At 33.7% G+C, this 71762-nt stretch overlaps 7 protein-coding genes and 1 long non-coding RNA gene across 11 annotated transcripts; 4 read left to right on the top strand and 4 right to left on the bottom strand.

The window, feature by feature from the left end:
• The first annotated feature begins 3279 nt into the window (after positions 1–3279).
• LOC140972286 (probable membrane-associated kinase regulator 4) lies at positions 3280–4351 on the top strand. Its single transcript, XM_073434736.1, has one exon. The coding sequence runs from the start codon at positions 3323–3325 to the stop codon at positions 4298–4300; it is 978 nt and encodes a 325-aa protein (XP_073290837.1). The 5' UTR covers positions 3280–3322; the 3' UTR covers positions 4301–4351.
• A 2478-nt stretch (positions 4352–6829) lies between these two features.
• LOC140973945 (phosphoglucan phosphatase DSP4, amyloplastic) lies at positions 6830–15908 on the top strand. The gene is made up of 14 exons (XM_073437102.1): positions 6830–6995; positions 7102–7171; positions 7263–7301; positions 8290–8389; positions 8790–8866; positions 8947–9023; positions 9196–9276; positions 9821–9953; positions 12546–12605; positions 12895–12951; positions 13312–13407; positions 13898–13957; positions 15218–15325; positions 15589–15908. Exons 1-14 carry the CDS (start codon positions 6970–6972, stop codon positions 15718–15720), a joined length of 1116 nt encoding a protein of 371 aa, XP_073293203.1. The 5' UTR covers positions 6830–6969; the 3' UTR covers positions 15721–15908.
• On the bottom strand, positions 7492–8283 carry LOC140973946 (uncharacterized). The gene is made up of 2 exons (XR_012174702.1): positions 7778–8283; positions 7492–7628 (listed from the first exon to the last, which is right to left on the bottom strand). It is a non-coding gene; the product is annotated as an uncharacterized lncRNA (long non-coding RNA).
• Positions 15909–18212: 2304 nt separating the features above from the next.
• On the top strand, positions 18213–21746 carry LOC140973944 (wall-associated receptor kinase-like 20). Its single transcript, XM_073437101.1, has 3 exons — positions 18213–19070; positions 19289–19345; positions 20534–21746. Exons 1-3 carry the CDS (start codon positions 18293–18295, stop codon positions 21583–21585), a joined length of 1887 nt encoding a protein of 628 aa, XP_073293202.1. The 5' UTR covers positions 18213–18292; the 3' UTR covers positions 21586–21746.
• A 16271-nt stretch (positions 21747–38017) lies between these two features.
• LOC140973943 (ras-related protein Rab2BV-like) lies at positions 38018–39465 on the bottom strand. Its single transcript, XM_073437100.1, has 3 exons — positions 39235–39465; positions 38927–39102; positions 38018–38699 (listed from the first exon to the last, which is right to left on the bottom strand). Exons 2-3 carry the CDS (start codon positions 39089–39091, stop codon positions 38214–38216), a joined length of 651 nt encoding a protein of 216 aa, XP_073293201.1. The 5' UTR covers positions 39092–39102; positions 39235–39465; the 3' UTR covers positions 38018–38213.
• A 4105-nt stretch (positions 39466–43570) lies between these two features.
• Positions 43571–46952, top strand: LOC140973942 (proline transporter 2-like). The gene is made up of 7 exons (XM_073437098.1): positions 43571–43833; positions 43943–44167; positions 44366–44460; positions 45541–45730; positions 45816–45940; positions 46014–46229; positions 46510–46952. The coding sequence occupies exons 1-7, from the start codon at positions 43734–43736 to the stop codon at positions 46885–46887; spliced, it is 1329 nt and encodes a 442-aa protein (XP_073293199.1). The 5' UTR covers positions 43571–43733; the 3' UTR covers positions 46888–46952.
• Positions 46953–47609: 657 nt separating this feature from the next.
• Positions 47610–54801, bottom strand: LOC140973941 (serine/threonine-protein phosphatase PP1 isozyme 3). 2 transcript variants are annotated; one of them, XM_073437097.1, is made up of 4 exons: positions 54502–54801; positions 49705–50264; positions 49423–49639; positions 47610–47872 (listed from the first exon to the last, which is right to left on the bottom strand). In XM_073437097.1, exons 1-3 carry the CDS (start codon positions 54677–54679, stop codon positions 49451–49453), a joined length of 927 nt encoding a protein of 308 aa, XP_073293198.1. In that variant the 5' UTR covers positions 54680–54801; the 3' UTR covers positions 47610–47872; positions 49423–49450. The 2 variants fall into 2 exon arrangements, with proteins under 2 accessions (XP_073293198.1, XP_073293197.1); XM_073437096.1 differs by having other exon boundaries at positions 47610–47840.
• Positions 54802–63382: 8581 nt separating this feature from the next.
• LOC140973939 (uncharacterized) lies at positions 63383–68397 on the bottom strand. 3 transcript variants are annotated; one of them, XR_012174701.1, is made up of 4 exons: positions 67403–68397; positions 64413–64754; positions 64212–64308; positions 63383–63707 (listed from the first exon to the last, which is right to left on the bottom strand). XR_012174701.1 is itself a non-coding variant. In XM_073437095.1 (4 exons), the coding sequence occupies exons 1-3, from the start codon at positions 68213–68215 to the stop codon at positions 63606–63608; spliced, it is 1458 nt and encodes a 485-aa protein (XP_073293196.1). In that variant the 5' UTR covers positions 68216–68396; the 3' UTR covers positions 63383–63532; position 63605. The 3 variants fall into 3 exon arrangements, 2 of the variants coding, with proteins under 2 accessions (XP_073293196.1, XP_073293195.1); XM_073437095.1 differs by having other exon boundaries at positions 63383–63532; positions 63605–63707; positions 64212–64754; positions 67403–68396; XM_073437094.1 differs by having other exon boundaries at positions 64212–64754; positions 67403–68395.
• Between the last annotated feature and the right edge of the window lie 3365 nt (positions 68398–71762).

Here is a 71762-nt window from a genome sequence, read left to right as displayed (position 1 = left end):
GAGTATTACTTTTTATTGTGAATATCGATAGAGTTGACTCATCTCACAAATAAAGATTCGTGAGACCGTATCACAAGAGACTTACTCAGTTATGTTATTAGTCGAGTATCCTATCAGGAAATTGTCATTATTCTAGCACCAACATTGTAGAGGCGATATTTGCTTAAAGACAACTTGTTCACGCTCGAAACAAAATCAAAATCCGAAATACTTTTCTAACATATGTAGTTTTTGTTTTATGGAGACAATTAATTTTAATCTGACCCTTTAATTATCGCATAAAACAAATGACTGATCCCCTTTTTGTGTGTGAAGACAAAAATTTTATGGGTACAGTTGAAAATAAAAATGAACAAACGACTAGATCCTGGAATCCAGTAACGAAGTAGGTAAAGTGTGAAGTTTTGTTTCACAACCATGAAAGTTGTGTTATTATTAATATTATTTTTTTCAAGCCTACTCGAGCAAATGCTATATACTAATTTTGTTATTACCATGTCGAGGACGGGTCCAAAAATTAGAATTGATGTGAGTTTGAACTTAATATAATGAATTATGAATAGGTCTCTTGTGAGACGGTCTCACGAATCTTTATCTGTGAGATGGGTCAACCCTACCGATATTCACGATAAAAAGTAATACTCTTAATATAAAAAGTAATAATTTTTCATGGATGACCCAAATAGGAGATCCGTCTCACCAAATATGATCCATGAGACCGTCTTACACAAGTTTTTGCCATGAATTATATATATTATTACCAAAAATTGTATTAAATATTATATATAATAAAAAATAGTTACATTGTACTGTTCGATAAAGTTGTGGTGTATAATTGAAGAGAGGAGATGAACTGAGCTATGGGTGTAGAAAGAACGTTGAGCTAAGTGAAAAACTTACATAAACGATAATAACAAAAAATTTGGAGTTGGCTAAAACTCAAAGCTGACATGAACTAGATCCGTCGTGACTTTATCTATTAAATTTGTAATTATATTTTTCAAATATTTATCTATATTATAGATGAATATTCGATCTATATATAGAAACATCGAGAACAAGCAATGTATTTATGTTAGTGTTGACCAGTGCATTTGCATCATCCACACTAGTAATGGAAATAATACGACAAATCACTCCATAATAATAATAATAATAATAATAATTCTCATCATTATTATTATATTGGGGAAAGGTAACTTAAATCATGTCTCATTTCCCTTTCCATTTATTATTTTTTTATGGGCACAAAACTAGAAAAGTATTGGGTTTTTTTTTAAAAAAATATTATTATTTCCTTTTATAAAAGTTTCTTTCTTCTTATTTATTTATTTATTTCATAATAGTTTCTCAATATTATAAATTATCGTAAACTTGTGATTTTGTCATATTTGCATTTAACAATCTGCCCATTCAATCCACTTTTTCCTCACTCGTACGGAAATTTATTTGATTTATTTTGCCAAAGAACCGTAGATTGGAGGACTTGGGATTAGTATTATAAGTAGCATTAATGTTATGTTTTCAATGATTTGATTTTTGCATCCTTAAATCATGGATAGTGGAGATTTGTGTTGCCAACTCACTTTATAAATTAAAAAATAAACAAGTTATTAATTAATTCTCAATTTGATAACAAAATCGCCACATTTTACTTGCGGTCACGTCATTAAAATAAAATTATGTTAGAGTAGGTCTCTTGTGAGACGGTCTCACGAATCTTTATCTGTGAAACGGGTCAACCTTACCGATATTCACAATAAAAATAATACTCTTAGCATAAAAAATAATATTTTTTCATGGATGACCCAAATAAGAGATCCGTCTCACAAATTACGACCCGTGAGACCATCTTACACAAGTTTTTGCCATTATGTTGAGAGTGGGTCTCACGTAAGACGGATCAACCCTACCCATATTCACAATAAAAGTAATACTCTTAGCATAAAAAATAATATTTTTTCAGGGATGTCCCAAATAATTGATCCGTCTCACAATTTACGACCCGTGAGACCGTCTCACACAAGTTTTTGCCATTATTTTGAGAGTGGGTCTCACGTAAGCCGGATCAACCCTACCCATATTCACAATAAAAGAAATACTCTTAGCATAAAAAGTAATATTTTTCATGGATAACCCAAATAAGAGATTCATCTCACAAATACGACCCGTGAAACCGTCTCACATAAGTTTTTGCATTATGTTGAATCAATTTCAAAATTAGGAATCGCCACATTGTTTGAGAGAAACTTTGGCCCTTGGGATTTTTTCAAAGGTTTATTATTTGAACAAGATCATAAATGACAAAATTATAATATAAAATATAATTTTGTGTATATTAAATGTATGATATTGGAGCAATTTATTTACGTCAAATTTTACTTTGTTATTTTTTTTAGGTGTAGAAATAATAGTGTCGTGAAGGGTATTTCGGGAAAAAAGATTTTATTTGGAAAATGAAAATCAATTATATAGTCTCTTCACAATTTAAGAATATACTAGCGGTCTTTTGCATGTGTTATGTGCATATATGCGATATTTTTTGTAATAATTTTTTTGTTGTTTTTAATTTAATATTTTCTTTAAAAAAAATTTATATTAAAATTTATATAATCATTTAAAAGTTCAAATTTTGGATAGATATTAGAGAATATATTTTAGTAGTTTTAAAAATTTTAGAAAGTGGATATGTATAATTAGAAAATAAGTAAATTTACTAAAATATATTTTTATTAAATAAAAATAGAGTATTTTTATAATTTTAAATGAGTATTGTTGGTATTTTTAAAAATTGATCTTGACTCTAAAGATAGTTAATATAGGTATCTCAAACTTAATAATATATATAAATAGTATAAAAGTATAGACACATTATAAATAATATGTTGTGATGTTTTGAAGATTACATAAAATTCTTAGTGATATTATTTTTGTGATATATCATCTCACGTCGGATTACAATGAGTATTTATAATTGACTTGTACAACAACTTGTGTCATCCATTCTCGCATTTGTTGCGCAAACCCGAACACTCTTATTCGTCATCGCTCAATATACGTATGCCATTTCTTTCTCTGTTTTTTTTTTTTTAAAACTAATAATATGAATTTTCTTGTTAGAATTGAGAGATGGAAATCCAACAATCCATAAAGAAGTCAAACAGTAGAAAGCGAAACAATAAGCTACTTTGTCATTTCAAATGCCAAAAGAAGATATATTTTCCTCGGTTAAATCAAGGCTCATATATTATATAATGCTATAGCCCCTGCAGCCTTTGAGTTCTAACTTTATTTTACGAGTGTTCTTGAAAAAGGCTCAACAATGGAGTCAGTACAAGATCATGAATACATTAACATAGAAGTTGATCCATTAGCCACCATATTGTGCCACTCCAACAAAGAATTTGAGTTCCAAAGTTTAGCCAGTTCCTCGGAGACGAATCGCGCCGCTATCTGTTCAGCTGATCAGCTCTTCTACATGGGAAAACTCCTCCCTCTTCATCTCCCACCTCGCCTCCAGATGCTTGACAAAATCTTCCAAACGTCTTCTAAGTCGAGCTACGAATTCGAAAATGAATCCTTTAGTACTCCATTGTTCTCTGCATCCAACACTTCCACAGCCAACTCGCCATTCGAATCCTGCAACGTCTCGCCTGTGGAGTCTTGCCAAGTTAGCGGAGAGCTGAACCGGAATGAGTATTTCCTTGAATACTCAACATCGTTCAAGGAGAAGAAGTATTCTTGGGCCAAACGGTTGAAGCTGATCAAACAGTCGTCGAGTATCGGTTCGAAGCTCAAACGGGCTTTTCTTAAATCTCTGTTTACCAAATCCGGTTGCTCCTACGAATCTTCTGCTGCTGCTGCGGATACGAAGAAATCACTTCCAAAGACCAGAGATAGTGAGAAAGGTACCACCAAGAACGTAGCGCCACCGTTCGGGCAAATCCAGGCGGTTAAATGCAGTAACAAAAAGATGATGCCATCTTTAAGTAACAAAGAGAACAATGTAACAGAAGATTGTCAAGCAGGTCACAGGAGATCGTTCTCCGGGGCCTTCAAAAGGCTATCGAAGTCGGCTAGTTCCATGTCTGATTATTCCAGGTCCGCTGGTGTCAAGAACAGCTGCGGCCCAAACTTGGAGCTCGAGAACTCGATCCAGGCCGCGATTGCTCATTGTAAACGATCTCAAAACCAGCCTCCTTCTAAAAGTATTGCTGGTGAACAGATACTTTGTCCGATGCCAGCTTCTTCCCAAATCGTTTTCGATGACCAGGAAAGAACTGGACGTTGCAGGGGTTGAAAACTATGCATGAATAAAAATTTTAAACTGTTGAGATAGTCGAAGAATACTATGAAATTAAACATGTTTATTTGAAAAACCTCAAATTTTGTATAAATACAAAGTTCTGTCTAGAAATTAATGTTATTCATGGATTAACATGAATTTTGATATAATTAGTCAATCGATTTGCATCATCAGTCATTTGTTGTGAACGCCATCGTTATATTTAAGTGGCATCAGAGCAAGTCGAGTGATTTTAGATAATAACAGGACACGGTCGCACGATTTGATTATGCCGTCACCTTCTTATGATGTTCTTTGATGTTTCTTGTGCTCAACTGGATGACTACCCTATCGGTCAATGCTTATGTTGTGAACTTCTTCGCTATAATTAAGTGGTATCAGAGCAAGTTGAGTGATTCTAGATGCAAACAAGCCATGATCGCACGTTTCTTTTTCAATCGAGAATTATAATAATCAAAATTCTTTTTATTTAAATTATGAAACTCTCGTTGATGCCACAAAATACGATACAAGTGCCAACACATAATAAAATTTTCTATGATAGCAAATTTTACATCTAATCATATGCAAAACTTTCAAATCAGCAACTCCTCAACGTCCAAAAGACGATCAAACTACAAGTGTTTCATTAAACTTATAAAACCAATTCTGTCACGCCCCGAGCTCGAGCCCGCGCCTGCGTGACTGCACAATGAGTGTCACGCCCCGAGCCCGGGCCCGCGCCTGCGTGACTGTACAATGGACCCCTATAGCAACTACTTCGTATTCGTCCTCGCTTTACGAAAAAAATTAACCCAAGTTGCTATAAAAGTTCATTGTAAGCCATTATAAACTCATTTTAAATCTTTGATTTTTCAGATTTGGGACAAGGGTATCACAATCACCCCTCCTTCAGAACGCGACGTCCTCGTCGCGGCCTGACCCGCGATCCACCAGCACCGAGAATCTAGAGGTGGCTCCTACAGGTTCAAGAGGTGGCTCCCGTCATGTAGCACTTTTCCCTGCAGGCTCAAGAGGTGGCTCCCATGCACGTAGCACTTTGCCCTGCATAGCACTTATTTCCCGGTGTTCCATGCCGGTGACCGGCTCTGATACCATTCTGTCAGGTCCCGAGCCTGGGCCCGCTCATGCGTTACTGTACAATGGGCCCCTATAGCAACTATTTCGTATTCGTCCTCGCTTTACGAAAATGATTAACCCAAGTTGCTATAGAAGTCCATTGTAAGCCATTATAACCTCATTTTCAATCTTTGATTTTTTTGATGTGAGACAAGGGTATCACAATCACCCCTCCTTCAGAACGCGACGTCCTCGTCGCGGCCTGACCCCTCAATCAACCAGCACCGAGAATCTAGAGGTGGCTCCTACAGGTTCAAGAGGTGGCTCCAGTCATGTAGCACTTTGCCCCGCATGTTCAAGAGGTGGTTCCCATGCACGTAGCACTTTGCCCTGCATAGCACTTATTTCTCGGTGTTCCATGCCCGTGACCGGCTCTGATACCATTCTGTCAAGCCCCGAGCCCGGGCCCGCGCCTGCGCCTGCGTGACTGCACAATGGGCCCCTATAGCAACTACTTCGTATTCGTCCTCGCTTTACAAAAATGATTCACCCAAGTTACTATAGAAGTTCATTGTAAGCCATTATAAACTCATTTTAAAGCTTTGATTTTTTTGATGTGGGACAAGGGTATCACAATTTATAGACCATAATTAACTAATCAGTACAGAAAATGAGAGGACACCACAAATCTCAATTCATTCTCCTTTCCTAATATTGGATTAATGTTTTTTTTTTAATTTTAAATTTCTTCTTCTGCTAAAAGATGATCGAAAGCCAAGTGTAGTCTGTGAGAAGTTGACAACACAATTTATAGACATTTTTCTTGTATTTACTTTTCAATAATCTTAGGCGGCCTTAAAAGTAGGAATTCGGAGATTCCAGTACCCAACACCGACACTTCTCTTGTTTTTTTTTTTTTTTATATTGTTTTGTGATTTCATTTCAATGGTTTGAAAAATACTTTATTATTATTTTTATAAAAAATTTCTATGAAACGATCTTACATGTCAATTTTGTGCAGATGTCGACTTGATTTGATTCATAAAAAATTATTATTTTTATGTAAAAAAATATTACTATTAACTACATATATTCATCAAATCGACCTACTCATATAATATCGTGTGGGGATAATTTGGTTACTCTCTCCAGATTGATAATAAATAAATTAAGGTTTGCTTCAAAATATTTAAAAAAGTATTACTATTAGTTTCACGCTTTATTTAAAGGTCTCACATGACAGTAACGATGTTTATCGTCATATCAACAATCTTTTTTGACACATTATCATTTTAATATATCAAATATAAAAAATATTAAAATAAAAAAAATAAAAAATAACAGATTATAAATCGACTAACAAGCCTGAAATAGAAAATGTATTTTTCCTCTTTTCATTCATGATAAAAAGTTATATTAATTATGTATTTAATTAATAAATAATTTATGTTTCCCATAATTACGTACCAATCACGCAGTCACGCGAACCGAGGTTTGGTTTCATTTGATCGAAATCCAGAGAATATCCCAAAAGATTTTTTTTCCTTGTATTTTTTGTTGGATCACCGAACATTTTCACTCAGCTTCACTGACTACTTTCTGGGATGGCTTGCCTTCAGCATCTTCCGAGGTTTTGTACTCTGATTCTTCACTCCTAATAACATTCATCATCTTGATAGTTTTCATTTTCTCATTGATGATTAATCTGCGATATGCGTTGATCACTGGCTTTTCAGATCCCTGCTTCTGCCAATGCAGAGCTTCAAAACCCGTTTAGGAAATCCCTCATGCCGTGTTACTTTGCTGGTAAAACTGCAATATATAATATATTTGTGTGTGTGTGAGTGAGTGTGATGAGAGTTGATGTTACTCTTTCTTGATTGTTGTTTGGATTCAGGGAACGAATTTGTCTAGGTCCCGAGTTGCTGTGGTCAAGGTAAAATTTGGTTGTTGAGAAAAGGGTTTTTTTTTGCGCGTGATTTCTTGAGTTTGATGTAATTTTAATCTCGAGTTACTGATTAGATTCTTCTTTTTCGTATATCTCTTTTTGCTTTTCACGATGAAACAGCTTTTGTTGCTAAATATTATGAAAATCTGTTTGAGGTTGTTTACTTGAATGTTTTATATCCTGCAAAATCTTTTATTGATTGAATTTTGTCTTCTGAAAATTCAAAGCCGAGCTTCTTTCCCAATAGGTTACGCGGGTTTGCCTCATACTGGAGTCTGATACATGGCAAACTAGGTCGTTTCTTAGCACTTAAAACTTGGGACGTCAAGCTAGCGGGGTATTTTGTTTTTTAACCTCGGTCAACTATTTAATTAAGAAAATGACCTCCTCATGTATATTTCAAATATACATTAGGACTTAGGAGGTAATTTTCTTAATTAAATAGTTGACCGAGTTTATTTTACAAATTTTCCCCAAGCTAAAAGACTATCTTTTTGGGGGGTAACCTCCCTATCTTAACTATCATCTTTCAATTGCTTATGTGTAGCCCTTTTTAATGATATTGCCCATCATGTTTACTTACCACTATCATCCTTACTGTAATTCGAGCAGCTTTCATATACCTATCAAATTCGGCTGCATGTACTGTAATTCAACTACGATGTGAATACTTAAAACCACGTGGCCTCTTCTGTCGTGTTTATTTGCGACATGAGCGACAGTGTTCCGTGTTGAAACTAAATAGCATGCTTTATCCAAAAGATTAATCTATTAGGTGGGCGAAAATCAAAGGCGTCAACATCCTCTATATTTTCTTTTTTCATTTTCAAGGTGGAGTTGTATTTGGTTTAGCAGTACATGCTGAATACAGTTTTGCCTCTTTTCTTGTTTTGTTGTTATTTCAAATTTCATTTAATTGTGCAACAAGATGCAGAATCTTTTCTTTGAAATCTCTTGTTGCTAAAACAATTTTTAGGCCGTGTCTGGTTCTGCACCAAGTACAGAAAGCAACGCGTCTAAGATGGAAGAAAAATCTGAAACATATAGTGAAGACATGACTGCAGCTATGGGAGCTGGTAAACACAGAATTTATTTGATGTACACTAGTTTTTATTGCGTTAGGGAATGCTTCAGAACGTCTTAAATGTTAACTAACATTTTGAAACAAAAGCTATTAGGTACTTGCCCGTTTTCTTGGCTTACATACTGTGGCCACTGCTTCTTATCAACTTCACCCGTGCAGTCTGTCTGTTTTGTTGGATCATGAAATGATTTCTTCATGTTTTTTGCTTTTGTGGTGGCAAACTATCTGCATTAATTTTCTTCGTAACCTATATTCTAACCTGTACCCTAGTTGGAATGCTACCTTAAAGTTTTGTTGATGTATACACATAATTAATCTTTACTTCTGATTTATATCACCGTATCTTAAAGTCATACCTTGGCTGACTAACATTGTAATTCTTGTGGATACAGTTTTAACTTATAGGCATGAACTTGGAATGAACTATAACTTCATTCTGCCAGATCTTATTGTGGGGTCATGCCTACAGGTGATAACTATTAGCTCTCTAAGGTGGAGATGGCTGTATTTCCTAGAAGTTCCCTGATTTTTTCACTTGGAATTTGACAGACTCCGGAGGATGTTGACAAGCTTCGCAGCATTGGAGTAAAAACTATATTTTGCTTACAACAGGATTCAGATCTTGAGTACACAAACTAGCCTTTTTATTTACTTCAGCGCTGAAAATTTATTGACGGTATAGATAATCAATGGATGATCCTGCTAATTGCGCTTAATAAGCTTTTGACATGGATTAATCCCCCTTTTCTTGGAATGAGTTTCACTGCTAATTTTTTGCCCTTAAATCCATCTCTTCAGATACTTTGGGGTTGATATTGCTTCCATTCGTGAATATGCCAACAAATGTGGTGACATTCAACACTTGCGTGCTGAAATTAGGTCGGTGACAAAATTATATTATTCTGAAGAGATTCTAATGCTATCATTTTCATTCATTAAGTTGGTGAACATCACTTTTGAAACTTTTGGAGTAGCCGAAACTTGATTTCCTGAAATAGGATGTGAAACTAAATTTTCTCCTTGGCTACAAGTATTTTCGGTTCTTTATTTTCTTTTCTAAATGTGCAATGATTGTACCATAGTTTCTTTATCTAGCGTCTTACAAAGGGGTTTCATTTAGGAGTAAATTGAATCTTTCCTCTGTAGGAAAATCACAACCTAGGATGGTAACTTTGCTGCTGGGATAAATTTTATCTCTGTTCTTGTAATGTGACGGATGATGGAAATATATTGGTTATGTAGTAAGACGATAGAATGGGAACAAACATATCAAAGTGTGGTTGTATTTGGCTAAATATTTTAGTGGAACATTGGCACACCTAAGAAAACTACTCTACTCGCATGGAAATCACTTGACCTGTGCATAATTTTTAACATTAGTGCATTTTTATGCTTAGTTATACCTTTATTTACTTTTAAGCAGGGATTTTGATGCCTTTGATCTGAGAACCCGGCTACCTGCAGTGGTAAGTAAACTGCAAAAGGCCATTAATCGGAATGGAGGTGTGACCTATATACATTGTACTGCTGGTCTTGGAAGAGCTCCTGCAACTGCTGTATGTACATTTCAGGCCTTCTCAGTTCTTATGTATTAAAAATCTTTAGAATCAGTATCACTTTCCTTACTATTATTTTTTCTTTCTGGGGTGATGGTAGGAGGGCTTGAAGGAGGCCTTTAAAAAAGAAAGAAATAAATAAAGAAAAAATCTCCCCATGTAGCGTCGTAGACAATAATTTGAGAAACATGAAATGTAACGTATTGATATTGAGTTATGAACAGAAAATAACACTTTTCCAATGACAATAACAAAACCAAAAACAGAGAAGAAGAAAATTTTCCATCTCTGCCCCCTTTCACAAGGAAAGTACTCTGTCTACTTGCCCTAGCTAAAGCTAGCCTTCAACATAAAAATATAAACCAGAATGTTTTTCCCTCCAACAAATTACCCCTTGTATGATTTCCATTCTCCCTTCCAAGACCTTTCCCCTTATCCAAGTCATTGTTTCTAGTATATTCTTTACAATAGAAATAATAGAGCGAGCCAGTATATTTAAGCCTGTAACACATCCCTTTACCGTCTCACGCGGCTTGTGCATCCCCAGCTATCATCATTTGCAGGTGGAAATCTCTTGTCCACGTGTCTCTTTTGGGTGGCCCCCTGTGGCTCTTCCGTGCCTTGATCCTGGTTGCAACTCCTTAAACATTAAAGCATTCAACAATTTCCTGCTGCCTTCTGCTACTTTTCTGTCTCTGCCTTTTCTAGTTCAGCCGCAACCATTCCTCGTGGGTCATTTTCTCCCAACACTTCCATCTCACACACTAATTTAAGTGATACTACTTTTCTTCTTGCAAATAATCCTCCCGTCAGCACACTTTGGTTATACCGGACAATTTTAGCAAGGCAAATAAGTGAGGTTGAACTCCTTGAAAACTCTGATTTCTTTGCTGAACCAAGCTTCCTAGTGGGGGCGTTGCCATGTTAAGTTTTGACCCTGCCCGACTGGTGGTTTTTTGTAAATAAATTAATTGAAGTTGATGAGAATAGATGCAATTTAGTTTGTAATACAAGTCATTGTCTAGGATACGAGTTTGATTAATTATTGCTGCAAGAATAGAAATTTGAGTAATTTTTGCAGTTATCTAAAATGTTGAAATAGATATTTTAATACACCTATTATTCCATTAATTCCTAATATTCCCATTGTTGGTCTACCAACTTTTGTGAATATTTTTTATTCATGAGATCGAAAGAAATCTGGCCCGTCAAGTTTAGCTAAACCTTCTGCTTTTAATTACTCTGGCTCATTTCTTCAAATCAAGTTACCAGCCCTATCCACAAGTTTCTTTCCTTTTCTCCTTGACAAATATATGAATGAATACAAACCAAATCAGGCCTTGAAATTCCCAGTAGGCCACTCTATCTTCTCTTTCAGATATTTCAGTCACCTAGTCGAACTAGGAAATAGTTTATTTAGTCACCAAAGTGTCACAACACAATTTTACACTAAAAATCGATGCAACTTTACTCCTAAAAAATTAACTGCTGTTAGTTTGCTGACATAACCCTCATTCACCCATTTCATACTCTTTATATTTTCCTTTTGTTTGGGGTTTTAGGGGAAGGCAATGGCATTGATATTTCCTTCCAAGTCGACATCTCTCTAGTAAAGAAACATGCTTACTTACCTGTTGTATTCCATTTTCTGTCCTATCAACCTCCCCATGCTTCGCTGGGGCTTCTCCCCATTCTTTTTCTTTTGGCTTACATATTAGACATTTTGGCTTACATATTAGACTCTTAAATTCTTCCAACCTCATATATACCTACATAAGAATATACCTATGTATATTTATATTTATTTATAGGTGAACAGACTGATAGTGCCATTCATTGATTGAAAAAATTTCTTTTCCTAAACCTCGTAGAAATTTGTTAGAGACATAAAAGATAAAATGTTTTATATCTTTTACAGCTTAAACTTTGAATTAAGTTTGTCATTTGTTCAACATAGTATCATGGTCAAGGTATGGAGGAGTTCTCAAGTTCAAATTAGTTACCAACTTCCCACCCATATATGAAAAGTGTTCTATGATAATGCTTTAGAAAGGTTATAGCCACAAGAGTTGTATCTCACAAGTTACAACATTTTTGTTCTTATATGTTACAAAAATCCTGACAAAAATTTTTTTTGGTAGATATTATTGTTGTGTGCATTTCGTTCGTAAGTGTATGACGTCAAGTTCTAATATAAGATGAATAAAGTATCGTTATCACAAGAAGTGTGTTATTAAAAATATATCAATTACTTTAATTAAAATAATCTCAATTTTATTTAGAAATTCAGAATAGTTTTTGATCAATTATTTAAAAGCAAATTAAAATCAAGCACACAATTATATTGAGAATTCAATGAGAGAGAATCTAGATGTTCGATTTTAATTGGTTTTCCACTATGTTTGATTCTCTGTGATGTTTGTCTTTAAGAATTCAACCCTGTTGTTACCGAAGAATGCATAGTTATTTCTATTCCCCTTTCCCAACTGACAAATGGAATTTACCATCTAACATCAAACAATATTTGTATCTAAAATCTAACACCAATTGACTTGTATGAAGAATGTAACAAGTTTTTTGTTTTATGCGCAGTTGGCTTACATGTTTTGGATCCAAGACTATAAGCTGAGTGAAGCACATAAACTACTGATGGTATTATTTTAGTTTCATGTTTTGTCTCAGTACTTATCTATTATTGACTAATATTATCTCCACAAATCATTTATTACACCTCAATTTCCCAAGCAAGATTTTTTTTGTGAAATCATCAGTGGCACTCATTTGGCTGATCATCCTCTTGATTATATTTGATTATATTTTCAGAGCTTCATTACACATCTTAAAAAATTATTTCGAAGTGTCATAAAATCATCTCAGGAATTTCTAAGAGGATATCTGTTTGAATTAAGATGTTAAATATATCTTTTACACTTGTTCGCAGAGCAAGCGCCCGTGCTTTCCAAAGTTAGATGCCATCAAAAGTGCAACTGCTGATATTGTGAGTCCTTGTTTCCCTTGTCCATTAATTGTATTCGATCGGTCTAAAAAACATAAAAAATTTATTGATAAGCATGAAGCCATCACTGTTTTAGTGGTATATCACTTAAAAAAATTTGGCATGACAGTTTCTGTAGCTTTTCTGGTGTGTTCTCTATTTCTATTCCTCTTCTGATGGAGAAGCTGTTTTTATTGAAGTTTCTTCATGACGTGACTTGTGATATTATACTTGGAGTCCTTTAATGGTCGTTGGAGCTGTTTGTTTTGCATCTATACTTTGTTCTTGCCTTTCTAATTAAGAGTCCAAATAGTGCTAAACCTCTTCTATGAAATTCCAACGCAAGCTTCCTTTTGTTTAAAGCTTACAGGACTTATAAAGAAGCCTGTGAAATTAACGTGGTATGGAGAGAATAATTCATCAGTGGAAATCTCTGGACTCGACATTGGATGGGGTCAGGTAGTTGCCTCTCTGACTTTCTAGTGACAAATACTCAACTTTTCTTGGTCGCTGAGAATCATGTCTTTTTTAGAACTTAGGATTTAGCTATATTTATGACCAAATCCTTGCTTACATTACTCTACTGATTCAACATGTTTATTGTTTTAGTTAGATGCTTTGTTCTCTGAACCTAGCATCAATTATGAGTAGAATAATCTGCAGTATATCGAGTTCCTTTTTCATACAATAGTGTCGGTGCCAAATCTGGTGATTTAATTATTATGTATTTGCAAGCTATTTCACTTTCATTACTACCATAGCTACGCCTACATGTTTTTTGCTGAAGTCTGATTTGCCATTAAACTTTACTATTATTCTACGTTTTAGTTCAATTTCGCATTTTGAATGCTTAAAATAATTGGTCGACTCGTTTTATGAATAAAAATGTTTTTTTCCGATCCTTGGAAGTCTTCTACTCGCAATTTAATGTACTGTACCTCCTGTGCAGAGAATACCTTTGTCGTATGATGAAGAACATGGTTTATGGAATCTCCATAGGGAATTGCCTGTAAGTACGTTGTTCTATATTTTTAAGCTTGTAAACTGTATTAGTGCTTTTTAAATGAAATTGTTTTTAATGCTTAAGGAACTTCTTTTTCCCCTTTCAAACCTAATGCTGTGTGCTTACAATATGTGAATTAATCTTTGAACAGTTTTCTACATGGATAGATAGAGATAGTAAAGTCATGGTATCATAAACAGGTTCTTATACCATCTATTTGATGAAATTGGGTGACTTTTCATCCCATTAGATTTGAGACAGATTTTAAATTTAGCACAAGGAATTCATGCTGTTGAAGGTTTGAATTTTCTATTGCATGTGGGTTTTCGAAGTCCCTGTGACCTGCAATTTTTCTGGTTTTACCTTTGACATATGTATACCTTTTGACTGTTTGCAGATACCCGATTTAAGCTCTTTTTTGTTAGATGATGTTAATTCTTAATGAGCTTATCTTCTGCATTACCACATAAAATGGCTCTAGATAATTGTTTGGTCTTCTGCAGTATAGTGATTTACTTTTTCTCACAAGAGAATTGTTAACTGTATCTGAAAATTATTTTTTTGGACAAAATAAAACACAAAAGAAAAGAACAAAGATTCATGAGACCTGACATTGCACCTGATCCTCTGAGCCGATAAGGATCTGCTATATTCAGCAGGACTGCAGGACACACCTAAAAATCTCATAACTGTACACATGAATTAAGAGCCTCTTTATATAATGAGACAGACCAAGGCCTCAATAATAATTCTCTAATAACCAAGAAATAACAATGTATAGCAAATTCTAAACTTGTGGGAGATCAATGGGATTTTTTTATCATGTTAACCATCACCGAACAACCAAGTCCATATTTGATAAATATTTGGCCCTTGCTTTTGGATTATATTCTTCAGAACATCCTGTTGTGATTCCAGTACACAATTGGGCTAATCGTTGTATGCATCACAAGGCAATAAAAATAGCATTGATCCGATCTTAGTTCACTTCCAATATTTTTATTTTTAATGATGTTTATCGACCTGGAATTTTATTTTGTTTGGTTGAATATTATCAAAGATTTCCACCACATTGCACACATTATAATTCCCAAGAGAAACTCTTGGTGATGTTCCAAGCGTGGGAATGAATTATATGGATAAATTTATGTAGATTACATCGCCTTTATCTGATATAACTCTTGTATGTCCATTAAGTGTCATAATTTATAAAAAAGATTGGGAGAGAAAATGGCCAATAAGTGCTCAAGCTCTTGCTTTGGACAGGAAGGACATTATGAATACAAGTATATCGTGGATGGTGAATGGATGTGCAATGAGTATGAACCTGTCATTGGTCCCAACAAGGATGGCCACGTCAACAACTATGTTGAGGTGCGTCATATGATCTTTTTTTAGCCAAATGTGCAGATCTCTTAAAGTTCCGAAAATTCTTCTTGAATCTAAAAGAAAATCCTGAGATTGGTTAATTATTTTCTGTTTTGCACGCATTTGTTATTTTATATTAGATTGTTGCATCAGATTAAGAAGAATAGACTTTTCTTGACAAGCGTACTCAAAAATCATATCCTATCACGTTGCCTGATTTTTCGGTGTTGGTTGGTTAAGAATTACCACGAGCGTGCTGTGATATGCAGGTTTCCGATGATCAACGTAATAACGAGAGTGCTGCAATTCGCGCTAGACTAACAAATGATGAATCTGATCTTTCACCAAACGAAAGGCTCATTATCAAACAATTTCTTGAAGCCTTCCCAGATGAAGATTGATTGCAAATCGGTGAGTGTAATAATCACTACAAAATGTAAAATTATACAACTTTGTTCATACTCTGTATAATATAATATTATAGGCAATGAACAGAACATCACATCACGTCCCTGTTTTTTTAATCACCAATAAATTGCTTGTAGAAGTCAACACTTCTCTGAAATAGTTATGAAATTGATATTAATTATTTTACGAGTTCCACAAAATTTTTCAGTTTGTTTTGTCACGAACAATGATATGATACATTAGGAAATATGTTACTGCAAAATCTGAAGATCATCAAGCTTGGGTTCTTTTCAAGTTTGAAGTTGCTCAATTTAACCTCAAGTAAAAGATGTTTTTTTTTTTCCACATTCTACACTGCTCAACACACTGTTCTGTACCCAAAATGCACAGCCATGTGTAGGAAATATCGACGACGATCGTCCATTCCTGGGATCCTGAACTCATTTAACATGAAAGATGAATCAAATGTTGAACGGGATGTGAAATTCAACTATTCTAAGTTCTAACAATGAGTGAAACTAGATATTTAATTGCATGAATACTTTATCTAACTTCAGGTATTGTTTCTGTGGTCGATAAGACATCTATTGATTGTTCAACTCTCGTTTTACCCATACACAATCATTTGACTATTGAGACGAGATAAGACCGAGTTATTTTTAACTCTAATTATCGTAGAATTCTAGCCAAATGATGGACTACTTTTGAGTCTGAGCCGGCTAATATACACCCTTAAATTGTACTCCATCATGTAAGTCCATCGACCTTGGATCAAAAGTTCGTCATATTGGAGGCTAGCTCAACAATTGTTCGGATTCAATCAGAGTAATTAGTCTTATATTGGTTCAAATCAGTTCTCTAAATCATAGCCAATACCACATGTTTAATTCTCACAAATGTCAAGATAATGCATTTATTGAAAATAAAATGATTGTCGAGAATCAATAATTGTCTCTATATGGAAGATTAATACAAACACGACAAAAACTTGTGTGAGACGGTTTCACGGGTTGTATTTTGTTAAACGAATCTTTTATTTGGATTATCCATGAAAAAATATTATTTTTTATGCTAAGAGTATTACTTTTTATTGTTAATATCGGTAGGGTTGACCCGTCTCACAGATAAAGATTCGTGAGACCGTCTCACAAGAGACCTACTCTAGAAACACAATGCTTAAACTGTTGTATGATTTAATATATTAAGTTATATCATTACCACAAGTTATAATTTTTTGAATAATAGTAAATGCTCGATTATAGATATATATATCTAATGGTAAAAAAGTATTTTTTTTAGTTAAAGCGATGAAAACATCTACTGTTATTGCTTAACGATGAAATTATTCAATATTTTATTTCGAAAATAAATTTTAAAAAATAATTCAAAATTTAAAATTTGAAAAAAGGGTGAAAAAAAAAAAGAAAAAGAAAGATAATAGAGTAATATTTTTCTAGGAAGACTACCCGTCTGAATGTAAGAAATAAATCGTGTGGAGATTTGACGGCCCCCCCATTCTGAAAACGCAACATCATTATGTCTTATATTAAAGAATTTGATTTACATACACATATTTTTAAAATGTTAAACGATGTATTTGAAATTCTCATAATTATTTTAAATAAATGTATTTAAAATTTCAAATTTTGAATGATACTATTTATTAATTTTTAATCCATCACATTTATTATCACTAGTAGAGTTTAAATTTAGAAGAAATTGATTTGAAATATCCATCCACTTACCGAAATTATCGAATTAATTTAAAATCGATGAAATAATAATAATAATAATAATAATAAAATAAGATTATAGGATCTTTGAAAATTATAACCTCTAAGTCGTTTACATGCGTTTCATAATAAATGAGGAAGACTTTTTGGGTCTTCTAGAAGGAATTAAGTCAACTAAAGTTGCGTCATTTTTTAGACTATCTATTCAAGTTGTTAGGTAAGCAGTAATCTGACTCCTAATCAAAACGTTCTTTTTTATTATTAAAAATTAAAAATGTAATAAAATTATGGGTTTTGTTATATAACTAAATATTGAAGCTGACATTCGGAATGATATGAAATTTGATTTGATTTAATATAGTCTTTGAGTAAAGTCGATAAATTAGAGCTATACTCAGTAAAAATCACAAGTTTTCTCAAAATAAACTTTCGTTTTTTCGTTCGAGTAATTTTATTTTTGAAAATAATTTTAACATCGTTAATGATTCAAGTTAATTCGCTTCATTTTCAATTAGACCTTACTTTAGCTTTTTTATAAGCTAAAGTTATGAACTTATAATTTGATGATAAAATCGATTCTATGTCTTTTGCTATTTCGATTTATTAGAGTATTATTGACTGATCATTCGAATCAATCGTTGGAATTATGAAAACAAAATTACAAGTGTGAAAAGATGGGAAATAAATCAAAATCTTTCAATAAAAGTAGAAAGTAATAAATAAATACATTCTCTCAGCCTAATTTAATTTACTTCCAAAATTAAAATAAAGTCAATACGCGCACGAATTAAATTCAGTCCCCCGTCTCTTTCCACTAATCCCAATAGCCATCATGGCCAATCCACTCCTCCTCCTCCTCCTCCTCCTCTTCCTCGCGGCGGCTCTGCTACCATGCGCACTCTCCCTTAGTCCCTGTCCTCCTTGCGGTTCCACCGCCGTCCCCTACCCACTGAGCACCGGCCCCAGCTGCGGTGATCCCGAATACAAAGTCCGCTGCAGCACCTCCTCCACACTCGTATTCGACTCCATCAACAACACATACCCGATCACCTCCATTTCCCCGGCCACCCAACGCCTCGTGATCTCCCCCGCTCCTTTCTTCCCCAACACCTGCATCACGCGGGATTTCTCCTCCAACGGCCTCCAGCTCAACGATTCCGCGCCCTTCAACATCACCGGCAGCAACACAATTTTATACCTCAACTGCTCCGAAAGCCTTCTCCGCTCGCCTCTGGACTGCACCTCCAACAGCCTCTGTCACGTGTACGCCAACGGGACCAGCTCAGGGCGCGACTGCGCCGACGCGCGCCTCTGCTGCGCGTTCGGTGCGGGGGGATCCACGACGGCGTACCGGATACAGGTAAGGGATTCGGGGTGCCAGGCGTACCGGAGCTTCGTGAACCTTGACTACGACTTTCCGGCGAGTCAGTGGCCGCAGCCTGGCGTGGAATTGGAATGGATCTTGCCGAGAGAGCCGACGTGCGGCGGCCAGGGTGATTGCGGGTCGGGTTCTGCGTGTGGGCCGGACCCGAACTCGAATGAGGGGATCCGCAGATGCTTCTGCAATTCTGGATTGCAATGGGATCCAGTTGGAGGAGTCTGTGCTCAAGGTTAAATTTTATATTTAAATATTAATTTATGATTTTATGGTAAAATTTATATTTTTAATATGAAATACTAAAATCAAAATTATTGGTTTATTATATTATATTATATTATATTATATATAAAAAAATTATTGGTTTATTATTATTATTTTTTTTTTATAATGTGAGTAATTCGTTTGCTGTGTATTGATTTGATTTTCTTGCTTCGTTTTGGCACGTAGAGCAACTGTGTGGAGACTCAGATGGCTGTGGTAAAGACAGAACTGCCCTAATTGCAGGTACGCTCTACTTTATTTTTAAGTGATCAAATTTCACATTGTTTTTTAATATAATTTTTAATTATTTTTTTGTGTCGATATCATGACATCAATATGATATTGATATATTTATCGATAACATGTATGATATCACGTCAACTCGAATTCAGCGAAAAAATTAAAATTTCGAAAAATAAAAAAATATAAAAGAAAGATTGTCATTTAATAAGACATGAAGAAACAAACACATAACAATAAAAAGTTATATCGAAATTATGATATAGATGAATATAGTCAGTCTTTCATAAAATTATTATTTTATTAATTCATCGAAATTATTAATTTAATTCATTTACCTAAATTGAGACCAATAAAATAAATTTATTTTAGAAAATTTATTAATTTATATAATATTAATTTATTTAGTTTTACTACTCATATTTTAGTTAGAACTTCGGAAGGATAATATTCTATTTCTATAATTTTTTATTTTTTAAAAAATATGCTGTGAATTTTTCTTGCCTCAAAATATAAATAATATTACGTTGTATTATATATTTATAAAGGAATAATTAATAAAAGAAATAATGCTATTTTAATTGTGGGGCTATACAGTTTTGTATGTTGCGTGATTGACTAAAAAACGAGGTTATCAGGTTGTCATCTACGGTCAATCTACTTTGAAAATTATTCACACATTAAATTTATTTATGTAAAAAAAATAGATTTAATATGTATGACGAATTGACGTGATTATCAGAAAAAGTACTATTTTTGATATAAAAACGATATTTTTTTATGAGATCGTCTCACGATAGTTTTTGCGTAGAAAACAATAATACCGATGAATAGCCAACACTTCAATTTGTTTGGTTTTTATAAATAAGAGAAACGCCCACCCCTGTTTTTTTTGACCATATTTTTTTTGATCTCACACCTATATCTATTTTGATTGCTGTTCATGTTGAATTAAAAAAAGTAATTGATCAAATTTTAATGTAGAATTGCAATGGAAACACGCGATGCTTGTGCAATAAATTATAATTATAAAATTTAACAAGAATATATTTTGACATGAAATTTTTAAACAAAGGATGAAAATTCATGATTGGATTGTTGTTAATTGTCTAATTTTGTCACTGTTTTTTCCCTTCATTTGTCAACGAGGTGATGATTTTTTTTATCCATTGGTAAATGTTGAATGTGCAGGCTTAACTTCAGGCCTAAGTGTGGCACTCGTATCAGCTCTAATTGGATTTTTCGTCTACAAGCGCCACCGTCTCATCAAAGAGGAGCAAGAACGTATTACTCGAGAGCGCGAAGAGATCCTTAATTCAGGTGGCGGCAGATTTGCGAAAATCTTCAGTGGGAAAGAAATAAAGAAGGCCACAAACAACTTTTCCAAGGACCTGCTTCTTGGAGTCGGCGGCTATGGTGAAGTGTACAAAGGTATTCTTCATGATGGAACGGTTGTTGCTGTCAAATGTGCTAAGCTTGGTAACACGAAAGGCACCGATCAAGTTCTCAATGAAGTACGGATACTATGTCAAGTCAATCACAAGAGCCTTGTCGGGCTCCTTGGTTGTTGCGTTGAGCTCGAGCAGCCACTGATGGTTTACGAATATGTTCCTAATGGAACTCTCCTGGACCATTTACAAGGCCCCAGCAGGGGTCTTCTTTCATGGAATCATCGTCTCAGCATCGCCCACGCAACTGCTGAGGGACTTGCCTACCTTCATTTCGCTGCAGCTCCACCAATCTACCACCGCGACGTGAAGTCTAGCAACATCTTACTAGATGAAAAACTAAACGCAAAGGTTTCTGATTTCGGACTTTCTCGTTTAGCTCACACGGATCTGAGCCACGTATCCACTTGTGCTCAGGGCACTCTGGGATACCTTGACCCTGAATACTACAGGAACTATCAGCTTACGGACAAGAGTGATGTATACAGTTTTGGGGTCGTTTTATTGGAGCTCTTGACATCCCAGAAAGCGATTGATTTCAACAGACCAACAGATGATGTGAATCTGGCGGTTTATGTGCAGAGATTGGTGGAAGAGGATAGGATCATGGATGCTGCTGATCCATTGCTGAAAGAGGGAGCTAGCAAAGTAGAGCTGGAAACCATGAAGGCTATTGGTTTTCTGGCGATCGGATGCTTAGAAGAACGTCGGCAAAACCGGCCATCCATGAAAGAGGTGACGGAGGAGATCGCATACATCATCAGTATTGCAACTGCTAAGGCCGCAGATATGTAAAATATTAGATAGATTTATGGCTGCCGGTTAATTTTATATGCGAATGGATGTGCTTTGCTTCTCTTTGACCCTTTCACTTTGTTTTGTTTTGTTTTGGTTTGGTTTGCTAGTATGTATTTTTATGGACATTTGGGTTTCTTCCTTGTAACATTATTTGTTTAGCTCCGGTGTCCAGTCACCTTTTTTCACCTACAAAGTACTCAAAAAATTTAAAATTTTCTAATTTTTAAAAACTTTATAGATTTTATTTTACTTAAATTTAATTTTTCATGAAAAAAATAATTGGAGCTAAAAAAAGAGATAGAAATATTTTAGAGATTTTAAAATTACACCAAGAAACTATTTTATATAGATTAGAAAAAAAAGAGCATATATAATAAGTTATAGTTTAGAACATAAATATATTTAATATTAATATAGAATCAATTTAGGATGTTTATTCAATTATATTATATTTTTAGTAAGTAAAAATTATTATATTATATTTTTAGAAATAATAGTTTTCCTATAAATTATTTATTAGATTGTTATTAAAAGAATTTAAATGACGAACAATAAAATTAATTTGCAATATACATAATAATAATAATAGATAACTTTAGTACTTAGAACATTATTATTTTTAAAAAATAATGTTTCGCGCATCACCAAATTTGGTGCTTAATTTACGCCAACAAATATTATTATTTAAATATTATAACGCTTGGATCCTAAACAATGAATATTTCATTATTTGTGGACATTGAAAATTTACAAATTCATACTCCGCAAAGATATATTATATACGTCAAAGTATCGCCATAGTCATCTGTACCACAATGGGGTGGGGAAACGGTATTTTCCGTTCTGTAATTTAATTTTGTCATTTTGCGATTTTGGTCATATATCTTATCAAATATCAGTTTTAATCAATATATCTTTTGATTTTTTACAATTTTAGTCTTTTTTCATTGAGAGTTATGATGTGACACTACACATGTCAACACCACATCAACGTTCTATTGATGTCACATTAACATCATGTCGAAAAAATTTAATTGTAAAAAAACCAAATTTAACATACTAAAACTGAATTTCGATAACATTAAAACTCAAAATCGAAAAAAAAAACACAAAAACAAATTTTGTTAAAACAATAAACGAGATAACATTATAATTTTATTCCAGCAGTTAACTGATTTCCTAGCAATAGAATTTACAATGGCAATAATGATCTTTTGTTGACGTTGCAAGTAAACATTCACTCGAAATAAATGCAAACGATCCGTAACTAATGGCTTGCTTGCAGGGCCCTTCGCATGATTCAGTTATCTCTTCCTTGCATGGATACAAAACATTTGCAGTGCAAATATTCCCATAAGTTCTCCCATGCACCAAGTACTGATCTGTATCAACAAAAAGATACAAAGATTTCATATTTGAGACTATCTCCCAATTTAAATAAATAAAATTAATCCAAGAGTGTATGGAAAATTTTAAACGAAAAAAATCCAAAGATTTCAAAATTTTTATTTCAGAAAATTATTAATAAAATTCATTTTCCCTTCTTTTTATCGTTTTATGTCTCACTGCCCCGACCTTGACCCCTGTTATTTTGATGTCATATCTAATACTCAGAGTTTGCCTCGATTTGATACCGCTCTCGCGGCCAGCACCAAAACAGTGCTTTACCCCTTCTTTCGTGCGGCAAGATTATAGAGTGAGCAAGAGGGGAAAAGTGAGCTTATTATAGTCCTTGATCTCGAAGTACCATTCCAAATTTAAATACAATATCATGTCAATTTGCCCCAAAATTTTTATGTTTTATTAAATGAAATATGTTATGTGTAACATCTTTAAATTAAACTTATGACGTTTCATGATTTGTCTTTCCTCGACGACTTCAATTTTCTCAAAATTAGTTAAACAATGACTTGGCCGCTAGGCGATGCTAGCCAGAACACACGAACCACATGATGGTGCTAGTCGAACTAGCCGAACCCGTGTTCAAGATCCAATTATTTTAATATATTTTATGTTAAAAAAGATTTTTTTAAAAAAATTGAAGATGTATAGTCCATCTAACATCAAAATCGATATCATGTTATTTTAGTATCGTACCTGACGCAAGAGCTACGAGTACAATGACAACCAAAGCAAACTTCAAAAGCGCAGCCATTTATGACTTCAATTTTCTGATCTTTTAAGATAATATATATGTTTTATGAATTTTCAATCTCTTTAAATAATATTTTGAACCCAATTTGGTCAAACTGATAAATACTGGAAATCTGCTCCCAATATAGTAAAATAATATTAATAAAATATATTGAATAGGCATGCTCCATTGGGTGTGTTAATAACCCTTGGATCAGAAAATATGTGGGGGCTCACACTGATCCAACGACTAATCTGCATTTGAGTAGATATTTAGCGATTGTGTCAATAAATTTGAAAATTGGAAGAGATCTTCTGTTGCACAAATATGTATTGGTGTAATGATTTCAATTATCTATAAAGATTTATTTGCCAAATAATGAGAATAGAAAACCAACTAATACCATATATTAATTTGATGCATAAAATATTGCAGAGAGCGTAGGAGAGGATAAAAACGAATTATATAAATTATTACACTTTGTTTAGTCAATTGGGTTAATATATTTGGTAAATAAATTACTTTTATTCCGAAATTGCATAAAAAATCAATTTCATTATATAATTTGGAACGTTACAATATCTCACTAATATATATAATGATAATGGTGGGTCGGGATGGGTTCGGTAAAACTCGAGACCCAACCCGCAAATCCGACGGGTTGAATCAGTGTTAGACACGTAAAAAGCTATATAATTTATAGATTTTTCGATACTGATTTCAAAGCCATAGTCATCGTTAATTAATTTCTTCTATCTTATATTTTAAGATAATATGTTTATATAATATTTATACGAATGTAGTCAAAATATAAATGTTGGTAATCTGCTCCAAAAATAGAATCATATATCATATTTAAATAATTTTCTTTGCTTAAAAAATAAAAAATAAAATATAATTATTATCTTATCCTAAATTAATATAATCAAGAAATGCTATGCTTGTATTAGGACATATGAAAGAAAATATATAATGGTATTGTTTTAGAATTTACTAATAATATTTTGCCAATTTGATTACTTTAATATTACATCCATTTATTTGATGTTTAGCATATATATTTTCTCGTGGTCAACAAACTTAATTTAATTCCAAAATTACATATTAATTTGGTTACATACTTACATTATCCCAATAATACAAATTTTTTTTATGTGAAGTTTATTCCCAAATTCCAATTTTGTTTCTCTATTTCATTTTTCAAATTTATATATGAACCATCCATTATTCTATAAAAATAGAACTCCATCAATATATTTCATAGTTTTTACATTGAAATACAGTACATCATCTGGATCTAGCGATAGTAGTGGCACTGACGCCATTGGGGTTTAGCTGCGGTCTCGGGAATCGTACATTCACTCGAAATGAAACCTAAGAAATATTGCTTTTGCAGTGAACTTCACATGATTCAGTCGTCCATTGGTCGCGTTCATAATCGATGTAATTGAGAATGAAATATAAAGAAGATTATTAGTTAATAAGATGGAAAAATATCAACATTTGTAAGAAGTATTTTTGATAAAGTTCAAAAATAAATACTTGATGTTTTAGGTATAAGATGGATAATATCGTATCATTGTGAAGATATATGAATTTTATTGTATTACAAGTTGCAACAGAGCCATGAGCCAAATCGAGTGATGTTGGTGAAATCTTATAATGCTTGAAAGAAAGATGTGTGAGCTCTCAGTAAATATGTGATGAGATCTCGAGACAGGTGATGTTTCAAGTATTACGTAAGACGTGAGTAGGGGTGAGCATTCGGTCAGTTCGGTTACCGACCGAACCGAATTAGCCATGACCGAACCGAACCGAAATATTTAGCCATAATCGAACCGACCGAATTAATTTTCATAACCGAGAAAAATCGAACCGAATTAAAGTCGGTTAATTCGGTCACCGACCGAATTAACCGATTAGTTTTAAAAAAAAATTGTGATTTAACTTAAATTATATATATAATTTTTCTTTAACACTACAGTCTACACAAATGCATAAAAACATAAAAATTTAAAATTAAAATATATATAAAAATTGATAGGGTTGATTTTAAAACTAAGGATTGATTATAATTAGAATTAGGGTTGATTTTAAAATTAAAAATTAAAATATATATAAAAATTGGAAAAAAAAATTTATTAAATAATATTACTTATGATATCGGTTAATTCGGTTAACCGATTTCAAAATTTTGAAATCGATAACCGAACCGAATTAACCGATATAACCGAATTTTTTTAATTGGAAAACCAAATTTTCGAAATAACCGAATTTCCGAATTGACTCGGTTCGGTCGGTTAATTCGGTTTAACCGAAATCTTGCTCATCCCTAGACATGAGCTCCCAATGCAACAAAGATGAGTGTCCAAAATTATTATTTTTCACTCTAGATATGAATCCAATCGAATCGACCCATATCAATGATATAGATCCTTGAAACCGTGTGATATGAAACCTACTCAACAAAAACAAGGCTTTAGAAACAGAAATATATGTCTTCGAAACCTTTTCTTTTCAAAACAAAATATAAAATGAAAATTTCGTCTCAAAATCCATTTAAGAAATCTCGTCTCTGATTTTGGAGATGAAAATTCTGTTTGTAATTTTAGAGAATGAATATAAAACCGTTTATGAATTAGTTTCTAATTTGATCAAATGGTTTTATCTTCAAATTTAATTTCGTCTCTAATTTTGTCTTAAATTCATTGTTATTTGGTGTAAAAATATAATTTAATTTAGTTTATAAATCCATTAATAATAATAATAACAACAAAAAAATACCTTAGAAATAGATAAAAATTAAATCAAATTATGTAAAACTCAAATCATGTATACATATTATAAAAGTACTTCATGTTTTATTTAATAGTAAAATAACATAATTTGGGTCTAGCAATGGTAGGTACACAGGCAATAATAAAACATTGTGAATGTCGAAAATGCACAATGACTTGAAATGTAATCGCGTGGATGAATCATATTTTGTTTGCAAACGAATTGACAATCCTCGTATACCCCTGGACTTGGACTGCATGGTTCCAAAACTTCGAACGAACAAATTCTGTCAAAAAGTCCCCCATGCACCAACCTGCAATCTGCATTCAATCACGAGAGGATGGATGATCTTCTGCGTGATGAAATATTGATAGAGGGAGCACGAAGAGAGAAATAGTTTTCAATAAACTTTTCCAAGTTTAATCATAATTTTTTCTGGTAATCTCTTTTGCGATTTTAATTAAACAATTCGAGTGCATACGCGACACGAAACTAACACATTGACGTCACGTGAAAAAATGACTGAACTTTCTAGGAAGACTGAAAGTTCATGATACCTGATGCAAGGGTTACAAGTACAATGAGCACCAATACAGACTTCAAAGCCATAGTCATAGTGAATAAATTTGCCTTCTCCTGATATTCTAAAATGATATATGTTTATAGAATTTCTGGCCAAAAACCTCTTTAAATAATATATCTAACAGTGTAGTCAAAATATGAATGTTGGTAATCTGCAAAAAAAATAAAAAAAAGTTGTGCTCAAAGAACTTAATTTTATTACAAATGTACATAACAAATTGTTTGGATTGCATAATTTGGTTACATTTTTATCATAGCAATGTATTAATATATGCATTTCGAATTTAGATTATTGTATTCATTTTATATTTTGCATCAATTATTGATTGTACTTTTTTGGTGATTTTTTTCAATTGTTTTGAAATGAATGTAAAATTAGTTAAATGAGTTTGTAGAGTTTTCATAGTTAGATGGGATTACAATTTCATACGAAGAGGTTTCATCATCTAACCAAAATCTTGATTATTGTATGCATTTTATATGTATCAATAAAGTTCTACTTGGCGAGGCCGAGTGTTGCACCCGACGACTATGGGGATCATCGAATCAATAGCAATAAGCCTCCGGTTTGAAGATATCTAGAGTGGGAGATTCAATTAATCGATACGGGACATGTCGTCGTCGTTGCTCTCGAACGTAACAATTCGAAAACAAAACGTACTCTTCGTACGTATACATGGAAAATCATTTTAACCAGCCATAAAAAAAAGTTAATCTTTATTGATATATTAATTTGCTAGTTTTTACAATGAAATAGTGAATCATCTAGATCTAGCAATAGTACTTGCACTGGCATTGGTGTTTAGCTGGAGTCAAGGGAATTGTACATTCACTCGAAATGAAACCACGTGGGTAAGCAATTTTGCGCTTGCACGGGGCTTCGCATGATTCAATCATCGATTCATCGCAATCGTAATCGAAATCGAGCTCGCAAATATTCCCATAAGTTCTTCCATGCACTAAGCAATCTGCATCAACATAATATATACTTCTGGGGTGAAAAATTCACTATTATTCAGGAAACAAGAAAATATATAGTAATTAGTGGCAGGGTAACGGTGTTACTCAAATCTTGGAAAAACAAAAGACGAGTCGAATCAAATCAAATTTATTCATCAAAACTGCTATGAAGTAGTAGTGAGATTTGAAACCTGATGTAAGAGCGACGATTGCAAGGATCACCAGAACTGATTTAAAAAGCATAGCCATTGTAACTGTAATTTTGTGGTTCGTACTTACAAATTCTGGCCAATGATGTCTTTATATAATAAATTTAAACTGTTTGACCAAAATGAAAAAATGGTAATGTGAATCAATCAAATAAAATTTTTTGATTATAGAATCAATTATGTCGAATCTAACTAGGATTGATTGTGCGTGTTCATATGAAAAAAATTGGAATATTAATCAAATTTATTCAATCAAATCAGTGCATCACATTTCTTTCCTTTTCGGGAAAATTTGGTTTGAATAATTTGATATACATATGAAATTAAATGATTCTGTTTTCTCGGATAATTCAACCGTTTGGCTTTGTTTTCTGAAACTAAATTTTTTTTCTAGATCACACAAATTCGTTATATATTGCGATATCTATCGTGAATGGATCAAATGTGACAAGCCATGCACGTGTACGAAGACATCATAATCAGCCTTTTTTTCCATAAAAATTAAACTTCATTAATATATTTATTAGTTTTTGCAAAAAAAAAAAAAAATTGGAAAGCTTAATGAACGAATATTAGAAAAGTAAGACACGAGGAAAAAACCGAGGCTCGGAAAATTTTTTTTTTTGTTATTATAGCAACGTGGGGTACCATTTTTTGGGCACCTTTGCGCCACCAAGAATTTTTTCAAGGTGTGTTTTTTCGAAACGAGAATGCCCATGCGTCCGGGAAGTGGCACGGATGGCGCCACCTGATAATTTTTTCGGTCAATTTTTCGAAGGGTGAGTGCACCCACACTCGAAAAGTTTCGTGGCTCGGAAAGTGTCGTGGGTTTCCAGTAGTGTCTGTTTAGAAAAAAGTGCTATCTTTTCATATACCAATGCTTCCAAGATGTGTCATTTGGTTTTTGCAGTTCAATAAGGCTTCATATGATTGAAATAACACATATATCATAGTCACAACATACAATATAGATATATAAAACATAAAATAGAAAATATGCATTCATGTTGCTCATATTTCCTTCTTTCTTTATCAAAAGGGTTCGTAAATTTTTTGGTTTATGAACTTGCGGTTTATTGTGCTTTAATCATAAGTTTAATTGTTTTATATTGGGAGAAGGGTGTTACATTCCAAAGCACCAAGAGAGCGGCATAATCTGTTTCAAAAAAATTTGTTCAACACGAGCTTCAACTATTCATCTTCAAACTTTAATCAACATCCGCTGTATTTTCGCAGACACACAAGATGTACCGACAATCTTAAGAAGATTATTGAAATTTGAAGATGGCTTCCGCATCAACAACAACAAATAATCCTGCGACACATGGAGATAAACCGGAGAATTTCATTGGCATTGACTTTAAACGATGACAACGAAAGATGCTCTTCTATCTCACAACCTTGAGTTTGGAAAGGTTTCTCATGGAAGATCCCTCAGCATTCCTGAGGACGAAGTCGAACCTAGCATGAGAACAATGATTGATGCATGGAATCAAAGTGATTTTCTACGCACGAGCCTGAAGAAGTTCATTGTTGGATGTTTCCTTGACTTCAAAATGATAGACATCAAATATGTTGCAAGTCAAGTGCAAAAACTGCAAGTAATCTTACACGAGATTTCATGCAGCGGGACGAGTTTGATCGAATCCTTTCAAATAACTTCTGTGATTGAGAAACTCCATCATTTGTAGAAGAATTTCAAGAATTATCTGAAGCACAATAAAAAAATGTGTCTAGCTAGAGGATCTGATTGTAAGATTTAGGATAGAAAAGGACAATCGTAATAGTGAAAACAACAAAAAAAAGATGAAACAAAAGTGAATATGGTGGAATCATGTGACAAAAAAGAGAGGAAGAGGAAGTTCATGTATGGGAAAGAACAAAAAAAAAACAATTCAAAAGAGGTTTAAAGGAAATTACTAAAATAGTGAGAGACCGAATCACAAGAAGAAGGAATGCAGACGTCCAAAGAAAAGGAAGGAGCATTCCAACCTGATTCAAGAAAGGTCAATGCCAATTGATTTATCTGAATTGAATTTGTTAGCAATTATTTTTTAAGCAAATATGGTGGACAAACCAAATGAGTGATGGGTTGATACAGGTGCTACCCGCCACATATGCTCTGACAAAGATATGTTATCCACATATACTCCGATTTATAGGAAAATGCTCTATATGGGAAATTCTGTCATTTAATACATTATGGACTTGGAAATGTGGTCTTGACGATGACGTATGGAATGGAAGTGAGCCTTGTCGATGTGCTACATGTTTCTGAAATAAAGAAGAATCTTGTATCGAGTCATCATTGGTCAAACGTGGGTTTAGACTTTTATTGGGTCGAAAAAATTTTTATTGACCAAGAACGATCATTTTGTGGGGAATAAGTATCTTGATGAGAGCCTAATCAAAATTAATGTAATAACGATTCACCACGAGTTTGACGGAAATAAAATTTAGGATTATCTTTATTTCGTTGATTGTTCTGATTTATGGCATGTTCATTTAAGATACATAAATTATAATATTTAGCGATGTTTAATGAATATAAAGTTATTGCCTAAACATGATATTGATCTAACATGTAAATGTGAGATACATGTTGAAGAAAAAATTATCAAGCCATCATTCTATTATATTGAAAGATGTACAACTCCTCTACAAAACACACCGACTTATGTTATTTAAATTTAATGCAAACTAGAGGGAAAAGTATTCTGTGACGTTTATAGAAGGTTGTACAAGATACTATTAAGTATATATTTTAAGAAGTAAATATGAAGCACTCATGGTGTTCAAAAGTAATAAAACTGAAGTTTAAAATCAACTCGGTAAACAAGTAAAGGATGTACAAAGTGATAGAGCGGTGAATATGGATCGTTATTTGATGATTTTTTTCTTCATCGGGAATCATTCATCAAATTACTGCTTCATACTCACCTCAATAAAATGGGATTGTCAAAAGAATAAACCAAATTGTGAAAGATATGATAAATAGAATGCTACTGAGTTCGGGCTTACCCCAAAACTTGTGCGGAGGAAGAAAAATTATTGGCTAAACACATTTTGAATAAGTACCCCACAAGAAAAGAGACAAAACATTGTAAGAATTGTAGATGTCACAAACCTTCGTACAAATATATCAAAGTGTGATGGTGTTTGGGAAAAGTTGAAATACCGAATCCAAAACAAGTTAAAATTAGGTTATAGAAGGTCTACTGCATATTCATCTTATGTGCACATAACAGTAGTGCATATAAATTTATAGTACACAAATCAACAATTTCTGGAATGAACGAAGGAATGACTATTGAGTCAAGAAATGTTGTTTTCTTTGAAAATATATTTCTCTACAAAGAAAAGAAACATGAAATGTTAGTCAAAGAATAGTAGAAATGACGGACGAAGGTTCTTGTCAGAGGAATGAACATGAACATAGTTCTGGTAAAAAATGAATTAAACTGACAAGAAACACTTTCCTAAACAAGAAGAGCCTAATCAAATGGAGGTCACTTCTAAAAAAGAGAATCCTAATTCTAGTAAAACGACTAGAAAAATAATGAACGAAGGTTCTGCAAAAAATGAAGAACCTAGATGGAGCAAAATGGCCAAAACTCCGAAGTCATTTGTGTTAGGTGAGGGGTGGGGCCCACATATTAAATAAAATAATATAAACCTTCATCCCACATCGGTTTTGTTAAGAAAGTTGCTGGAGGAAATTAGTTATAAATAGAGCTCAATTCCTTCAGTTATTGTATCCCAAAATCAAAAACTTTTTAACTTTGATAAATAGAGAGTACATAGAAAAAAGAGTGTATTTTTTTTCTTGAGTGCGAGAATTCTCTTGTGTGGGTTAGAGAAATTATTTTCTCTGTATACTCGGGTTGGGAGTGTGAGAAATATTGAGTGTATTGGTGTATACACTTGTTGTTATATTTCTTCCTGTTATAAAAGTTGCAGTGCTCCGTGGACGTAGCCTATATTGGGTGAACCGCGTAAATCTTTGTGTTTTTGTTGGTTATTTTATTCCACAATTTTGGGGGTACTATTATCATCGTGATCGGCATCGCTTCGGGGGGTGTAATTCCCCAACAACTGGTATCAGAGCCTTGTTGTGAAAATTCTTAAGAATTCTGAGTATGCTATGTGGTTGCAGCTTTGTCTGATCTTCCACATCAGAAAAGATTTTTTAGATTTTTTGCTAAGGCTAGATAAGTGATGACCGGAGATGATGGATCGGGACCAGGAATCAACAAGTTCGACGGAACAGATTTTTCGTTCTGGCGGTTACAGATAAGAGATTATCTGTACAGTAAGAAGCTGCATCAACCTCTATCAGGAAAGAAACCGGAAAACATGGAGGATGATGATTGGGAGCTCCTTGACCGACAGGTTTTAGGTGTCATACGATTGACCCTAACAAAGAACGTGGCACATAACGTGGCGGAGGCCAAAACCACGGATGAGACGATGACCATTCTATCAGACATGTACGAGAAGCCATCGGCAAACAACAAAGTACATCTCATGAAGAAGTTATTCAACTTGAAGATGAGAGAAGGTGCTTCGGTGGCAAAACACATAAATGAATTTAACATGACTTTACCAGACAATTGGGAACCGATGCGGGCAGCAGTTAGCAACTCTGTTGAAAAAGGAAAAGTACAACTCAATGATGTTAGAGATCAAATCCTTGCTGAAGAAGTTCGCGGGCAAGACTCGGGTGAAGCAACATCATCGAGATCTGCTCTAAATCTTGATAACAGAGGAAGAGGCAGGAGTGGTGAAAGGAGTTCCAACCGATCGCGCGGTAGATCCAAATCAAGAAATGGAAAAGACAAAAACCTCCTTGAAAAGAATATGAAGTGCTTGAGCTGTGGTGAGACTTGTCACCTGAAAAAGAACTGCAGATCAACGAAGAATAATGCCAATGCTGTCACTGAGGAAGTACATGATGCTCTGCTATTATCCATGGAAAGCCCTGTTGATTCTTGGGTTATGGACTCGGGAGCTTTGTTTCATACCATCGGTGATCGCGATGTATTTGATAATTACATCGCTGGCGATTACGGAAAAGTTTTCCTGGATGATGGAAAGCCCTTGGAAATTGTTGGTATGGGTGATGTACGGATGAAGATGTCAAATGGATATGTCTGGAAAATCAACAAAGTCAGACATGTACCAAAATTTACACGCAATCTGATCTCGGTGGGACAGCTCGCTGATGAAGGCCACAATGTGACCTTCGGTGATGGTTCCTGGAAAGTGAACAAAGGAGCCATGATTGTTGCTCGAGGAAAGAAAACTGGAACACTGTATATGACTTCAGTTGCAGAGACACATTAGCAGCTGTGGATGCCGGAGCCAATTCAAGTCTATGGCATTATAGACTTGGACACATGAGTGAGAAGGGAATGAAGATGTTGGTGTCAAAAGGAAAGCTACCAGAATTAAAGACTGTTGAACACCAACTATGTGAAAGCTGTATCTTTGGAAAGCAGAAGAAGGTGAGCTTTTCAAAAGGCGGTAGAGAACCGAAAGCAGCAAAGTTGGAGCTGGTTCATACTGATGTATGGGGACCATCTCCTGTGACATCCCTTGGAGGCTCGAGATACTATGTCACATTCATTGACGATTCGAGTAGAAAAGTTTGGGTTTATTTTCTGAAAAATAAATCTGATGTTCACGAGACCTTTAAAAGGTGGAAAGCCATGGTGGAAAATGAGACCAACTTGAAAGTGAAGTGCTTACGGTCTGACAATGGTGGAGAATATGAAGATGATGAGTTCAAGAAATATTGTGCACAGAACGGGATCAAGATGGAGAAAACCATTCCTGGTACACCTCAACAGAATGGTGTAGCTGAAAGGATGAACAGGACCTTGAATGAACGCGCAAGGAGCATGAGATTGCATTCTGGATTGCCAAAATCATTCTGGGCTGATGCTGTTAACACTGCAGCATATCTGATCAACAGAGGACCTTCGGTACCACTGGACTACAAAATACCCGAAGAGGTTTGGAGCGGCAAAGAAGTAAACCTTTCTTTCTTGAAAGTGTTTGGATGTCTATCCTATGTTCATATTGATTCAGCAAGCAGAACAAAACTTGATCCGAAATCAAAGAAGTGCTTCTTTATTGGTTATGGAGATAATGAGTTTGGTTATCGTTTCTGGGATGACCAAAATCGGAAGATCATTCGGAGCAGGGATGTAATCTTTAATGAGAAACTTCTGTACAAGGACAAGTCAGACATTGGAGCTGGAGATGAATGTCCTGAAGTCGAGAAGACTGATGAAGTGCCATTGACAAACATTCCTGTGAATGAATCGAAAACCAGTAACCAGGAAGATGAAGAAGAAACTGCACAAGATGATGACCCACAAACTCCGGTGATTGAACTCAGGAGATCTTTGAGAACCATTAGACCACCTGATAGATACTCCCCTGCACTTCACTATATTTTGCTGACAGACAAAGGTGAACCGGAGACTTATGAAGAGGCAATGCAAAATGATGATTCAACCAAGTGGGAGTTGGCTATGGAAGATGAGATGGATTCACTGTCATCCAATCAGACGTGGGAGTTGACAGAACTTCCGCAAGGCAAAAAGGCGTTACATAACAAGTGGGTGTACCGGTTAAAAGAAGAGCATGATGGTAGCAAGCGATACAAGGCAAGACTTGTTGTAAAAGGCTTCCAACAACGGGAAGGAATTGATTACACCGAGATTTTCTCTCCGGTGGTTAAATTAACCACTATCAGGACTGTAATTGGACTAGTGGCGAAGGAAGACTTACAATTGGAGCAGTTGGATGTAAAGACTGCGTTTCTTCACGGTGACCTAGATGAAAAAATTTATATGAAGCAGCCACAGGGCTTTGAAGTACGGGGAAAAGAGAGAATGGTATGCAAACTTCAGAAGAGCTTGTGCGGTCTCAAACAAGCTCCAAGACAGTGGTACAAGAAGTTTGATGGATTCATGAGTGAAAATGGATTCCTAAGGTGTCAAGCTGATCACTGCTGTTATGTGAAAAAGTTTGACGGTTCTTATATTATACTACTGCTATATGTAGATGATATGCTGATAGCTGGAGCTTGTCTGGAAGAAATTGATAAACTCAAGAAAGATTTATCAAAGGAATTTGCCTTGAAAGATTTGGGTGCTGCAAAGCAAATCCTTGGAATGAGGATCTTCAGAGACCGGGTGAATGGATTGTTGAAGTTATCTCAAGAAGAGTACGTGAAAAAAGTGGTTAGCAGATTTGATATGGATGAAGCTAAATCTGTGAGTACTCCTTTGGCTAGTCATTTCAAACTAACCAAAGCACAATCACCATCGACGGAGCAGGAGCAGGCTTATATGAATAAGGTTCCTTATGCTTCTGCTGTCGGAAGCCTCATGTATGCAATGGTGTGCACAAGACCAGACATAGCACATGCAGTGGGAGTTTTGAGCAGGTTTATGAGTAATCCAGGGAAGCAACACTGGGAAGCAGTTAAGTGGATTCTCAGGTATTTGAAAGGTACTGCTAGTTGTTCTTTATGCTTCAGGAGATCAAAATTTGGCTTACAGGGTTTTGTCGATGCCGATATGGGTGGTGACCTGGATGGCAGGAAAAGTACTACTGGATATGTGTTCACATAAGGTGGTACAGTTGTAAGCTGGGTGTCTAAGCTGCAAAAGATTGTTGCGCTTTCGACTACTGAGGCTGAGTATGTTGCAGTTACAGAAGCTAGCAAGGAGATGATATGGTTGAAATCCTTTCTGGAGGAATTGGGTCAGAAGCTTGAAGATAGCACATTATACTGTGACAGTCAGAGTGCTATTCATTTAGCAAAAAATCATGTTTCTCATGCTAGGACAAAGCATATACAGGTTAGGTACCATTTCATCAGATCAGTGCTGGAAGTTGGAGTCTTGAAACTGGAGAAGATTCCTGGAAGTAAAAATCTTGCCGATATGCTCACGAAGACAGTAACCATGGACAAACTGAAGTTGTGTTCAACTTCAGGTGGACTGCAAGTATAAATGGAGATATATGAGCTGCGGCAATGATGGTGTGAAGACATGATTGAAATCAAGTCTTCAAGTGGGAGAATTGTTAGGTGAGGGGTGGGGCCCACGTATTAAATAAAATAATATAAACCTTCATCCCACATCGGTTTTGTTAAGAAAGTTGCTGGAGGGAATTAGTTATAAATAGAGCTCAATTCCTTCAGTTATTGTATCCCAAAATCAAAAACTTTTTAGCTTTGATAAATAGAGAGTGCATAGAAAAAAAAGAGTGTTTTTTTTTCTTGAGTGCGAGTCTCTTGTGTGAGTTAGAGAAATTATTTTCTCGGTATACTCGGGTTGGGAGTGTGAGAAATATTGAGTGTATTGGTGTATACACTTGTTGTAATATTTCTTCCAGTTATAAAAGTTGCAGTGCTCCGTGGACGTAGTCTATATTGGGTGAACCACGTAAATCTTTGTGTTCTTGTTGGTTATTTTATTCCGCAATTTTTGGGGTACTATTATTATCGTGATCGGCATCGCTTCGGGGGGTGTAATTCCCCAACAATTTGGTCTATATTTTCTCTTACATACTGAAAAATGAACCAAAGTTCTTGCAAGAAGCGTTGTCTAGCCTTGTGACACTATATTGGAAAGAAGCCGTCAACTCTGAAATAGATTTCATTTTTCAAATCCACACTTGGGAATTGATGGATCTTCCACTAAGTATCAAACCATTGGGATGAAAATGAAACTCTGAAAAAAATACAAAGTTGATGGAATGGTCGAAAAATACAAGGCTCGACTTGTGGCTAAAATATATAGACAAAATGAAGGTCTTAACTTTTTCGACACCTGCTCACCAATCTCAAGACTCACTTCTATTTGTGCACTCGTTATTATTGCAGATCTGCATAACCTTGAGATACACTAAATGAATGTCAAAACAACATTCTTCGATGATTAGTTAGAAGAAGAGATCTGTATGGATCATCCCGAAGGATTTGTTGTGCACGTTCAAGAAAAGAAATTGTGCCGACTCGTTAAATTATTATATGGGTTTAAGCAAGCGTTTAAGCAATGACGTGGAAAATTTCACAAATGTATGTTGTTAAATAACTTCAATATTAACGAAAGTGATAAATTTATTTACCTCAAATGCACACAAAATTCCTATGTAAAGTTATGCATTTATGTTGAAGACATGCTTATAATGAGGAGCAATGTCACGAATAAAATGTTAACAAGATGTACCAACAAATAGTAAATCCTGGATCTAGCAATAGAAGTTTCCTTTGCAGAGGCCTTCACATGATTCAATTGTTATTTCATCACAAGCCTACTCAAATTTAGGCTCGCAAATTTTCCCATAAGTTCTCCCATGCAATAAGCCATCCGCATCAACAAAATACATATAAACTAACAGCTAGCGGATCAACAATTTTACTTTACTTTTGGGATGAAATTTACGAATATTTGGAAAATTATTAAATTAATTTCTTCTTGCTTTTGTTTTTCTGGTTTTTGCTGGTTATGTTTGTATTGTGGGAAAAAAGATTTCAAAAGCATAGCCATTAATCGTGACTGTAATTTTCTGATCTTTTAAGATAATATGTTCGTAGAAATATTACGAAAGAGATCGAAAGAGCAGAGGAGTCAAATTAAGTACTCGTTAATTAGTTTTCTTAGAATTTTATTTTTTATTTAAGACAGAAAATAACATAAGGATATACAATCTAATCAGTATAGTAAAAAAACGTACATCTTGATTCTTGATCACAATCCACAAGATAATAACAAATAAAAATAATAACATTGAAAAGAGACAACAATACCAACGCAACATCAAAAATAGACAAAAAGTTTACAAATTCTTACGGTATAAAATTAACCATATGTTTTTACTCAGTTAAATAGTCTAGAATGTAACCAAAACTTAATTTCTTTCATTCATCGGTCATTTTAATTAGAACAACAGGCAGCTCTCTTGCTGAAGTTGGAGGAATAATCCCCAACCTTGATGGCGGTGCCCTGTCCAGGAACAACGGCATCGGCCTCTTGTGCCGCTAGCGCCTTTCGGCTAATAATCTGATAGATATCGAGTAAAATAGTTTGAAACGCTTTCTCAACGTTATGTGCCTCGAGGGCTGACGTCTCGAGGAACGAGAGGCCTTCCTTCTCGGCGAAGAGGCGAGCGTCATGCTCGGCCACTCCTCGGAGGTGGTTGAGGTCGGACTTGTTACCCGCGAGCATTATTACTATGTTCGAATCCGCATGGTCCCTCAGCTCTCGTAGCCATCGTTGCACGTTTTCGAACGTCTGTCTCTTCGTTATGTCGTACACCAAGAGTGCACCCACGGCCCCGCGGTAGTAGGCACTCGTGATGGCACGGTAGCGCTCTTGTCCCGCCGTATCCCATATTTGTGCCTTGACTGTCTTCCCTTCCACCTGCAGGTACATAATAACAAGTCAATATAAAACATGCATCATGCATTTTCACATAATTTTTTTTATACATTTTAAATATGTATATGTGTTATAAATTATTTAATAAAAATACATATATATTGGCCTTCAACAAGATTTTCAATTTGAAGATTGTACAGGAAAATCTTGAATGTTGCCTGATTTTACATCCGAAATGAAAGTAATAAACGACGAAAGGTGAGATGAACCTGTTGAGTTCTGGTCGCGAATTCGACGCCAATAGTAGATTTGGATTCCAAGCAGAATTCATTTCGGGTAAATCTCGACAGAATATTAGATTTTCCGACACCGGAATCTCCTATCAGCACGATCTTGAACAAGTAATCGTACTCATGATCCACCTTGTACGCCATTCTTCCTCCACCTACGAATTAGAAGTAATATCATCAATAATTATCAATGAAACAAAAAAAAACATTTTTTTTTATAAAAAGAGACCCGAATTGCGTTTATCGGAAAACACAAGAAAAGGGACAGATTAAGGATCAAAACTCACCACTAATCAACCTGTCCTAATCTGGTTGATCATTGTCATACAATTTGTAAGAAATCTTTTGTTGAGATAGAGAAGCAAGAAATAAGGAAAAGTGTTCGATGGATGTAAGAGGAAAAATAGATGTAAATTTTTCAATTTTTTTGGCAAAGACAAAACTGACCAACCGTAATAACAGCAATTTAAATGGCCAATGTTGGGTGATTATTAAGTGGATCTTGAACCTCTGGTTTTTACCTCTCTTATAACTTTCTTATTATATTGCTACAAAATTAGTTACTATCAACACAAAAACTTCATTGAGGCGGTCTAACCAGCCAATTTTGTAAGACATATATTCTACTCAGATTACCCATTGATACTCAACAGAAATTTAGGGTCCGATTCCAGCAAGTGTCACTAGTCCAGACGCAGGTTTCGTAATTACCCTGAGCCTGAAATCACGAATAAGAACGTTAGAAGGGGGCCAGGAAGGTGTCTCGACGTAACCTCTCCGAAACTCAAGTCAGAGACTGATGATATAAGAGAAGAGCAGCTAAGGGCGCTGCTGAAAACAATATAGTAAATGAATCATCATACGGTCCAACTTGATATTTATAGGAGAATACATGGGCCTTTGATGGATCTGTCTTCCATTTGGGCTAGGGATGGATCAGGGGTAGTGGGCTCATCCATGGATATCACCCATGAAAAAATATTAATTGTATGCTAAAAATATTATTTTTTATCGTAAACCTGAGCAGAATTAACTCGTCTAAAAAGAGATCCGTTAGACTGTCTGTCTCACAAAAGACCTACTATACTCTCAATTATTATTTTGTATTTTAAAATGAAAATAACAAAAGGATATATAATTTGTTCACGAGAGTCCTATATATTTGTCCCTTTGCCGACGTCCCTTTCGTTTCATATAATGACAGTAAATTAAACATAGCACATGCACCGTGCATTTATAATAAATTTAATGTTTTCCCCATGTTATGCAATGCGAACGTGTAACATTATATAAATATTTTAGGACTCTTACGAGTTTTCGGTTTGAATTTTGGTTTTAACTTTTAAAACCTTATACTAAGAACTAAAAAATAAATCGTAAATTATTTAAAGAAATAATGATTTGGGTCGACTTCCCCGACATCATGTGTCATTTTGATGTATGAAGCAAAGAAAATTAAATGCCTAAAAAACAAAGAAAATTAAATATAAAATTGGATTGGACCATTCAGTCAAAGGAGTTCCCAAAAATATTGACGCGTTGAGATTACCGACTACGAATAAACACAATTTCTCGAATTTTTATTACAAGTATTATATATTTCTTATTTTATGATTATGATATATATTATAATATAAATATTAAAAAATGGAAATTAAATTATTCACCTTCCGGGAATCTTCGTGATCTTATTGTGTCCAAAAATTATTCGTGTGTGTCGGCGCACGTTCTCGTCACGTGGCGATATATAACCCATCAAGTAAGAAATAAGTCCCGTCAATCACACGGCTGTATGATTGGACCATAGCTTTCCCAATTTTTAGAAGAATCTCTTAAATTTATTGTAAAATCAGACACGTATTTTCGATTTGGTTTATAAAAACAATTTATTTTTTATATTAAAATTATTATTTTTATTATAAATATAAATCAAATTGATTTATCTCATAAAAAAAATTATAATATTATTTTACGAGAGATTTATCAAAATTTTCATTTTATCTGTCTAGGGAAAAAAAATTTCTTTCTTAAAAAATAAATAAATAACTCGAGTATCTCACGAGTCACGACAGCGAATTTGTACAAGCATCACATATAATATTTTTTGTGGATATGTACAAAATTTAGTAAGCTAACTTTTTATAAGATTTTTTTAAATTAACGAAATGTTTGTTTATTTAGGAAATTAAGTGACTTTTTATAGTCGATATAAACCTATATATTATTTTTCTTTTTTTATCAATTTTAATTTTCACGTGCTTTGTTTCATTATTAAAAATTTATTATCAATAACTTTTTTGTTGATTTTAAAAAAAATGGTTCTAGGCTGGGGTTCCAGCTACGGGAGAACAAAAAACAGAGAGCTATATCTTTTTTTTGATAAATCAAATAATGGTATTATTAAGCTTTTATTACTGAGCCAAAATGTATAATTATTAGCAGATGTAATAACTTTATTTTCTTATACATTTTGTGGTAGTGCATAGCCTCATATTAAGCGATAGATATACATGAGATGTTACATCTACTTTTAGGTGATAATAAGTCAAGTTGTTGGGTTTATCAGGAGAAGAGCCCCGATGTTGGTAATGTCTCGTATCACCTAGAGACTATTTCTTATTCTTTTTTGTTGTTGACATCGTCTCTACCAAATACTAGTATTATCCATTCAGATATGGTGTCTCCACACATTTTTTTATGCTCACATAGTTAATCAGATCATATAATATTAACTTTTTAGTCGTAATTTACTATAAAAACTTCTCAAGATTTCACTCATCACAATAATCGTCTCGCTCAAAAATGGTTTACCCACCAGATAGGATGTCCAATTCAGGCATATGTGATCGATCAATAGACATATCTCACCCTTATCATATGTTCTATACATCACTTACATGGATAAGTATTTATAGAATAGGATTCTTTGTCCTGGTGGTGAAATGGTAGATACTCAGAAGTCCAAATATCATGTTATATTATAGAGGGAATCCGTGAAATTTTATTGTTAAAAATTGTAATAAATATATGATTTATGCTTTGAGCCGATATTTTTTTTATATAAATATCATATTATTATATTAACAGCATCATGTCGTATATTAATTAATTTTGACGGTGTACTGATATTTCAAATTTACAGAATATAAAAAATATTATGGTAGAATAAAATAAAAAAATATTTTTAGAGGTCAAAAATAAAAATAAATTCTATGATAACATTAGGCAATGTAAAAAGAGCAAAAGAAAAATAAATGACAGGTGAACATTTAGTTTAAAAGAAAATGAAATTAAGCATAGCCTAGCTAGCTATTAGGATTTAGGCCAGGTTACTTTTGTATGGAGACTATCAACACTTGATTTTTTTTAATTTTATTTTACAACAAAACTCGTAATTTTATTGAGAAAGATCAAGAGTTACAAATACTTTAAATGTGTGTAAATAATATTTTTGGCATTTCAATTACAATCATATAACCACATAGTTGAATCGAGAGAATGATCGATCGGGGAACCGCGGGCAGACGAATCAATTCCAAAAAATATGTTGGGATTGGATTATTCCAAACCCAACCAAACACAATAATCCAATCCCAACATTAGGGTTGTGTAAATTCTAGGTTAAACATAGAAAACCAATTGACTGATCAAATGTCACTCCGATCAATTGTTTTTTATAATAAAAAAAATATCGGTCAAATCGATTTAATTAGTTAGATTTTGGTTTTGGATGTAAAAAAATCGGTTAAACTGATTAAACCGATATTTTATATATATAGTTAGGTTGGACACTTACAATTTTTATGTTTTTTTATTGGGTTTTAAACATATCACAAAAAAATATTGGACTTTAAATAAAAGTCCAATTTTATTATCATAAGTACTAAATCAATATTATATTTCTTCACAACTTATTATTTTATCTAATTTTGTCGAGTGTTTGAATTTAATAAAGTTATATGAAGAGTTAATTTAAAAAAAATAAACAATTTTTTTAAAAATATTGTTATTTCGATCATATTTATCGACTCGGTTAAATCGGTTTTAATGGCTAATATCGGTGTTCGGTTGGTCGAAAATAAAAATCAATTTGTTCGATTCCAATGTTTTCCATTCGGTCGGCTACCAAACATAACCTTAAAGAGCAAACATGGATCTTTTAAAAAATTGATTATTATACTTAAAATTTTAAAATTTTTTCCATGACAATTGGTCCATCCTAAAGGACAATATATACCTCAAAGTAGCTCTTTGGGTCTTGTTATTTTATTTATTTGCGATTTTGATAATATATATTTAATTTTAATTATTTATCTTTTATTTTATCTTCGAAGTGCCCCGACGAACTGAAATTGCCATTTGCTTTTTTCAACGTGTTGCTTTTTCAACCCCTTTATACAAATTTAAACACGGCTGGTTGTTCACATGTCCAAACCAAATCTTTGTATTCTTTGCTTAATTATATGTCGGTTTTGCCAAATATACATATTTACATGTACGCTAAAATATTAATTGATTGTTAGGATGAATTTCAGAATATCTTATACAAAGCCTTACAATATATGGTATCTGATTCTCAAAAAATATATATATGTATATATATGAATATATTATATTCTTCTGTTGATGGGATTTTTATATTGCCGGGTCAAAATAAATAGAGCCAGCGAATTAAATCAAGTAATAGAGATACGAAGAGATCAACGTGGTCCAGCTGCCCTTTGATTTCCTTTTCCTTCTCGTATGTTCATATAACAAATACACCAAGAAGAAGAAGAAGAAGAAGATGGATGTCGAAGATGGCTCCGGTGCTGGTGGTGGGAAGATTCATTCTGCCGATGATTCTGCGGCTCAAATCCCAGAAACTGCTCATCAAATCAGCCATGGTTTCTTTTGTTTTGTTTTGTTTTTTTAAAAATATTCTGTTGTTTATTTTGTCAGATGTTTTTTTATTTATTTCAAATTTTCTGAATGTGTGTGTTTTTTGGGTGTTAGATTCTTGGTTCCAAGTGGGATTTGTGCTGACCACTGGTATCAACAGCGCGTATGTTCTGGGATATTCCGGCACCGTGATGGTCCCGCTCGGTTGGGTTGGCGGTGTGATTGGGCTTATCTTGGCCGCCGCCATATCTCTCTACGCCAATTCTCTTGTTGCCAAGTTACATGAACATGGAGGGAAGAGACATATTAGATACAGAGATCTTGCCGGATTCATTTATGGTAATTCTACATTTTGGTTTTATATATATGTCATATTTTTCGTTTCCGCAAATCATTAACTTGTCAAAATTTGATCTTAGTATAATAAATTAATTTCTCATCTTAAATGTAAAAATAGATCAATTTACAAGACAATTTTAGTAGTTTTTCGACTCGATTATGAATGAAGAAGAATGATTTAATTGGTTTGGTTTGCAGGTAGAAAGGCTTATAAGCTGACATGGGGATTGCAATATGTGAATCTTTTCATGATCAACGTGGGATATATTATTTTAGCTGGTCAGGCTCTTAAGGTAAATTTGCCCTTTGTTTTGGTTGATTTCATTTTCCCCGATCACAGGCATTGATTCTTGAAGTCAACTATTGCATATATTTATTAGCATAGGGATTTGAATTCTTCTTGGGATTGATTGGTGGATTTTGGCTTGAAGATAGAAACATAAATAAATAAATTTTTTTATATTCAAATTTTATGCATGATATTTTTGATGTGAATAAATTTTGATATTACATGAAATATGTATTAAAAATATTTCTATTTTTAATTCGAACATACTTTTTAAGAAAATATATTCTAACATAAATGCTGCAGTCGGACAAAATCAAACACAAGTCTAGTCAACACAATATTTTGAATGTAATTTTTGACTAATTCCTTTGGAGTGAGGATTTCCTTCAATTTTAAAATCTTACGGCTTTTTTTTAAAAAAAATTAATTAATTTGATTTATATTAAAATATAAATATTATTATATTGACTAGGGGTACGGTCGTACTACAATTGGGTCGAGGGGTCATACCATGGTACCATCCTCTCATTTTGGGATGTCTAAAGGTCTTGAGCTATATAATATAGAAAGTATAGAGATAATCACTAATTTAAAATAAAAATGATATTGATATAGGGATGACAAAATCAGATACGACTTATCAACTCGATACGGTTCAATCTGAAAAAAATCATTTTTGGGTTTGAGATTTTCGGGTTGTTATTATGTGTTTAAATTGAAATATTTTTTTTTTGAATTTATTTAATTTTTTTAAAAAAATTAAACTCTGGTTGATCAGCTTCGGGTTCGGGTTGAACAATTTTTAAATAGTATTATTGCTCAACCCGATCCAACCTACTCGATTGACATCCTTATGTTGATAGAATGAAATTTATTTTATAATTATTATTATGAAAAAATTAAAACCATATGTTAATTAATGTTATGGTTAATTATTTTTTGAAAGGTAAATAAGATTAAGATGTTTTTTTCAGGATAGATAAAATCGATAAATGTCAATTTGAATGAAATTCGAATGATTTACAAAATCCCAAATGTACATATCTTTCGATTAATTTGACTGTGGTGAAACATGCGCGTACAGGCTGTGTATGTACTATTCCAGGACAATAATGACATGAAGCTTCCATACTTCATCGCCTTAGCCGGGTTCGGGTGCGCTCTCTTCGCCGTTTCTATACCCCATTTGTCAGCACTCCGGCTCTGGCTTGCATTCTCAACTCTCTTCAGTCTCATCTACATCGTTATAGCATTCGGGCTCGCGCTAAAAGATGGTAAGTCATGTCTTCAAATTCTTGACACTCCACAATCCTAAATATATCCATTCAAGATCATGTATAGAATAATGTCTTCTATCAGGTACCAAAGCGTCTTCCAGAGATTACGGTATCCCAGGATCAAAGACGAACAGGATCTTTACGACGATTGGTGCATCTGCAAATCTTGTTTTCGCATTCAATACCGGAATGCTTCCAGAAATACAGGTTAGATATAGAAGCTAGTGATCCGGCCCTGACCGTGTACTCGACTAGATTACTAACGATTAGGATTTGGCAGGCGACAGTTAGGCAACCAGTTGTGAAGAACATGATGAGGGCACTGTATTTTCAGTTCACAGTGGGAGTTCTTCCGATGTTTGCAGTCACGTTTATGGGTTACTGGGCTTATGGATCGGGTACATCGACCTACTTGCTTAACAGTGTGAGTGGTCCGGTTTGGGTGAAGACATTGGCTAATATCTCAGCTTTCCTGCAAACTGTCATCTCTTTGCATGTAAGCACCCCTTCATTCAATTTTACTACTCTTCTTGGTTTCTAATCTCGTGAAAATCTGCAAAAGCCTGAAACTTTTCATAGTTCTAAACTTAACATTGATTGACTCCTTTCGAAAACCGATGTCAATGGATAGAGACTGTTTTGGATTTCGATCTTTTTAACTAGTCAAAATTTTGTGTAAGTTTGCTTTTTTTGTTTTTGCTGTTAATCATAGCTTGCTCTTTGTTATTTAGCTAACATGCTAACACAAAATGCACCAACTGCTACTTGTTTTTAAGATCTTTGCAAGTCCGATGTACGAGTACGTGGATACGAAGTATGGAATCACCGGAAGCGCTCTGTCTATACGCAATCTGAGTTTCCGGATCCTCGTGAGAGGCAGCTACTTGGCAGTGACTACGTTGGTGGCCGCATTGCTTCCGTTCTTGGGAGATTTCATGAGCCTGACCGGAGCTGTCAGCACATTCCCTCTCACGTTCATTCTTGCTAACCACATGTATCTCGTGGCCAAGAAAAATAAGCTAATTTCTCTGCAGAAGAATTGGCATTGGCTTAATGTGATTTTCTTCAGCTGCATGTCTGTTGCAGCTGCTGTGGCTGCAGTAAGGCTCATTGTTGTGGACTCTAAAACTTACAGTGTTTTTGCAGATTTGTAATTTATATTCCTGTAATGAAACTTTGATTCATTCATCCATATCTGTTTTAAAGATGATTAATGAAATTCGAATGTTAGAAAGATTAACAGATACGGCGCACAAGAAGCGAGCATGCATAAATAAAAGGGATTTTGTTTTTCCTAGATTTGTGTCAGGGTGACTCGAATTCGAGTCATTCTCGTTTTTAGAGTAAGATGTCACTCGGCCTATTTGACTTGAGCCATAAGATTATTTTAAAAGGTCATTTTTTACCTTTAAATCAAGAACTGTCTTTTTCAGTTTTTTAAAAAAATTATCTTTTAATTTCAAATATATTAACGAATTTTTTACCATGATTATTTTCTTTACATGAATAACCAAAGCATAATTAAAATATTATAATTTACATTAAATTTATACTAGAAAATTATAATTTAAAGTATTAACAGTAAACATTATTAATATAAATTAATGCATAACATATTAACTAAAAATTACAATAATACAAAATATGTAAGTCAGATCTAATTTATTTTTTCAAGCATCTAAATTGCTGATACCGTTTTGAAGATTATATATAGGTATTTTTAAATATCAAAATTTAGCATTTGTAAATAAATTTAATTTTTATTTAATTAAAAAAAATTATTTTTGACAATGTTCATGCTTTAAATAGGTAGTGAAACAGATGACACAATCCAAACTTCTACATATTTTGGCAAATGAAAAAACACACTGAGAACTCATCGAAATATGCCAATTTTCATGGTTATGCAACTGTCTTGGTTCCCATAACCCAATCCGAACAAATTTTATCTACAAGGAACACACCCTTTTAAGAGGGGTGGAAGAAGATTACATCTTCGAATTTGGGGAAGCTCATCAACTACACCAAACCCATGAAAATAAAAGCTTAAGTCAGTCGTATCCACGAACCGGCCGCAGCAGCATGTTCTTCTACCTCAGTCCGGCGCCTGCAGCAAGTAGACAGGTTTAATGGGAAATCCTGGTATCATGTAGAAGGAGAAAGAAATGATTTTCACAAATCTAGAGATAGTTTCCCACATATGTGCATTAATTTATGAACATTAATGAATTCTTGAAGAAGTGGGTGAACAAGACATCAATGAAAAAATATAACCGCCGGAAAGTGAATCAAATATAGTTCAGATTTCTCTTAGTCGCAGGCGTCCATCTTGGTTGAATGAATCAACTTAAGAGTGCTGAGATATAGAAGTAAAGAAAGTGAAGATGGACTCATTCTGTCTTAATTCATACAACATTACACAATATCAAAACGGTAGAGCTCTAAATTACAGGGTTGAGAATGTAACGTAGATGTTGTAAAAAACAAGACAAAGAGATGACCTTCCCGTTAAGCACCAAAATGCCTTTGGTTTGCAGGTGGCAAGAATTAGAAGAAACACGCGTCAATGGAGCAAATAAAGATTCATAAATCAAAGTGATCCACTTATGTAGATATTAGGTATCCAACCACCTCAACACATTTCCCAACAGAGCAAGTAAAGCCCCTTGAAGGAAAAGGCAAACGACTGACTAACTGTTATACCACAAGGTACTATAACTACAATAGAAATAATAATTTTGAATCCTCTTGTTATTAACAGAATCCAGAAGTTTTTATACTGGAAAACCATAAAGAACACTAAGGAAGTTTTTCCCAGTTTTATCATCAGATGGCAACAGATACAAACAGATCCGTGTAATGAGAAGTGCAAGAGATAAGCCCCAAACAGTAACCTCAGGAAATCAACTTATTCTTTGAAAGCTGGATGTTTTATTGAGAACCATATACCAAAAGAGTTGAGTTACCTATTCAGGTGTTTACATTTATTAAGATACAAGGAAGCGAACTGCAAAACTTTAGCATGAGCCTCATCTTCAATTTACATCAAACAGCTTTAGTATTCATTACAATACATATTACAAAAAGAGATTTGGCATAACCTTTCTTCGCACTTATCCTTTTAATAAAAATATTGTTACATTTTTAATACCAAGAGGTTGGGCACATTGATTGAAATTTATTTTTTCGTGACCGTACATTCTATTAATTGTTGAAACTTCTTTGCAGCAAATAGATAGATAACTTTGTTTAGTTTTGTTTTATTTTATTTACAGATTGATAACTTCATCATAGTAATTAACATCACTGGATGGGAAAATATTCAAAAGGATGGAGGAAAAAGCACTAAAATTAGGCGAAATAGCAACTTTTGTATCTTTCAAATTTTGACAAGATTAGTCTCTCGCGGAGTGCTTACGTGGCGTCGGACATGTTGACAATACCAGGCGCCATGTAATCAATGGTAAAAGTCACGTCAGCATTGCATCAGCACTCTCAAGGAAAAAAAACTAAATTTGAATAAAAAGCAAAAATATCGGACTGGGATTAAATTTGACTACTTAATGGGACAAAAATAGCATTGAGACCAACATATGTGACAAAAATTACAATTTTGCCTTAAAAAATGAGGGGTAAAGAGAAGACAACAAGAAACAGGACTAGGAACTAGAGCACTAGATTCAGCTGACCTTGAATACTCAAAAGTGGTTATGTGTGTCACATTTTTGTTGACATCATGAACTTGTTTTTCTTTTCGGCCGGCTTCAGAATTTGAAAAGAGCATATTAAGTTTTCATCGACACTCATCATCGCACCGGAGTTGTCAAATTCTCCACAGTAGTTTGGGGCTGAGAAAATGGTTACAAGCTGCCTATCGGCGAAGAATTCGTATCCATCTTCCACAACCTGCAACACGGCTAGTTAGGTGAACAGACTGAACTACAAAAAACAGAACAGAAAAAAGAAATCACCTGATGAGCACGACAGATTAGATCCAAATCATGCTTCTTCAAAAACTCCGAGACTTTGTCAGGGCCAAAAGTATACGAAACTCCTCTATCATTCATTCCCCATCCTTTAACATCTCTACCAGGATCTGACCATAGCAAATCACAAAGCAAACCAGTATCCGGAATAGCAATTGGACGGGGTAAATCTCTAATCTGATCCAGGTTGTTAAGTTCTGGAGAAAGACCACCATGCATGCACAATATCTTTTCATCAACGAGTGCAGCAACAGGAAGCCAGTTAAAACAATCAGTAAATGCTTTCCACAATTTTACATTGAATCGACGCTTGCATTCATCATAAAACCCATAGATCCTATTTATGGAAGCACATTCATGGTTTCCTCTAAGAAGGAAAAAATTCTCTGGATACTTTATTTTATATGCGAGCAATAAGCAGATCGTCTCTAAACTCTGCTTCCCGCGATCTACGTAGTCACCTAAAAATAGGTAATTGGATTGAGGAGGGAAACCTCCATACTCAAAAAGCCTCAAAAGATCGCTATATTGTCCATGAATATCACCTGCAAGAACAAATACAAATCCGGGTGGTTGATAAACAAAACTTATGACATGCCACATTAATGATTGACAGTTAAACATGCTTCAACTGTTCAACATAGGTCAGCTAGAATTTCAGGTTAAAGCAATGACAAACTGCTAATCAAAATAATTTACATAGAAGAAAGAAAAGGAAGAAAAATGTTATAGCATCACATTTTTCACTTGTCTTTATTTACCATTCTCTTACAGTCATTGTTCCAAGATGAAATTAAGGTCTCCTAGCAGAATAGGCCTCCACTGTATTGCTTATCAGTTTATAATACTGACCTTGCATCCCCATAGCTGAATTAGACCTTCAAACCACATGTTTCAAGTCATATCACCATCAACACTGAATCCAAAGGTATGAGGTCCTCAAGTGAAGACTCTAGCACAATTTCTACAAAGGTATTTGATATAGTCCTTACTTTAGAAAATGGATAATTAAGGTAACTGACAAAACTAATTCCACGTGATTATTCACTAATCCAATCTTTCCTCATATCTTTCTTCCCATAATGACATAACAAAGCATGCACATCCTCATCCCACTCCTTTGGAACCTAAGACAACCCGAATACATACCCGTTTAAACCAGCCTGAGACAATAATATATGGCTCTTTTTAAAATTTATAGTAGAAAATTTTAAAAATTTAACAATATATAGTACTTCAAATTTCTTCTATTATTCTACAATCAAACTTGACCAACAGTAAGACATTGGAAAATTCATCACTACAGATCACAATTCTTGTTTCTTCCGTGGATCAATTTTTTTTTTTTATAAGAAACTTTAAATTTATATATTAATGTAATCTTCTGTGGATCAATTTTAATTTACATTGGCTTATTTGTTAAATAAGATCCTGATTAGCTTTGCTCAGAAAAATGTAAATTTCGAGTACCCGTAATTTTTAATCAGGTAGCCAATTTTTTTGGGGTTCGTGTAGTAAAAATTGCTACCCGACCCTATGCTCACCTTTACTTGGTCGTGAAGCAAGCATAGATAAACATGAAAGGGTCAAGTTTTGTTTTAAACAAAACATGATTCCTCAACTCCTTCCAGCCCCATCTGACAAAATTCCTTGACAAAACTAATGCCGAGATCAATCGCCATGATTTTTCTAAGCTTGGATGTTGTCAGTATTTAACATTTTTTAAAAATTAATTTTTATACAGTTAAAAAAAATGATATACCTAAGCTCAATTCTAACACCAGCCCTTCAACTAAAAGGTCATTGAGCTAGTGTCCAAGACAATTGTATTCACTAGCACCTGACAATTGTATTCACCAGCACCTCCTTTGGATTGGTCCACTTTTTGTAGTCTGTAACTAATATAGTAAACATCATTGTCTTTCAAAGTCCACAAATCAGAGATGTATGGTTTCCTATAATCTCAAGTATAACCCTTTCCAATAGAATATCATGTAATCAATTCACATTAAAGTTCAAGTTAAAAATTTGAAACATTTACTACTTTATGCCTGCAACAGGTTCAAAGAGAGATTCTTCAAAGTGCTGATTAGATATCATTTGCAAGTTCCAAGAAGAATGGAACTTGCATCGTTATGCATGTTAAAGGTCAGCACCACGTATTTTTTGTATGTTAAATGTCAAGATAGGTGGGTGGCATTCCTTGCATCTTGAAAGAAAGATGGTTGAGGTTTTCATATAGGTACGCACACACTATACAGCCAGAAATAAACGGGAAGAAACAATACAGTACAGAAACAGAAAATATAGAGGGAAACAGGACAAACTAGAGACAACAGCGAAAAATCAGAGGTCAGAGTCGAGGGTCGGGAAAATATTGAAGGTAAAGAAAAAACGTTGGTTGAAAGAACTTAAAAGATGAAGAGAAAACCAAAGAAACAAAAGAAAAAAAAATAAGTAGGAGAAGACAAGCAGGTTTGTACGAGAATTGCAGCCAAATAATACAGAAGCAAAAAGATAGAAGAACCGTACTTTTGCTCTGTCTCGACCAAAATTTTTATACTTTTAGCTTCTCAATATTCTGAAGTAAAACATTGCAAATTCAAATAAGTCATTTCCAAGGTTGTAAATGGCGGGAAGCGGTGACCGCCCCGCCACGGCCGCCCAGGCGGTGCCCAGGCGGTGCCTAGGCGGTTGAATTTTTTTTAAAGTAATTTTTTATAGATAATCATAAATAATCATGCAATATAATCACAAATAATCATCATTTTTTATGTAAATTGTGCAATTAAATCATGTTTAAACACAAATAAGCTTCATACAATATAATATCATCTAGATAATGTGCAATTAATAAAGATTCATCATCATATTAATGCTATTATGCTAACAAAGTAATATAATTACTTTATCAAAAAACTAAGTTTAAATTTCAAAGTTTCAATCAATTTTCCATCATTAGAACAAGTAGTAGACTAAACAGAATATTTAAGTTAGGCATTGCATATTATTAAAAAAGTATGATAAATAATAAATATGCAATGCCTAACCTAAATATTCTGGCTGCGGCGGCGGGCGGCGGGCTGTGTGTGGTGGTTGAGACTTGAGAGTTGAGAGTGAAAACAAAAAATAAAATAAAGAAAGTGAGGTGTACTAAGGTTTCGATATTTAAAATTGTTGAGTAGGACTAAGTTTTTAAAATTGTTGACTAGGTTTTTAAAATTGTTGACTACAATTTAAAAATCTTGACTGCTTGCTACCTCGCCCGCCTAGCCCGCCTGCTCGCCGCCTCGACCCGCCGACCCAACGCCGTATAGCTTGGGCCGCCTAAAACACCCGCCTCATGCATAGACGGTGCGGTCGAGGGCCTCCTACCGCCTAGGCACCACCTAGGTGGCCGCCTAGACCTCCATTTAGAACACTGGTCATTTCATCCAGAAATAAATTGTTCTACTTCCTTCGATTTCTATTTCATCCATCAACCACATTTTCTTATCGCTTTCATTTTCCCATTTTGGAGTGAGGAGAAGCGGAAGTGAAGTTTATTATCCACAAAGAAAGTTCGTAAAATACCCAAAGAATAAATTGTATTTTCATAACTCGCTTCGTTGGAAGCCATCTTGTAACTAGCATTTGCTGCTGCAGAATAAACCAATTTAAAAATTGGATAACATGCTCTATAAGACATGAGTTCTAGTATCATAAGTGTTTCCTCATAAGAACGTCCACGAATTTGATCAATTACTCTTCTTGCTTTATCAGCAGATAGAGATATATGTCGACCTAAAGCGTATACTTCTGTTTTTTTTTTCTTTAGCATAAGGTTTGTCTCCTACTAATAAATCATAAATATCTATCCATTTTTTTTTTAAGATAAGATTATCGACGAGATCGATTATCATTTTTTGCATGTCCTCGGAAATTTAAAGTAGGTACAAATTCTCCCAATTTGTGTCCTACCATACGATCTATTATATAAATAGGAAAATGTTCCTTACCGTTATGAATACCAATCGTATGGCCGATCATTGTGGGTATAATGGTAGATGCACGGGACCAAGTTACTATTATTTTTTTTTCTGCTTTTTTATAACAATAACAAAAACTACGAGTTGCCGTCCCTATTTAAGGTTGTGGTATAAGAAGGAAATCCATACATATACTAAATATCAAAAGATAATGCCATGAGCATACACAATTGAGGAATCGTAGTAATTTACGAACTCTCATTTCTGAAACAAAACAGCATGTTACAAAAACCTTCATTTGTCAAAATAATACGGCCATACAACCAACAATCGAGTTAATCACAAGCTCCTACACCGAATTCCTGTATGAGTAGAACTAAAACCAAATTTTTTTTACAAAAACAAAGGCAAAAGAAAAAGAACTTTTTCGTAATCACTCATGGAAGAACCCATGTGAGAAAAAACTGTAATCCCTAAAAACCCCGCAGACTGAACATCCACGTAATACCTCAAATTTATTCGAGAACACCCAAAAATGTATCATACAACTTCCTTATCGTAAAAAAATGAATGAGAAGAAATATGCAAAATCAGAAAAAACTACTAAAATCCCTAATGTACAAGACACTCCATAAACAAACCCGACACGTTCATAGAAACAAAAACAAAAACAAAATAAAAATCAAATTTTTACAAATAAAGTATCATCAATAAGGCCCAATAAAGTCGCGAACTTTGCAAAATCACCACAAAAGGCCAGCCAAGTTCGGGCACACAAACAACTAAAATCTTGAATTGGGTATCGGAAATATACCACAAATCTTGATAGGAGGCTGGAGTTCAAGAAGATTAGGCTGATTACTGAAAATTTGACGAGAGGCGTCACACAGCTGCTTGATTTCAGATTCCGTCAGCTGCACCAATTTCCCTGGCTTGGAGGATCGGACTTCAACCAGTTTCTCTATGATCTTATCCAATACTACAGGGTCCATTGATTCCTGCGGCCGCAAAACTACTCTTTGATTTTCACACACACACACACACACTCGAGTGTGTGAATTCGCTTTTCGAGATGGACAAGAGTTTCTCTTTTGGGGTCTTCTAAAACAAAATATAAAAAATACCTGATGAGCCGGGCTTCCAAACAGCGGCTCTTCCTTTTATTTAATTTTTTTATTAGTTTTTTTAATAAAACACGATAATATTATTAAACAAACTCAAATACAATTAAATCGGAAAATTAAAAAAATGTTGTGAACAAGTAAAAATTTACGGTAAAAAGTAAAAATATCAAACTCTTAAAATTATCACACTACACACTTTATAATATTTTTCTATCAACTCAATTGTGATTTTCTTCACAAATGAGAGATCTATTTATAGAAAATTTTTACAAATAATCCAAAAATAAAATACATCATTACCTACATCATCACACACTAATTTTCAATATTCAACACCTACTTTTACCTAATTTTCAACATTCAACATTCACATTTTCAACACAAATATTTTTCACATTTTTAAATAATTTTTCAACACTCCCCCTTGTGATGATGATCATAATGATTGTATACATTACGTGTTTTTATACTGCCTCGTTAAAAACCTTACTAGGAAAAACCCATTGGGATAAAAACCATAGTAAGGGAAAAAGAGTGCAGTCACGTAAACTCCCCCTCATGTTGACACGAACAATTCTTCACAAATTTCGTAGATTGCGCATCCCAATATTATATATGTGCTTTCTGAATATTGTCGTAGGAAGTGCCTTTGTGAAGAGATCTGATGAGTTTTCACTTGATTGAATGTGACGAACATCAATACATTTATTCTTCTCAAGCTCCTTGGTGAATGCGAAGAACTTAGGAGGAATATGTTTAGTTCTGTCGCTTTTTATGTATCCTTCTTTCATTTGAGCAACACATGCAGCATTATCTTCATATAGTATCACAGGCTTCTCGTCGAATGATAATCCGCATGAGATTTGGATATGTTGAGTCATTGATTTTAACCACACACATTCACGGCTTGCTTCATGTAGTGCAATAATCTCGGCATGATTTGATGAAGTTGTTACAAGTGTTTGTTTCTGTGAACGCCAAGAAATTGCAGTGCCTCCACGAGTAAATACATATCCAGTTTGAGAACGTGCTTTGTGTGGATCAGATAAGTATCCAGCATCGGCATAACCAATTATACTTGGATTAGCATCTTTTGAATACAAAAGTCCCAAGTCTGTCGTTCCTCGTAGATAACGGAATATATGTTTAATTCCGTTCCAATGTCTCTTTGTTGGATATGTGCTAAATCTTGCCAATAAATTTACGGCAAAAGATATATCAGGCCTTGTACAATTTGTAAGATACATAAGGGCACCGATAGCACTTAGATATGGTACTTCTGGACCAAGAATATCTTCATCATCTTCACATGGACGGAATGGATCCTTTTCTATGTTTAATGATCTAACAACCATTGGAGTACTTAAAGGATTTGATTTGTCCATATTAAAACGTTTAAGGATCTTTTCTGTATAATTTGTCTGGTGAACAAATATTCCACATTCTTTTTGTTCAATTTGTAAACCCAGACAATACTTGGTTTTTCCAAGATCCTTCATTTCAAATTCTTCTTTCAAGTATGACACAACTTCTTGAATTTCCTTATTTGTTCCAATGATGTTTAAATCATCAACATATACAGCAATAATTACGCATCCGGATGTTGTTTTCTTAATGAAAACACAAGGGCATATTGAATTATTTACATATCCCTTTTTCATCAAGTGATCACTTAGCCTATTATACCACATTCTGCCGGATTGCTTCAACCCATATAATGATCTTAGTAATTTCACAGAATAACATTCTCTGGGTTTTGAACTTTGTGCTTCAGGCATCTTAAATCCTTCAGGGATTTTCATATATATATTACTATCAAGTGATCCATATAAGTAGGCTGTAACAACATCCATAAGACGCATTTCTAAATTTTCAGATACTGCCAAGCTAATCAAATACCGAAACGTAATTGCATCCATCACAGGAGAATACGTTTCTTCATAATCAATTCCAGGCCTTTGAGAAAAACCTTGTGCAACAAGTCGAGCTTTATATCTTACTATTTCATTTTTCTCATTTCGCTTTCGAATAAAAACCCATTTGTATCCAACAGGTTTTACACCTTCAGGTGTAAGGACTATAGGTCCAAAAACATTACGTTTATTTAGCGAATCCAATTCAACCTGGATGGCATCTTTCCATTTTATCCAATCCTGCCGATTTTTACATTCACCAAAAGATTTTGGTTCATGATCTTCATTATCATTTATGATGTCGATTGCCACATTATAAGAAAATATATCATCAATTTCTTCTATATCTTTTCGGTTCCATATTTTTCCAGTATTAATATAATTGATAGAGATTTCATGATTCTCGTCAGTTTGTGGTTCTGACAAAACATTTTCATCATCATGTGTTTCTTCAGGAACATCATTCTCTATTTTGTGATCATTATGTGTTTCTTCAGGAACATCATTCTCTATTTTGTGATCATTGTGTTTCTCTATGAATTTTCTTTTTCGAGGATTTTTATCCTTGGAACCAACTGGCCTTCCACGCTTCAGGCGTTTAATGACATCATGACTATCTTCAATTTGTTTCTTCGGAATTTCAATTCGAGCAGGGGCATTTGCAGCATGTATATATGATTTAGTTACCCCTTTTGTGTCTGCAAATGCATCTGGTATTTGATTTGCTATTCTTTGCAAGTGCACAATTTGCTGTACATCTTTTTCACATTGTTTTGTTCTTGGATCCAGATGTAACAATGATGATACATACCATGTAATTTCTTTTTCGGTATGTTTCTGTTCTCCCCCTAACATTGGGAAGATTTCCTCATTAAAATGACAATCAGCAAAACGTGCTGTGAACACGTCGCCTGTCTGTGGTTCAAGATATCGAATGATCGATGGACTATCATAACCAATATAAATTCCAATCTTTCTTTGAGGTCCCATTTTCTTTCGTTGAGGTGGTGCAATAGGCACATACACCATACATCCAAAAATTCTCAGATGAGAAATGTCTGGTTCTTTACCAAATGCAAGCTGCAATGGGGAGTATTTATGATATGCACTTGGTCTGATGCGAATTAATGAAGCAGCATGTAAAATTGCATGTCCCCATATAGAAATAGGGAGCTTTGTTTTCATAATCATTGGTCTAGCAATCATTTGCAGACGTTTAATCAATGATTCAGCCAATCCATTTTGAGTATGTACATGAGCAACAGGATGCTCAACAATGATTCCCATAGACATACAATAATCATTGAAAGTCTGGGAAGTAAATTCACCAGCATTATCAAGTCTAATTTTCTTGATTGTATAATCGGGAAATTGATTCCTCAATTTTATTATTTGAGCAAGTAATCTTGCAAATGCAACATTTCGAGTTGACAATAAACATACATGTGACCATCTGCTGGAGGCATCAATCAATACCATAAAGTATCTGAATGGTCCACATGGTGGATGGATTGGTCCACAAATATCACCCTGAATACGTTCAAGAAACATTGGTGATTCAGTTTGGATTTTGGCTGGTGATGGTCTTATAATAAGTTTTCCAAGAGAACATGCTTTACATTGAAACTTATTATTCTGAAAGATCTTCTGGTCTTTCAATGGATGACCATGTGTATTTTCTATAATTCTTCGCATCATTGTTGAACCAGGATGTCCTAATCGATCATGCCAATTGGTTAATATTGAAGAATTATCAATTACCATGTTTGATTCAATGGGACGTATATGTGTATAATGCAATCCAGTAGGGAGCATTGGTAGTTTTTCAATCACATATTTCTTTCCTGATTTATATGTGGTAAGACACATATATTTCTCATTCCCTTCATTCATTGTTTGAGTATCATACCCATGGGAATATATATCATTAAAACTCAACAAATTTCTTTTCGATTGTGGTGAATATAAAGCATCATTGATCAAAAATTTTGTACCATTAGGTAACAAAAATTGTGCTTTACCACATCCTTTAATCAAGTCTACAGGACCTGATATTGTATTCACCGTTGTTTTTGTTGGTTTTAGTTCCAAGAAATATCTTTTATCTCGGAGGATAGTGTGCGTTGTACCACTATCGGGTATGCAAACTTCAGCTTTGCTCATAGCATTTTCCATATTTGAACTTCAAAAAATATGCAATGAAAAAAAATTAATGACAATACATATTTAAATATAACACATATCATAATTGTACAATAAAACATTATCATATAAATACATGAAAAATAAATTATTGTACATTTATATTCTACCACTATATTGTTCATTTTCAGAGAAATCATTGAGAAAATCTGCAGCATCAATATTGTTCATTTCTATCCCACCAACATATTGATCATTTCCAGAGAAATCATTCATAAAATCAGCAGCATCAAAATGAGTTGAATCACTCAAACGGTCACTTCGCTCAGTGAAGTTGGTCTCCTTTTCTTTCCCCTTTATCGATTCTTTATAAAGTTTGCAAAGATGCTCAGGGGCTCGACAAATACGAGACCAATGTCCTGGAGTACCGCATCTGAAACAAGAACTTTCAAATCTTTTCGAGTGATTTTCATTAACACTCATGTTTTCTTGATGCCTTTTCTGTGGATGGTTTGGGACGTTATTTTGAGATGAGTTATAGAAATAACTATCTCGATTATTTTCAAAACCACGGCCGCGTCCACGACCACGACCACTTCCTCGTCCACGTCCACGTCCACGACCTCGACCTCGACCTCGACCAAAACCTTGTCTTTGAATTTGATTTTGGTTTCCAGGTTTAAATTCATTTTTACTTACAGCATTTACTTCTGGAAATGCTGTTGATCCAGTGGGTCGGGACTGATGATTTCTCATTAATAGCTCGTTGTTCTTTTCCGCCACAAGAAGACAGGCGATGAGTTCAGAATATCTCGCAAATCCACGCACTCTATATTGTTGCTGTAGTGTTATATTTGATGCGTGAAACGTGGAAAATGTTTTTTCAAGCATTTCCGATTCTGTAACCTCATGTCCACAAAATTTTAACTGCGAGATTATTCTATACATCGCTGAATTGTAATCACTGACTTTTTTAAAGTCTTGGAATCTTAACATATTCCATTCATCACGGGCGGTCGGAAGTATAACTTCCCTTATATGTTCAAATCTCTCTTTTAATCCTTTCCACAGAGCCATGGGATCTTTTTCGATGAGATATTCACATTTTAAACCTTCATCAAGGTGTCGTCGTAAAAATATTATAGCTTTTGCTTTTTCTTGTGATGAAGATATACCATTTTCTTTAATGGTCTCGCTTAGACCCAATGACTCAAGATGCATTTCTACATCAAGAGTCCATGGCATATAGTTTTTCCCAGTAATATCAAGAGCGATGAATTCGAGCTTTGCCAAGTTTGCCATGGTGGTACTAAAAATTACGATGCATTTTATTAGTTAATGAATATTGCAATACAAAGTAATGGATAAACAACAAGTACAAGTATTCGTAAAAATAAAGAAAACACACGAGGAGGATATTCTCCGATAAATACAAGACTGGTGAGTATGATAACCAAAATAATTAAAAATAACCTCGTGAAAGCCATCTTCTTTTTTTCTTCGAAAATTTGATGAAGAATAATTTTTAGAGAAGAAGAGAAAGTTGGAGTGATTGAATGTATTTGTGAGATTGTATTTATAGAGCAAAAACTAGCCGTTTTGTTACCGTTTATTACCGTTGGTGTATAAGAAAATAAATGTATGTATTTGTATAATTTTATGGTAATAATATGGTGTATATAATATTAGTCATATTTAAATAATTATGTATATCATATCACATTATTATAATTAGGTGTCATAAGTTATTTTGTTTAAAAAACCTTATAGGCTTTTATACTTGTCGTATCCCTTACCGGGAGTGTGGGATGTCGTCTTAACATCCTCCCAGGATTTATAACAAGTTTTTGAAAAAATTATTTTTATTATTTCTAACAATAACATTATATTATATATTACATATATAAACAATAAATAAATAACAGTAAAATAAATATTATTACTTTTGTTACCTTTTTCTTCTGTTCGGAGCTTGGAAAAATATGGAGGACTTTTAGAGCTTCGTGCTGATAACGTGTTGTGAAAAAGTAAAAATTTACGGTAAAAAGTAAAAATCTCAAATTCTCAAAATTATCACACTACACACTTTATAATATTTTTCTCTCAACTCAATTGTGATTTTCTTCACAAATGAGAGATCTATTTATAGAAAATTTTTACAAATAATCCAAAAATAAAATACATCATTACCTACATCATCACACACTAATTTTCAATATTCAACACCTAATTTTACCTAATTTTCAACATTCAACATTCACATTTTCTACACAAATATTTTTCACATTTTTAAATAATTTTTCAACAAAAAAATATATATATCAGGACAAACCCATCCTTTTTTACCAGACAAAGAAACAATTATGCGACATATTATTATTTGAAAGTTTTAATTAAATTTAAATCAATACAATTTATTTTTCATTAAATTCAATATTATATTACATTTTCTACATAAAAAGTTAATAGAATTTTTTCCACAATTCGGAAATATGTTATTGGATTACTTGCACCATTTTTTTAATTATTTTACTAAAATATTTCTCTCTAATATTTTTATATTGGAATTAACTTATTAATTGTGTTAATACACGCAAATTAACATCCAAATCTTTTGATTTAAAACATTTAAATAATATAAAATTGGACAATTATTAAAAACTAGAGTTAAAAAAGTAAAAAATCCGGGATCCTCGTTTAGTTTTTGAAGCCATAAGAAAACAAACAAAAATATTCTTTCTTATTTAATGGAAATATATATAATTAAAAATTATTTTAGTAGATTTATGCCTCCCACAATAGCTATCACATTCAAAATTGTAACAAAAATTTTAACTTATTAACATGTTTGTTTATACTTACTAATATCTATGAATTTATGTAAAAATAACATATGATATGTTACTTTAAATTTTCGTCATAATCAACAATTGAAAATCTTATAAAATAGCTAATGTACATAGCTCATCTTTCACGAAAATCAAAGAAAATGTAATCTTTCAAAAAGACACCACTAGCTAAAATATGAAATACTAGAATCTTTGATAACAGTTAGATTAAAAAAATCTAAATATATTATATGTTTATTTTCTTTTTCTTTTTTTTTTCGGAAACGAAAGATAGATGAATAGTATGCATTTATTTTTTTAGGAGAGTTAAGGGTTGAGAAGAAATCAATGAGAATGGTGGAGTCTTTCAAATTTTATATGATTCTATATAATGAGTTTTAATATATAATTGGGCTTGGTTTTTTTTTTTTTTTTTTTTTTTTTTTTTTTTTTTTACCTAAATATAGCTCTAATATGAGTAAATATTAGCCTAAGGGATACAAATCCCAAAGGTCTCAAATTTTAACATGTGATCCAGAAGATAATCAATAAAACTCAACGACATATGTTGCATTTAAGCATTTTTTCATTTTTTTCTAATAATATTTTTTTCACACATTAAATATATTAGTCACTGTCAAATTAGTTCGTGTTTACGTTCTAATTGCATAGCCAAAATTTTTATATTATCCGATTTTTAATCATATCATACGCGTGATACAGTTCGTGCATCGTACGAATGAGATACTAGTTTATGTAAAAAACAAATTAAGACGTGTTACTTTAAATTTTAATCATAATCACAATTGAAATTTTAATCATATATATATATATATATATATATATATTATAGTAAGTTATTTATTCAATTAAAAATCATCATAAGGGTAATATTCCTATCTAATTTTATTTTTAAAAAAAATTAATTTTGTTGAGAAATCTTTGCATGCAATTAAGCACTTTCCTGGATAGCTACTAATACCAGAGTTAAAGTTAATTGGTCAAAATCCCTCATTCAAAGCATTAATATTTTTATCTACCCCTTTTCGATTTACGCTTATTATGCACTCCTTGACATATCTTCAATTTCTACGCGAGCAATACCACTCTACTCCGTCTTTGTAAATAAAATTACAAAAACTCTTATAAAACCGTCTCACATGTCAATTTTGTGAAACAAATATCTGATTCGACCCGACCCATGAAAAAACATTAATTTTGATGTCAAAAATATTACTTTAACATGTATGAACCGAGTCAATCCGTCTCACAAATATTTACTCTTATAAAAATTGTGATGACAATTTAGACCATCACGCAACGATTGGTTTTTATTATTTTGGATAATAAAATATGTGTAATTCGATGAAGATTAATATTTTATTTTTATATAATGTTTAAATATAATAAAAATGTTATAATAATTTAAAACATGATTATTATAGTAAATTTAAGAGTTCAAATTTAATTTAAATATGTCGAGATTAAAAGTTCCACGCTTTTAATATGGTTTGTTCATGTTCAAGAGTAAGCACTCTACTTCCAATGACCCAAAATTATTTGTTCTTGTTAGGTCCATGGTAAAAAACATACACAAATAAGTTTAGACCCTAGGATATTCTCCTGGTAGCATCGAACTTCACTTGAAATCGTACATGTGAGAATATGAACAAGGATACAAACAGTACTGAAAAGAAACATAAAGATCTGATCAACCTTTAAGGTTGAAATCTGATAGCATTTTCCTCATTTTCTTCGAGAGGACTTCGATCAAATCACAATTTGCAATCGACTCTCTCTATAACACCACTACTCTAGCTCGACTCGAACTATTTACACTGCATAGAAGCGTGGTGATTTAACCTCGCGACTCGAGCTATTTACACTACCTAGAAGAGTGGAAAACTAACCTCAAATGGAAATAGTTTCCGAATGCTTACATTTTCTGACTTCGATCCTCATGGTCTGATGTATCGAACTCTCTTTGATCTCACAACATTGTCTTCGTGGTCTCTGCAGATCCGACAACATCATAAGACCAGTCTCTCCGAGATTCACGGGGTATAAATATTTTTAAAAAATAAGCAAATCCCATTAAACTACTTCAATAAAAACACTAATGTCCTAAGAAAATGATTGGGTTCAAATTTAATGGCTGAAGCTTGGTATTCATCTACTTGATGGCATGTGAGATGGCAAAGATAGAGAGGATAAAAAAGACTTTATTTTCTTGAGCTAGCAAAAAACACCAGTTTTTTGAAACTAAGAAGACTGATGCACCATGTGGTACTTGAACCCAAGAGGAGTAAATGACAATGATGTTGGCAAACTACCAATTTGTTTATGTATACAGGTTCATTATGTTGAGATTCATGAATAGTGTAGCATAAACATAGCAGCAAATTTCGCTTCATCGGATCTTTGTCTTGATTAAATTCATAAATCAAACCAAACAAAGAATCCAGACAGAGCAGAGCAAGAACGTAAGGAGAATGACATGAGAAGAACAGAACCAACCTTTTTCCAATCTTCAGCATCCATTTTAGATGCAGATACTATGATGCTCTCAATCGCCACAGCTCGATCATACTGCCAACTACATTTCTTCAGTGTCCTAACCACAAACTTCTTATAAGCAGTTATCGTCTTATCATTCGCATCCTCTGTAACCGAGTTCAAGTAAAAAATAACCGGTTGTTCACAGGGGTCGGAACTCACTGCTCTGGTATTGAACGTGAAAGGCCCATTGCTGCTACTCCTCCATGTTTGGAACGTAAGCAACGGTCTCTCCAAATCTTTAACAGTCAAGAACATTGGATATATTTGAATGGTATATCCCCATGAGATTGAAACTGACCATTTATACTTGTGAAGGTAGCAAATACATTGTTGCAATGTACGAGAGGGATCGACTTTGTACGCGTTCATTAAGGTTTTCAGTGAATCCAACCGTGTTTGGTTCGGAAACAACGGCTTCACATGGTCGAGGTGGTGAAGTGATACTAAAGGTGTCAAGGGGTGTGCTGCTAAGAGGCCAAAGGGGTCGCCTCTGATGTCAATCTGGAGATTGAGGGTAATAAAAATGTCAGATATATAGTTCATATTTAGTCGTACTGTTTACCTTTTGTACAACTAGCAATGGGCAAAACTCGAAACATTATATCTTTAGAAATGTAACTCGTACGCTTTTTCATTTTTTGTCTTCTTGTTATTTAATTCACAATCTCAATCCACTAATTTGAGCACTTTTGCAATTTCAGTCTTTTCACATTGAAGTGTTGACTTATCATCAAACTAGTCAGCAATTTTTGCGATACATCGTTACTTTCCGGTGCCGAGTCAGCACTCCGATGAAAAATAACCAAAAGGGAAAAAAAATACAAATTAGTGGAGTAAAACATAAATTGCCCGATAGCATACAAAAAATGAAAAATGTGCAAGTTATAAAACCAAAATTATAATTTTTTCAGGTAAAAGAACTGTTCCTTAAGTTCAAACAAAGTCAGAATTTTCAACACTTTATTCTTATTTTTATTGCCATAAAAATTAAATTAAACTGTCCAAATTAGGTTCTTTTCACAACCAACAATTGTCATTTTGTCTTTCCATTGAATGCATTAATTTAGTAGCAACAAGTAATTTAAGTTAACATTTTGATGACGTTCAAATATTAATTTTTCTACGATATAAATGCTAAAAAAAATTTGATTTAAGTTCAGCCAATAAAAAAAAATATGTTATTCTCTTTTACAAGTTATGTTGTTAAAGGGAAAATTGTTGCACGTAACCAAATAAAACTGATCTAATAACTTCAGATATAAATAGAAATAAAAATAATTTAAACCGATTATTTTTAAATAGATATATGGAATTAAATCTGATACAAAAATAAATAAAAGACAAAATTGATTATGCGGAATCATTTACAAGACTAATTTTGATCGTTAAATAGGAAATTAATTACCAAAATTGAGTAAGGATAAAGAACTGAAAAACTAATTTTTTTTTTTAATATTCAAATAGATAAAGGACAAATAAACATCATACAAAATTAGTGACAAATATACGTTTTTAGAAAAAATTAAATTAAAAATATTTTTTTTAGAAAAAAATATCTAAATTGGTTCATAATTAAGGATGCAATTTACTATATCTTAATAATATTTTTTCCTTTAATAATCTACTAATAGCTAGCTAGCTAGCTAGTGGTAAATGGATTAAAAATAGATAGTAGAATACTTCCACAAGAAAGAAACAAGAGAAAAACTTGGGAATCATTGAGACTTTATGGTATGGTATATTTGTTTTTATGGAAACTTACATTTGACAGTTTGGGTAATATAATTGGATTAGTGACACATTACCTTTTCAATTTGTATAATTGTCCTTATCTATCCTTATTATTATATTTTTTACATGTTCAGAATTAGATAATTTATGGTAATATATACTTTTTTTTTGTGACAGGTAATTTAATTTAATATTAAAAATTGTAGAGTTCAAACCACACGAGAAAGTTAATGGGCCAAAATTATTTAGTGTATGGGTGCACATGGTGTGGAAAAACTGTCCAAATTGGGAGTGGAGTTGGCCAATTGGCACTTACCGTTTGAAGTAGTCTAACTGCGGTAAAATAATAAATATTGAATAAGTCTTTTATTAGTCAGTCTCACGAATCTTTATTTGTGAGACGGATCAACCCTACCGATATTCACAATAAAAAGTAATAATTTTAGCAAAAAAAGTAATACTTCTTCATGGTTGACCCAAATAAGAGATCCGTCTCACAAATACGACTCGTGAGACCGTCTCACACAAGTTTTTACGAAATGATAAATATTAACCTACACGATAAAAAAAAATTAATATTGGATCAATAGATTTATCCTTAGACTAATATAATCACATACAATCTCATTCACCGCGAAAAAGTTAAAAGATCTAAATCATTCATGGTCATCAACAAAGAAACTAAAAAGTAACTAGTATATAATTTCAAAAAAAAACTCTATACGAGTGTCTTACAGATCAATTTTGTAAGACAGATCTACGACCCAATCCGAACCGACCTATGAAAAATATCGATTTTATGTTAAAAATATCATTTTCACCGTAGGATGAATTAATTCAACCCATCTTATTGTCCATATAATTTTATATTTCAAGTGGTATTATGATTCCATTTACAAAATAATAAATACACCAAGACCTCCAACAAAGTCAAATGGAATTAATATCAATTTTTGAATTCCCCAAAAAAGACACGAGACAAAGACAACCCATCGATCGTGATACCCCCATGTTTTTTTACATTGAAGTAACTTTCCACCCTTAAGAAAATTACTAAAAGAACATCGGAGCATGTATTAGAATATTTTTATAAATAATAATATAAATATTATTTATATATGTAATTCTTTGTTTTCCCTGGACATATTAATCTTCAATTTTTCAATATATACTACACATATCAAACTCATAATTAATTTCTATATAAACTGATAATTCATTCCACAAAATATATAGATATAAATTAACTTTGTGAACAATAATTTCTTGTTTTAAGTAATTTATGTACAAAATTCAGAGATTATGATAAAATCATTTTTAAATAAATATTTTATAATTTTTTAAAAAAATTATTTTATAATAATTTTGAAACCACAAAAATCAAAATCGTACAAAATAAGTTATGGAAGGATAGACACCTGGTGGAAGCCTGGTTCAATGGTAAGCGGTACACCGAGTTCCCCAACGCAGGCCCAGACACGCTGATCGGAGCCGTAGAAATAATGGTACCTATCCAGACAGCCGTCCATTAGTCTCGCCACCTCCGCCGCTAATGGATAACTAATGGCGAAACCTCCGCCACCGAACGCCATATCGTACGCATGCATCACGTTCTGCTCCACGCTCTCCGAGTTCCCGCCCACGTACACCATCCTGCGGTGGTCATATTTCCCCAGCACCGACACCAAATTATCGGGGAAGAACACAGTGTCATCGTCCCCCATAACGAACCACCTCACTTCCGGCAGCCCCGCCCGGAACAAATCCACCACCGCCCGCGCTATCCTCACCGCCGACTCCGACCCGACCGTCCTCTTGAACCGGGTCCAATCCGACGATACCCGGGAGGGGATGTTACTGGGGAGGGTGTTCCTCTGGTCGAGGAACACGAACCCGCGGGTGGTGTTGGGTTCATACCAGAGATCCGAGTAGTGCCGTCGGTCCATCCAGGTTCGGGCCGACCCGCCGATCCCGAAGGCTATGTGGGAGATGTTGGTGGGGAATAAGTCGGAGTTGAGTCTGGCGATGTACCGGGCCGGGTAAGGGAGGTAAACGGGCCGGTTGGTTCCGTTGAAGGAGGAGTAGAGAACGAAGGAAATCGAGGCAACTAAGAAGACTACGGCGGCGGCCTTAAACGACGTCGCTAGGAAATCACAGGCCTTCCTCTCCGCCGAAGCGGGCTTCGCGAACTTGAACGGGTCCTGACCCGGATGATCTCGGGTCTTGTACATTTTCTTCTTCAAAGGAAACACTGTTGCATTTGATTGATTTCTGTTAGAGAATTATGGAAATGGAGACGGCTCATATACTGTGTGCGTGAATTAAATAAACAGTACTAGGTTTTTGTTTTCAGGTCAAGAAAAAGTGGAAGAGACCCAAAGCAATAAATTCCAATATCTGCCACTCATACATTTTTTGGGTATGTGTTTGTATTAAAAAAACCCTGATTTTATTATTATTCTTTTATAGATAATAATAATAAGATGAATTAATAATAAAAAATAATTAATATTTACAATATTTATTTGTGGACTCAATGAATTTTTGAAATGGGACAGAGATAGGGATGAGAATTTTAAGATTGACCAGAAAAAAAAATGGGGAAGTTGGTGAAAAATCCCCAATTAAAATATTTCTTTGGATTCACTCCCTACTCACAAAATTATGGTACTATGTCATACAAAATGTGGTACACTTCATGTGAAAATGTGGTACACTTCATGTGGAAATGTGGTACTAAAAAAGTACCCAGGGACTGAACATAAAAAAAATCGACTGCTGAGGACTGAAGGCCAATTTCCCGAAAAAAAATTGGGTAGATGACAAACTGATTCCATCTCGCTTCATTGTCATCCTTATGTCTTCATTTCCATATAAGAGCTTTGGGATCTATATCTTCTTAAAAAAAAATAATCTCGGTAGAATTAATTGTATTTTAGATTTTGTGTTTTTAAAATCATGTATGAAACCTTAAATATGCCTAAGTTTTTATATCATATAGAATAAATATGTTTGGATTTTAAAAAATAAAAAATGTATTAACTTATTAATATAGTTTACGGATTTTCTTATTAACTAAGCAAATTATATATACAAATATTTTATATAAAATTCTTTGGAAAGATTAAAAGGCTAATATCCAAATAAAGATAAAATTATCCTCAGAATTTTTTTTTATAAAAAAATATCAAATAAACTAAATTATATATATTTTAAAAAACAATAAACTAAATTATATGTTGGTACATGAAAATGTGTGATATTTACTTGAAGTGAGAAACCTGGGACAGCAGTCTCTGTGGAATTGGGAGATGGGGAAACGTGTGTAATACTCCTAGCAAGGAATTGGAAGTTGCGGATATACTATGTTGATTATTCAATAATATTAAATTTATAAATAATAAAACATAAACTTAAAAGATTAACTTTCTTATTTTTTATATCGAATACTAAAAGTCAAGTTATGTAATTATTCATTTACACATACACAACAAGTTAAGAGTCAGTATTTAATGTGACAATCTTAGACGTCTATTTTTGTAAGATGAGTCAACTAAATTCATATTTAAAATAAACACAAAAACTTAAGTGAGACAGTTTCACGGGTCAGTTTTGTGAGACCGATACTCTATTTTGCCCACTTATGTCAAAAATATTTTTTATGTCAAAATATTATTTTTTATAGTAAATATGAGCAAAGTTAATTCATCTCACGAATAAAGATTCGTGAGATCATCTCATTAGATACCTATTTTAAAATAAAAAGTAATAACTTTAATATAAAAAATATAAAATTTCATAAATATTATCACAAAATTGATTCGAGATTATGTCATGGAAGTTTTCGTGATAAATTATTTGCTTAATTAATTATTGGTAATCTAATTTAGACAAAGACTTTGAAGACAATCATCTCCCCGTCGTGAGAGAACAAGTCTGACAAACGTGGAAAATGGTATGATGTTCTCACTTTGCTACCAAACAGTTTTAATTATATCATTGCCTAAAATCTTGTGGTTATTAATTAACCGATAGGTGTCCCTAGGCATGACTTGTTATACAAAAAATATACTCCAAAATACATAGACACTGCAATAAATTATAACATAGACACAGAGATTGTCCTCATCTCCAAGGCCTATTGTCATGGAATGTTCCATGAAATGGGATGCTGGAGGTAAAAAAACGTTTAGAATGAGATAGCCAGCGAGTATACATTCTTATGTGTTGCGTTTTATATATCATTATGTGCATGTTTTACTGTTATACATATGTTTCATGTACATATATCATGTTGATCTTGTATCTCTTTAGAGGTAGCTTTTCTGGTAGGGTCGCTCAGCTCTGTATGTTTCCGATATATGATCGAGCACCGGGAGCAATCGTCATGTCGAAGACCGAGATTACGGCGGCTAGGATACCTGCTATCCATGATCTTGATGCGAGTGTGTGAGCTACTTAGCAGATTTGACCCCAAATGGTACTACTCACTCATGGCGCCTAGACTAAGCATGATGTTTTTACGTCTACCCAGTTACTTATGTTCATGTAATTTGTATGCGCTTATAGGTTTGTATGCTCATATATACACACCGGGTGTTTTGTCGCTCATGTCTTTATTTTTATATTGGACACCTCATTCGATGGGGGCATGTCTCAGCTTGTACGAGGCTGGTGGTTTAAGTCATGATTAGCTGAGGAGCGAGCAAAGACCCAAGGAGGTTTATTTCTATTTATTTATGTTATCGGTTTTAAGAAAATGATTTCGATTTGATTGTATAAAAAATTAAGCTTTTATCTTGTTCTGGTTACCGATTGTATTCCGTCAGTTTTTATCCTTCGGGATTTATGTTTGTGTTTCCGCTACTTAAGTTGTGTAATTATGTTTAACTAATTAATTAAATGCATGTTGAACAAGTGTTATTAGTGAATCGGGTTGGTTCATTACATTTATGGTATCAAATCAAGCATAAAATTTTTGGGACATAGTAATGGCGATTTTGGGATTTAATAGTTCGTTACTCATTTCAGATGGCCGGTTTTGATGGTAGTAGTCATGGCAGCATAGGTATTGGACGTTTAGGCAATGATAATGCCGATGACCAAGACCATCATAGATAATATTCCCGAGCACCTCATTCGACGAGGCAAATCTCATGTTGGATGAGGCTGGTGGTTCAGGGCGTGGTTAGCCGAGGATTGAGCGAATATCAAAGATCTTTATTTTGGTTTATTTATGTTGTCAGTTTTAAGATATTGGTTTCGATTTGGTTGTATAACAAATTAAGCTTTTATCTTGTCTTAGTTACCGGTTGTATTCCACCGATTTTTTTTCCTTGAGATTTATATTTGTGTTTCTGTTGTTTAAGTTATATAATCATGTTTAACTAATTAGTTAATTGCATGCTTAACAAGTGTTTGAAGTGGATCCGGGTTGGGTCACTACAACTAAAGTGACGATCATCTATTGGATATGATAAAATTATATGTCTAATAAATGAACGTCACATCAACGGTGCTTACATATGTACCCATCCGTTGGTGTCCATAAGATCAAACTTAAACACACACACACACACATATCTTATATACATATCTTTTGATAGAAACATAAAATTTGATAATCTTTAATGCAAGATGCAATAATTATCTCTCATAAAAGAACGATCAATACGTGACATTTGGACTCCTACATGTTTTGGTTATAAAATAAAAAAAGATAATTTAGAAATTCGAACGTATTTTCATTCTAAAAAATATTATAACATTCCATCAAAT

Source organism: Primulina huaijiensis, chromosome 3, assembly GCF_012295235.1.
Source record: "Primulina huaijiensis isolate GDHJ02 chromosome 3, ASM1229523v2, whole genome shotgun sequence".
Classification (NCBI taxonomy): Eukaryota; Viridiplantae; Streptophyta; class Magnoliopsida; order Lamiales; family Gesneriaceae; genus Primulina; species Primulina huaijiensis.
This window is presented reverse-complemented; position numbering and strand designations above follow the sequence as displayed.

Coding starts and splice junctions, on each gene's coding strand:
- LOC140972286 (XM_073434736.1), top strand. CDS start 3,323: ATGGAGTCAGTACAAGATCATGAATACATTAACATAGAAGTTGATCCA.
- LOC140973945 (XM_073437102.1), top strand. CDS start 6,970: ATGGCTTGCCTTCAGCATCTTCCGAG. Junction 13,408..13,897: donor TCGACATTGGATGGGGTCAG/GTAGTTGCCTCT, acceptor CCTCCTGTGCAG/AGAATACCTTTGTCGTATGA. Junction 15,326..15,588: donor ACGTCAACAACTATGTTGAG/GTGCGTCATATG, acceptor TGTGATATGCAG/GTTTCCGATGATCAACGTAA.
- LOC140973944 (XM_073437101.1), top strand. CDS start 18,293: ATGGCCAATCCACTCCTCCTCCTCCTCCTCCTCCTCTTCCTCGCGGCG. Junction 19,071..19,288: donor TGGAGGAGTCTGTGCTCAAG/GTTAAATTTTAT, acceptor TTTGGCACGTAG/AGCAACTGTGTGGAGACTCA. Junction 19,346..20,533: donor CAGAACTGCCCTAATTGCAG/GTACGCTCTACT, acceptor TTGAATGTGCAG/GCTTAACTTCAGGCCTAAGT.
- LOC140973943 (XM_073437100.1), bottom strand. CDS start 39,091: ATGGCGTACAAGGTGGATCATGAGTACGATTACTTGTTCAAGATCGTG. Junction 38,700..38,926: donor TCGCGACCAGAACTCAACAG/GTTCATCTCACC, acceptor ATGTACCTGCAG/GTGGAAGGGAAGACAGTCAA.
- LOC140973942 (XM_073437098.1), top strand. CDS start 43,734: ATGGATGTCGAAGATGGCTCCGGTGCTGGTGGTGGGAAGATTCATTCT. Junction 44,168..44,365: donor TCTTGCCGGATTCATTTATG/GTAATTCTACAT, acceptor TTTGGTTTGCAG/GTAGAAAGGCTTATAAGCTG. Junction 44,461..45,540: donor TAGCTGGTCAGGCTCTTAAG/GTAAATTTGCCC, acceptor ATGCGCGTACAG/GCTGTGTATGTACTATTCCA.
- LOC140973941 (XM_073437097.1), bottom strand. CDS start 54,679: ATGGACCCTGTAGTATTGGATAAGATCATAGAGAAACTGGTTGAAGTC. Junction 50,265..54,501: donor GCCTCCTATCAAGATTTGTG/GTATATTTCCGA, acceptor TTGTTCTTGCAG/GTGATATTCATGGACAATAT. Junction 49,640..49,704: donor TAATCTGTCGTGCTCATCAG/GTGATTTCTTTT, acceptor GCCGTGTTGCAG/GTTGTGGAAGATGGATACGA.
- LOC140973939 (XM_073437095.1), bottom strand. CDS start 68,215: ATGTACAAGACCCGAGATCATCCGGGTCAGGACCCGTTCAAGTTCGCG. Junction 64,755..67,402: donor TTGAACCAGGCTTCCACCAG/GTGTCTATCCTT, acceptor CTCAATCTCCAG/ATTGACATCAGAGGCGACCC. Junction 63,708..64,211: donor ATGCTGAAGATTGGAAAAAG/GTTGGTTCTGTT, acceptor TCGGATCTGCAG/AGACCACGAAGACAATGTTG.